The 60948-nt window shown below is 44.5% G+C and overlaps 2 protein-coding genes and 3 non-coding genes across 5 annotated transcripts; 3 read left to right on the forward strand and 2 right to left on the reverse strand.

Annotated features, from left to right (window-relative positions):
* Nucleotides 1-2504: 2504 nt before the first annotated feature.
* On the forward strand, nt 2505-2577 carry trnaa-agc (transfer RNA alanine (anticodon AGC)). The gene has a single exon. It is a non-coding gene; the product is annotated as a tRNA-Ala (tRNA).
* A 27422-nt stretch (nt 2578-29999) lies between these two features.
* On the reverse strand, nt 30000-30073 carry trnan-guu (transfer RNA asparagine (anticodon GUU)). Its single transcript has one exon. It is a non-coding gene; the product is annotated as a tRNA-Asn (tRNA).
* Nucleotides 30074-35017: 4944 nt separating this feature from the next.
* Nucleotides 35018-35128, forward strand: trnal-caa (transfer RNA leucine (anticodon CAA)). Its single transcript has 2 exons — nt 35018-35055; nt 35083-35128. It is a non-coding gene; the product is annotated as a tRNA-Leu (tRNA).
* A 4698-nt stretch (nt 35129-39826) lies between these two features.
* LOC148811905 (uncharacterized) lies at nt 39827-45472 on the reverse strand. The gene is made up of 6 exons (XM_088908705.1): nt 45457-45472; nt 44945-45144; nt 43886-44040; nt 41969-42432; nt 40970-41178; nt 39827-40051 (listed from the first exon to the last, which is right to left on the reverse strand). The coding sequence occupies exons 1-6, from the start codon at nt 45470-45472 to the stop codon at nt 39827-39829; spliced, it is 1269 nt and encodes a 422-aa protein (XP_088764831.1).
* Nucleotides 45473-53520: 8048 nt separating this feature from the next.
* On the forward strand, nt 53521-58007 carry LOC148811906 (uncharacterized). The gene is made up of 6 exons (XM_088908707.1): nt 53521-53597; nt 54320-54513; nt 54956-55110; nt 55655-56043; nt 56633-56841; nt 57479-58007. The coding sequence occupies exons 1-6, from the start codon at nt 53582-53584 to the stop codon at nt 57665-57667; spliced, it is 1152 nt and encodes a 383-aa protein (XP_088764833.1). The 5' UTR covers nt 53521-53581; the 3' UTR covers nt 57668-58007.
* The last annotated feature ends 2941 nt before the right edge of the window (nt 58008-60948 follow it).

Raw genomic sequence — 60948 nt, forward strand, 5'->3', positions numbered from 1 at the left:
ATCCCCGTTCGACCATCGCTTTCGGACGCTGTTGGCACCCGGTGAAGTACAGGTGTACTTGAAATGAAATGAGATGTGTACTTGTACTAATTAACTGCTGTCTCTGTGTTTTTCTATTATTGGAAAATAAGACTGCAAAACCTGAGACCTCTAAATATATTCATATTAATTATATTTACATTTTCCTGTGCAAGGTCTGAAACAACTCCTTAAGCCTTGCAATCTAACACTGTTCTTGTATCGTATGTGGAAATAGAAAGGGCAAAAGGGTCATGATCTGTTTTGTAACCAAATGTATTCTGTAAAAGGATGTGATGAACTGTCTCCGGTCATTCGTCCTGCTCTCCTAATATGGACTAGCTGTAGATTGCTGTAATAGCTCTCACTATGTTGTTGTTACCGAGGGACTGTTGTTCGCTGTAATCTGGTATCCCATGACACCAGTTAACTGAGGCTCACACAAGCACATCACCAGTTGGGTCATCTGTCATTCCAACATCCCAACGACTGGAGTTACTTGTGGGAAGTAACTGGTGAGAAGGAGCCCCAATTGGAAATGGCTTCACCCAGAGGTTGAATGAATATTCAAGTGCTTGTGAAGGGCAGGGTCTTTATTAACAGCGGTTCATCTCTGATATCCACAAAATGTGTCCTCTTAGACATTTCCGAAGGTGTGTGTCCAATGTTGTACACTGGGCCAAGGAAATGTCGGGGAATGACGATGCCTAAATAAAGGAATTTATTTTATTTTGTAACTGACCGCACCGCCTAGCAGTTTGAGAGGGTGCCAGGACTCTCTGGGGAAAGCAGGGATATTGGGGATTTGGGGGTACAGAGAATTAAGTTGTGGTGGCAAATGTAAGGGTACGTTCAAGGAAAGAACCTTCTACGTCTTTTTAAAAGTGATTATTCATGATAGTTCGTAGGAACACTGCCCCTTCTCTGTCCTGTGGCTGTGGTCCAGTAATATACAGCCAGAGTGCTGATAGTCTTGCAGATGGAAGAGGAGGTTCATCCTGTTGATATCAAGGCAGTGTAGGACTGCACACGTCATAGTGACTGTGCAGCTCCTACTGGACTGGTCCACAGAGCAAGTGAGAGGCGAGCAACACGCTGTTCTGAATTTCCTAAGACTCATTCCCAAGGTCAGAGGAGCAGCACTGAGCTGAAATGACCTGAAAAGATCTGTTACAGAAGTCTCTGAAGTTTATCTTTTTAGAGCTGCAAATACAATTAATTTGCAAATATAATTTCTGTTTTACTTATAAGTCAAACATGCTACAGAGGAGAGACCTCTGTAACTACAGTGAACTAAAATGACCTGAAACAATCTGCTCCTCTGACTTTGTGAGTGAGTGAGAGAAGTGAGAGTGTTCAGAACTGTCTTAAATAATGACTTTTAAAAAGAGGACATGTCCTTACACTGGCCTACAAACGTTATGCTCGGAATCCCCAAATCCTATCCCTTTTCACTCTCAAAAGTGTAGAGTACCATCCTAATGAAAATTTCAACAAATCTATTAAATTAACAGTCAGAGGGGCCAGATCGCATTTAAGACATACACTGAATTTAAATATGTATTTAATTTTTGTATTTGTTGCTCCCCAGGAATTCTGAAAATTCACTATTGCATATTAAGGCTCTACATCTATTAGCTGAAATATCGAATCTTATAGACATTAAAATACATTGTTAAATTGCACTGATTAATAAACAAGAATTAATTAAACTTCACTGTGTATATTTCTGGTGTGTCTTTAAAGCAATTTTAGGGAAATTTTACAATAAAATTCAAGCGACTGAAGCAAGTTCATTTCTTACTGAGGATATTATTTCCACTGTATTCAGAAACGTTCTAATATAATCTGGTGTTCTGCTTAGTCCGCTACTTCACCAACAACTACAGGGCAGCAGCTGTTACTGTGGATTCCTTACAAATGAGGGACCTCTCGCATCCTCATAACCTCATCATCAGAAAGTTGTGAGTTTCGGGGCAGGGCCACTTCCTCTCTTGCTCTTTTCAGACACTTGCGGCAACTGTTCGCTCATAACCACATCTGGAATGCGTGACCTTTACACGGGGGAGAAGCAACGCCGCATCCCTTTCCTAAAGAACATTCACATTCAGAAATAAGTCAAGAAATTTGCGCTGCTGTCAGCCTGCCCATGTTGCCAAAGAAAGATTCACTCGGCGTCAACATGGCAGAACAGCGATCACTTGAAAACAATGTTCCACACTCCGTAAGCAAGAACTTCAGTGTTTGCAGTCACCTGATATGGCGATAGTCAAAGGAACGCAAAACACGAAGCGTCAAAAGACAAGATGAGTTGATGGAAAGAGCATTGAATTGATGAGCACAAAAGTTCAGCTCGTACAATAGGCAACGAAGGTCCCAGCGTCGTCATCGCACTTGAAAGGACTGCCTTGCAGACCAAGGTCAGTGGGCGGTGCCCTGTAGAGGGGCAGAGGTGGTAAGACATGATGCAGAGAAACCTGAAGCGAGGGGGATTAGCTCAAATGGTAGAGCGCTTGCTTAGCATGCAAGAGGTAGCGGGATCGATGCCCGCATCCTCCAGGTCTGAGTTTGGAGCACCGGGAGCCAGGCGCTCTCCTTTAGCCTCTGCGACTTCTGACAGGTGCTCCTCCGTTGCGGAGAGAACGTCCTTCAGTTGTCAAGCGTTGAAGGGCCACGCCTCCTTCCCAACCTCAGTCTGCACTGAGTGCGTCTCCGGCATTTTCTCGTCCAATTTGTCAGCTTAGCAAGTGAAAAGTATATCGGAGTAAAAACAGTGCTGATAATACTCTCACAAATTGTTAGAAGACGTGCTTTTGATCATCGATTGCTTAACATTCACATTTGTTCGACTTGAGCCATCAAGCTCGTAGTTTCCCTTCAAATCTTGAAAGCTGCCAGTGAGCACATCATAGTCTGCAGGATGCCCCGACTTGAGTACTTCAACAGAAAGAAGAGCAGACAGCTCCACAAATATGCGAGGCACAGAGAGCGCAAGGTGTGGAAAGAGCGTTGAATTGATGAGCACAAAATTTCAGCTCGTACAATAGGTAACGAAGACTAAGACTTGCAGACTAAGGGCAGTGGGAGGTTGCCGTTTTGAGACGGAGGCATTGGGATGGTGGGCCGAGATCTATTCTTCTTAAGGAATTCTTCATCGTGAAAGATCGGTCCACAGGTTATCTAAAGAACTTACAAATTTTTTGGACTCAGGGAATCACGAGCTACCGGAAGGGAGTGAAGTGCTGAAACACATGACATGCCCTCTTGATCTCACATGCACAATTCTGCTGCAACATGCACAGCTACCGTCCACACCAGGCAGTGGGGCTTCAGCAGAATTTGCTATGCCACCTGCAAATACATATCCAGCTGCACACATATACATGGCTTCCTGTCCTTTTCAGGATCTCAAAAAAAAGCATAGCGTGGTTTTCCTGCAACCTGATTGACCGCATCTCCCTCAGAATGTGCCCCGCTGCATTCATTGCTGAAGCAGGACGGAGGCTAACAGACATGCCAGAACAGTGAGGTTCAGCGATCTCTCCAAAATAGAGAGTGGAAGAAATATGGTTTAAATTGTACCTTGGTATTTCAAACTCTCTCTAGAATGTTATCCATTTCTATTTTATTTTGACAGGAACTGTTAAAAGGCTAATGACACTAGATGAAAAGAGAAGAAAGAAAACACAACGTTTCAGACGTGGAGCCTTCTTCAGGTGTGAGGGCTTCACGGCTGAAATGTTGTGTTTTCTTTCTTTTCTTTTAAGCATGGAATAGACCTATTACTTGTTCCTTTGCAGCCTACACATGCTGACGCAGCTCCCCACCTGAACTGCTAATGATACTAGATGCCTGGTAGTTTGTGGTACTTGGTTATTGTCTTATGTTTGCTCAAACTGCATATGTGTGATTGCATATTTTTGTGTATTTTCATATGTCAATATTTAATTCACTCACATTCCTGTATGCTTGGAAGGAAGGCAGATTGGATTTGGCACAGGACGCCTGCTCATATATGTTGATCTTTTTTGAGCTGGAAAAACTGATAAAAAGTGTATGAAAAAAGCTCTCCCCAACATTTCCCTTCTCTTAGCCATAGTTACACTGCCCTTTCTTTCCGTCTTTTGTCCTTCTACAAAGATTCCAGGGCTCTTTATCCACCATAATATCATAAGCCAAAAATAACCATCTAATGTGTAAACAGCATTTGTAATGTTGGTAGCTGGAAGAGGTTAAGTATGTTTGCAAGACCTAGTTGATTACACCACAGACTTACCTTGTTGTTGTCAGTTTTTTTTCTCTTTTAAAGGCTGTGCTGGACTGTACCACTATCATAGAAGACTTTTTTCAGGACACATCGCAGTTCCATAGTAGAATTTATCAATAGTAGAATTCCATAGGACATTATTTATCAACATCTAACATTACCCAGTGTGAGACTCTGCCAGTAAACCTCAGAGCATTGAGTTCTCCACTGGTGAAGATGGCTTTCTGAAGTCATGAAATCCACTGCTGGGATGCCTGAGAGACAATGATTGAATCCTGGCTGGAAATAGGCTCTCTGTTAGTGTTGATCTGTGGGAATTATGTGGTAAAAAGGGAAAACTCCTTCACTTTAGTCACTTTGAAAGTTCAAATGTACAGAACCTGCAAAAATAAGCAATGAAAAAAATCCATCACCACTCTCATGATAGCATAACTCAGAGTCTCTGCTGTTGTGTAACAATACACACTTTCAACTTTCTTCTCACCTGTCTCCAGAGAGAATGTTGTTAGTGCTGATGACCTTGAATTAGACCTTGTTGACTCTGTAAAACAATCTTCCTCTGCTTAGATTTTCACTCAGATTGATTTTGTTCTCAGAATATTCCTGGCAGCACTGAGTTTCTCGTAAATGAAAAGTGAAAGAAAAAGTACAGAAGATCAGCCCTTGAATATGCAACATTGTGCAGTATTAGCTACTATCCTGTGCTAGAGCCTGTCGTGGTAAGCAGTCGATGACAGGATCTAGCACAGATACTAATGAAAAAACTGTTAATGAAAGATAAAACACTTGAGTCTTATTTTAGTTTTCCATTTCCCTTTCATTTGTGATGTACTGTACAGCAGGCCACAGAACATGCACAGAAACAGATATGCACACATTCACACCAGGCAATGACAGTCTGCCCAGTCAGAATCTGAGCTGTGAGTTATTAGAATTCTGTTTGTCACGGATCATCCACCGAAAGGGCAATGTTTGAACACAAGGATCCCCAGGAGAGAGCCTAGTAACATAAACCCTTGGAGCAAAAGCAGATGATTAACGTCATAGTTTGTGTGGTTGAGCCAAAGGTGAGCATGAGGATATGTGAGTCACCATTCTTAGAAATGGATCCAACTTCAGACAGGCGTCCAAAGTAAGACTATACAGTGCTGGGGCCATGGCACTGTAATGATCAGAAGGATAGCAAGATTTTTAATGCTTCGAAATTGCTTTTCTGGTGATGCACACGACAGCTGCAACATTTCAAAGGGAGCAAAAAGTTTTCATTTGTGTAAGAAAAGACAAACCAATATTTGGCTTACTGAAGTATCCACCTGTCATTCTTGTCATTCAGTTGATACTCTGTGCTTTGCACCTTTTGCAGCAATGACAACTTTTAGTCTTCCTGTGTCAGTCTTGCACACCTAGAGTTCAGAATGCTCGGCCAGTCTTACTTGCAGTTTTGCTCGAGCTCTGTCAGGTTGGATGGGTGAACTGGAATCAAGTACTTCTACAGGTTGTCAATGGAATTCAAGTCTTGGCTATGGCTGGGCCACTGAAGGACATTTACTCACTTGTTCTGAAGCCACTCCAGTACTGTCTTGGCTGTATGCTTGGGGTCGTTGTCCCATTGGATTGTGAATCTTCAGAAACCCCAGTCTGAAGGATGAAGCAGGTTCTGCTCAAGGAGTTGTCTACGTCTTGCTCCATTCACTCCAAGCAGATAGTCCAATATTTGCCTTCTCTCGGCCATGATTACACTGCCCTTTCTTTCATCTTTGTCCTTCTACAAAGATTCCAGGACTTTTAATCCACCATAATATCAGAAGCCAAAATTTACCTTCTAACATGTAGAAATAATTTGCAGTGAAAGGAGGTGGAAGGGTTTAGAACGTTTGTAAGACCTGGTTGATTACCACACATAGACATACTTTGTTGTCAGTTTTTTTTTCTCTTTGAAAGGCTATAGGAGGGGCGTGATGGACTGTACCACTATCATAGAAGATGTTTTTCTTCTAAGGATACTTCTGTAGCGGCAAAGCTTATTTAAAATACAGGAATTAAGTTTGCTGCTCCCTTGCCAGTCCCTCTCTCCCTCATCTCAGTGCAGCTGGATACAGAGAGGCCATTCCATCTGGTTCACATTTAAGGTGCTTTTCTAGCTGATAGAGTTTCCTGATAAGGAACAGCTCCCAAGGCTGAGATTCACCAGCCACCCTAATAAATGGTCATCTCTGGCACCTTACTGTCTGGGAGATTCCATAGGAGAGTCACATCCCAAGGTTTACAACCCTAAGGTCAGAGGTCATTGTTACTCATCCTCCACCTCAATCAGAACGGTCAGAACTGTCGACAACTGAATCTCAGGATTCAGGACTAGCGCTACATCGGGAACGAACTGGTCTTCTTCCCGTCTAAAGAATGTGACTTGCTCGGACCCACAGTCACTTTCCATGTGCACAAGCTCTGCTAGTTCAGCCGGGACTAACTAGCTGGTCTTCAGAGAGCCCACTGCCTGCGCGCAGCAGCAAGAATCTCCCCTTCCTTCTTCCACACCTCACGCCGAACCAGGACTGCCTGGCACAGGGCCGGAGGACGCCACTTGGATGCAGCAACAGCCTGTCGCTGTTCCCTTGTGTCCGCGGGAGATCTGAATCCACACAGATTGGATGAGTATTCAACATTCTGCATTACAGCTCGAGAATTTAATTGTTACCTCAACCCCAGTTGATATCAATTTAATTCCTATGAGTGACGTACTTCCTTGCGAGTATCTAGTGTAAAAGTTGTAATCAAAGCTCATTTACGAAACAGTCTAAATGAATGGTATACTGAATGTATGTCCCTCTTGGTTTGTAACTCTTTGTGATTGAATATACACCTTTTGTATTCTGCTAACCCTCACTATAAGATCTGTTATGTTTATGTGCACGTTTTATGCATTAATAAATGTATTGTCGTTTATTAGTGTTCATGTGTGTGCTGTCACGATTGTAGTCCCTCCCCCTGAAGGGCGCTCCGGTTCCTTCACTTCGGACTTGATTTTGTGCACCTGCCCCCTGTTTCAGCTTCCTTCCAGCCCCCCTTAAAAGCCAGATGCCCACTCAGTTCGGGGCTCTGCATTGATTCCCGCATCGTGCGAGCCCGGGATCTGGATGCGCCTGGCTCCGTTATGGTTTTAAGTTCCTGTTCCTGTTCCCGTTCCCATTTCCCCTGCCGGTCCTGACCCCGGCTCTGGTTTTAATCGTCAGTCTCGTTTGTACCGCCCGGCTTTGGACCTTTTGCCTTCGTCTTGGATTTTCCCATTGTGAATCTGTTTTGGATTGTTTGCCCCGGACTCACCCCCCCTGGACACCTGCGCACTTTGGACACGCCCCCCGTTTTCATTCCCGTCTCCTGCCTGCCTTTTTTCCCTGTGTTCTCTTCACTCCACCCCGGATCGTGTTGTCTGCATAGGGCAACTGAAAGAACGCTTTCGTTACATGTACGTTGCCGAGTTCTTCCGCAAGGTCAGTTTTCTAATAGCCATCAAAGAATCATTTTGTGACTTACTGCTACAATTATTAATTGTCTCAGTAAATGCACAAAACCCCTACACTTCCATAGTGATATATATTAATCATCAATATACAGATGCAGCCATTCAAAGTGCGCGGTACAGACACGTACCGGAGGTAATATGGCATCGCGCATTATGACGCAAGATGACGCACGGTACCACGGTACGTGATTGGTTGACCGACAGAGGCACTTGTGGTCCGTTGGTCTGTCGTAGAAAGATTTACAGTAAACGTCTTTACTGTGCCCGTTGTAGTATTGAATATTCATATGGAATTTTACCACTGAAGGGAAATCTTAGTAGCTGAGCATAAAAAGAATAGGAGCATACTGTAACGCGTGTGAAGGCCATAAACGATATTAATTTTGGAACATAAACATACAGTATATAGCTGGTCTTGGTACTTTAAAGAAAAAATACACACCAGTATTCCATTTCTCCCTAAACATTTTAAGCATCGAAGTCTTTAACTAAAGAGATACCGGAGTCAACAAGCATACTTTTAGAATTTGATTAAAAGGGAATTTAATATGGAATCGCATATCTAAAGAAATTAATAACGATATAATTATATTCATGTACCGCAACACAAGAATAGTACACACTGTACATTGTCTGTTGATAATGTTTCCATAGTGCTTTTTCAGGATAGTGCATTCAACCTTGCTGGTGGCGCTGTGGGTTAGGTTCCTGACTTTCATGTCATGTGGTCTGTGATCGAATCCCACTGAAACCATGACTTTTTTTTAACAAACATTTCTTTGAAAAAATGAAACGTTTCCCTTGGTCAGAGATTAAATAAAACCTCACTCGCACCAAACAAATTTATATTTCTAAATATCACAACATGATCGAATTTAAGTCTTTTTAATAACAATGAATAGTCACCTATGCATTACAAAATAAACATTTATATTGATTTGAATCGCGTTTTGATTTAAATTGTAAACGCGTGTTTAAATATATGTGTTTAAAGGCGATATATAAAAGCGCTGATTCTTATGGAATGTGTTCCGCCGGGGATTCAAAAAAAATACTTTTTCTAATCGCGTATCTAAGGAAAATAGCAGTATAACTTTGTTCATGCACATCATTATATCTCATTTTGTATTTCTATAAAAAATCGTTTGCCCAGCCACTATTGTTGTTATTGTTTTTATCCCGTAAAGCGCTTTGAGGAGCACAGCTTTCTCACCACTTAGATTACTTTTTGACACCATCCTTACACAAAGCAGAAACTTCTTGTATTTTCCGATGACATACAAGTGGAAAGATTACAGATTTTAATCGTCTTTTTTCTGAACCAGGGAAAATCTGATCATGTTTCTCTATAAAAATAATAAAAAACTTTATTTTACATATCACCTTTAAAAGTGGCATCTCAAAACAATACAGTAGATGTAAACCACAGATTACAAAGTAAATACCCAGACAAACGCAAACGCGTTTTTAATAAAATGCTTTCATTCATTCAGCAGAGAGAGCGTAAAACCTGGGTGTAACAGCTGTTCCTTTTTCTGATCACTCGCTCTCTGGATAAACGTCTCGCCTGTCCTGTTCTTTGTTTTCCTAATTTGCCGATTATGCCTGCTGCGATCCACTCCTACCCTCACATCTAAAGAAGACTATTTTAAATTTCTTTGCGCGGTCCATTGTGCAATTAACCCTTGTTTGTGCTGTCCTTAAGGTGATATCACATAAAGGTGATATGTAAAATAATGTTTTTTTATTATTGTTATAGAGAAACATGATCAGATTTTCCCCAGTTCAGAAAAAAATATCTAAAGTATACTAGTTAAGAAAAATACATCTAAACGGGGAGAAAGCTATGCTGAAAGTTTATTAAGATACTTAGAACACAAAGATATCAATTTATCTTAGTTAAAATTTATATATCACCTTTAAAAGTGGAATCTCAAAGCAAAGTAAATACCCAACACTGATTGTACCCATCTGTCATGCTAATAAAACACCTTGAATTGAATTGAATTGAGGGAGAGAGGGGGGGAGGGCGAGCGAGATAACCAGGACGTAAGGCAAATAAGATACACTCCACAGACATTCACAACAGCGACATATGAAACGTTTGCACATATAGTTAAGATATTACTTGGTTTTCAAAGTGCAATGAAATACAATATTGTTGTTGTTGCTGTTCTTGTTGTTTTTATCCTGTAAAGCGTTTTGAGAAGCCACCTTTAAAGGCGATATATACTGTAAAAGCGCTGATTCTTATGGAATGTGTTCCGCCGGGGATTCAAAATTTTTTTTATTTTTTTTTTAATCGCGTATCTAAGGAAATCTCAGTATAACTTTGTTCATGCACAAACAGTGGCATGTTACATTATTAATTTGGGTGTCTCCTCTTGCCAGAAAGCTCTAAATTGCATTTTGAGTGTCGCAGTTTAAATAATTTTCGGTGTTGGAAATTATGAAACGCTCTGTTAAAAGCAAGGGAGTTTTTGTGTCCGTTACAGTAAAAGAAAATGCCTAACAGAGTAGGGCTTGGACAGATTCCAAGTGCATTTTTGCAATCGGCCTTATTTATGGGTTGCAATTTAAAGAAAGTCAAAAACCGCGCTCAAAATGTAATTTAGAGCTTTCTGGCAAGAGGAGACACCGAGATTAATAATGTATCATGCCACTGTTTGTGCATGAACAGGGTTATACTGCTATTCCCTTAGATACCCGATTAAAAACCTAACACCTAACTTTCTTAATTCGATGTATTTAAAGCAGTGAACTACTGTAGGTGTAACATAACATTCATCTATACAATCGAGAATAGTCTTGTGGTGTTTGTATAGATGAAACGTTCCTAAAACGTATAACGTAACAAAATTAAAGACGATTAAAATCTGTAATCTTTCCACTTGTGCTGTATGTCATCGGATAATACAAGAAGTTTCTGCTTTGTGTAAGGATGGTATCAAAAAGTAATCTAAGTGGTGAGAAAGCTGTGCTCAATGTATTTAAGGGACTTAAAAGTAAAAGGAGATGCTTCATATTGCTTGACTAATTTTAAAAACTAAGTTATAAATGCAGACGCTCCCTCGGTGCCGCGCTGGGTGTAAATATCTAAATATACATTCGTCCCGGGCAGAGGCCGAAGAGCACCCGGCTGGGGTGCGGGGGGAAGAGCAGGACAGGAGTGAAAGTGGTCAGGGTGGGGTTTAGGAAGGCGTACAGTCTGGGCAGGTATAGATTACACTTTTCTAAAACGTATTTGAAAAGTAAAAACGATTACAATCTAATCCTTCCGCGTTTGATCCCAAAAAGAAAAATACATCTAAACGGGTAGAAAGCTATGCTGAAGGTTTATTAAGATACTTAGAAGATACTGTATCAATTTATGTTGCATTAGTCTGATTATGATTAAAAAAAACACATATAATTAAACACGCGTTTGCGATTTAAATCAAAACACGATTTAAATCAATACAAATGTTTATATTGTAACGCATACTGTCCAGCCTCCATTTCTCTATAAAAATTTACTCTATTACAAATTTACAATTTGTTGATAATAGAAATGTTAGGTTCTCTAAAGCTTTGTGATAGTTGACCCACCCAGGCAGCAAAAGATCAGCTGCACTGGTAAGATGCGACACCGAAGATATGATTAATAACATTTTAAATCTGAAGGGAGATCTGAAGGGATCCCCCCACACACACACACACACAATAGAAGCAGGAAGCGGACACAGGGACCGTTGTCAGAAGGGAAGAAGGCGACTATTCATTGCTATCAAAAATGACTTAGAATCGATCATGTTGTGATATTTTGAAACATAAAAGTCAATTGATTGTCCATAATATTGCTATTCTATTTTTTCAAAGAAATGTTTGTTAAAAGAAAAGTCACAGCACCAGCTGGATTTGAACACACAACATGGGAGTTGGTAATCAGGCACATAGACCAGTGGGCTACAAGGGAAGTCACAGGAAGAGAGAGGCAAAACAGCCCTACATAGCCCTGTCGCAGTACACGAATATAATCATATCGTTATTAATTTCTTTAGATACGCGATTCCATATTATATTCCCTTTTAATCAAATTCTAAAAGTATGCTTGTTGACTCCGGTATCACGTTAGTTAAAGACTTCGATGCTTAAAATGTTTAGGGAGAAATGGAATACTGGTGTGTATGTTTTCTTTAAAGTACCGAGACCAGCCATATACTGTATGTTTAAGTTCCAAAATTAATATCGTTTATGGCCTTCACACGCGTTGCAGTATGCTCCTATTCTTTTTATGCTCAGGCACTAAGATTTCCCTTCAGTGGTAAAATTCCATATAAATATTCAATACTTAAACAGGCACAGTTAAGACATTAAATATACATATACATACTGTATACAGTACAGTTTGCATACGGTAATATGTTTATGTTCCGAAATCAATCTCTTTTATGAGCATATGAAAGGCATGGTGAATCGATTCTCATAAATTACTGTACTTTGCATGATTGGAAACAAATGCGTGATTGCGAAATGCTGTGGTGTTACTTTTACAAAGACGGTCAATGAAAAAAAGAATGTGGACCAGGGCAATACTTTGAGTTTACACTTACAGCTTGTCCAAGGTCATTCATTATTAATACTATTAGTAATAACTTCGTTAAAGACTTTGATGGCGACAGCTCAAACATGAGAGGTTGAGCTTTATTAGCTCCACCTTGTGGAAATTCCGGGTACTATTATTTTACTTGCCGTATTATAGGAGAATTTACGGTAACTAGCGGTATGTACCGGTAACTCGCAGTAGACTGCGTACAGCGCACCGGAAAATAATGCGGTATCGCCCATGCATTTTGAATGACTGCATCTGTATGTGTAGCAATCTCTCTCTCTCCTTCTCTTCCTGGTGATCTGAAGGGCAGGACTTTGTCCTCTCAGTGGCTCTTGATAAAATATTTACCGGGTTCAGTTAATGATTAACTCACCAGGGCTGAGTGCTGAGCTCTCAGACGCCATCTCTCTCTCTCCTTCTCTTCCTGGTGATCTGAAGGGCAGGACTTTGTCCTCTCAGTGGCCCTTGACAAAATAGTTGCTTGGTTCAGTTAATGATAAACTCTTCAGGGCAGAATGAAGACTTGAGCGCCACCTGATATGAACATTTCTGGTTTATCTAATCACTTAGGAATTTAAAAATACTTTTTTTATTTTTCATAAGAAAACTCTCTTGTTTGGGGTTCAGGAAAGTTTATCTCAAAGGATCCCCAAAGCACTTTAAAGGCGGGGACCCCCTTCATCCCACCTGCAAACAATTGAGGAGAGGGACTTTAGAGAGCACAGACTGAACCCTGACTAAACAACACCCCTGACCAGCAGTCAGGACACTGGGGGTCCACACCCCTACTCTCACACATACAGATGCAGCCATTCAAAATGGGTGGGGTATTTCGCGGCATACCCCGGTGGGCGTGTTGCGGTATCACGCGATATCACGTGGTTAATCGCGTCATTTGACGTCATGCCGGAAATTATCCGGCGTCACCTTGTAAAACCGCCAGGGGGAGCTTAACCTCTCATGTACAGCATTTGAGCTTTTAATTTTGAACTGTGTATTACAGCATGTTAATCATCAGTCATTAAAATGTTGGTATATTTTATGAAAGCAAGATTGCTCAGTTGGACAAAAGTACACAACCTACCTTTATCAGAAATATTTATGCATCAAAGCCTTTACCGAAGATATTACTAATAGTATTAATAATGAATGACTTTGGACAAGCTGTATACTCAAAGTATAATTTCTTTAGCACATTTGTACAAGCACTTGGAATCTGTCCAAGCCATACTTTGTCAGGCATTTTGTTTTACTTCAACGGGCATAAAAACTCCCTTGCTTTTAACAGGGCGTTCCATAATTTCTAACTACGAAAATGATTTAAAATGCGACACTTATCATTCAACTAGAGCTCAAAATATCACAAGGATCCTCAAGAGCACAGCAAAGACTGTATTAAAAGATACTTGTATGAGATACATGAGAATCCAGGCTTTTTTATCAACGCTTTCTTTTCCGTATACCAGATTTTATGGAACCACTTCAGAAGGGTGTCAGCCAGTCAGATTCCAGGAATCGGTACTTTAAAGGAAAAATACACACCGGTATTCCATTTCTCCCTAACGATTTTAAGCATCGAAGTATTTAACTAGCATGTGAAATAGCGTGTGAAAAAGTGGTAGTTTTAAGCTTTTCTGCTAATATAATATGGAATTGCGTATCTAAAGAATTTAATAACGATGATTATATTTGTGTACTGCGATAGGGCTGTGTAGGGCTGTTTCGCCTCTCTCTTCATGCAACTTCCCTTGTAGCCTACTGGTCTACGTGCCCGATTACCAACTCACGGGTTGTGTGTTTAAATCCAGATGGTGCTGGACTTTTCTTTTAACAAACATTTCTTCGAAAAAATGAAACGTTTCCCTTGGTCAGAGATTAAATAAAACCTCACTCGCACCAAACAAATTTATATTTCTAAATATCACAACATGATCGGATTTAAGTCTTTTTAATAACAATGAAAAGTCACCTATGCGTTACAAAATAAACATTTATATTGATTTGAATCGCGTTTTGATTTAAATCGTAAACGCGTGTTTAAATACTGTATATGTGTTTAAAGGCGATATATAAAAGCGCTGATTCTTATGGAATGTGTTCCGCTGGGGATTCAAAAAATTTATTTTTTTTAATCGCGTATCTAAGGAAAATAGCAGTATAACTTTGTTCATGCACATCATTATACAGTATCTCATTTTGTATTTCTATTAAAAAAAATCGTTTGCCCGGCCACTATTGTTGTTATTGTTTTTATCCTGTAAAGCGCTTTGAGGAGCACAGCTTTCTCACCACTTAGATTACTTTTTGACACCATCCTTACACAAAGCAGAAACTGATTGTATTTTCCGATGACATACTGTACAAGTGCAAAGATTACAGATTTTAATCGTCTTTTTTCTGAACCAGGGAAAATCTGATCATGTTTCTCTATAACAATAATAAAAAACTTTATTTTACTTATCACCTTTAAAAGTGGCATCTCAAAACAATACAGTAGATGTAAACCACAGATTACAAGGTAAATACCCAGACAAACGCAAACGCGTTTTTAATAAAATGCTTTCATTCATTCAACAGAGAGAGAGCGTAAAACCTGGGTGTAACAGCTGTTCCTTTTTCTGATCACTCGCTCTCTGAGATACATGGGAATCCAGGCTTTTTTATCAATGCTTTCTTTTCCGTATACCAGATCTTATGGAACCACTTCAGAAGGGTGTCAGCCAGTCAGATTCCAGGAATCGGTACTTTAAAGGAAAAATACACACCGGTATTCCATTTCTCCCTAAACATTTCAAGCATCGAAGTATTTAACTAACGTGAAATAGTATGTGAAAAAGTGGTAGTTTTAAGCTTTTCTGCTAATATAATATGGAATCGCGTATCTAAAGAATTTAATAACGATATGATAATATTCGTGTACTGCGACAGGGCTGTGTAGGGCTGTTTCGCCTCTCCCTTCATGCGACTTCCCTTGTAGCCTACTGGTCTACGTGCCTGATTACCAACTCATGGGTTGTGTGTTCAAATCCAGCTGGTGCTGGACTCTCCTTTTAACAAACATTTCTTCGAAAAAATAGAATAGCGATATTATGGACAATCAATTGACTTTTATATTTCAAAATATCACAACATGATCGATTCTAAGTCATTTTTGATAACAATGAATAGTCACCTTCTTCCCTTCTGACAACGGTCCCTGCTTCTGCTTCCTGCTTCTATTGTGTGTGTGTGTGTAATAGAGTAAATTTTTATAGAGAAATGGAGGCTGGACAGTATGCGATACATACAACAAGAACAGCAACAACAACAATATTGTATTTCATTGCACTTTGAAAACCAAGTAATAACTTAACTATATGTGCAAACGTTTCATATGTTGCTGTTGTGAATGCCTGTGGAGTGTATCTTATTTGCCTTGCGTCCTGGTTATCTCTCTCGCCTTCCCCCCCCCTCTCCCTCAATTCAATTCAATTCAAGGTGTTTTATTAGCATGACAGATGGGTTCAATCAGTGTTGGGTATTTACTTTGCTTTGAGATTCCACTTTTAAAGGTGATATATAAATTTTTGACTAAAATAAATTGATATCTTTGTCTTCTAAGCTCTCTGTGTACAGTAGAGCCTCCTGTCCAGCCAGCACATGTCCACAGACATTCATAACAGCGACATATCATAAAACGTTTGCACATATAGTTAAATTATTAGTTGTTTTTCAGGAAGTTAAAAAAAACACTTGAACTACTTATCCAGTCTCTCGAAATAAAGTTAATTTTCAAGCAATGCAACAAACGTCGGGCAATGTTTTTTTTTTAATCCAACATTGACAGCCACATCTTAAATCTTGTCAGTCAGCTCTTTTTTCTCTATTTGAATTGTGGCTTACACATCGCACGACTTTAAAAGCTAGAAAGACAGGTTTCGATTCACATTAGCTGGCGAGCCTTGTTAACAAAAAAACAGACAATACCCAGGGAGGGGGAGGTCAAGTCAGAGAGTTTTTTACCCTCTGTCTAAAAACCCAAATAACCCGGGGCAGAGACTCCGGGGGGATCATTGCGTGATACAGAGCGGAGCTCAATCAATTCTTATGGAATGTGTTTTGTTTCTTCTTTTTTTCAGCATGTAATAAACCTGTTACTTGAATCATATGGATGCCCGGTTCCGCCGGGGATTCAAAACATTTTTTATTTTTTTTTAATCGGGTATCAAAGGGAATAGGCAGTATAACCCTGTTCATGCACAAACTGTGGCATGTTACATTGATTTGGGTGTCTCCTCTTGCCAAAGAGCTCTAAATTGCATTTTGAGCGCAGTTTTTGACTTTTTTTAAATTACATTTTGAGCGTGGACAGCACATACAAGGGTTAATTGCACAATGAACCCCGCCAAGAAATTTAAAATAGTCTTCTTTAGGTGTGAGGGTAGGAGTGGACCGCAGCAGGCATAATCAGCAAACCAGGAAAACAAAGAACAGGACAGGTGAGACGTGTATACAGAAAGCGAGTGATCAGAAAAAGGAAATGGTGTTACGCCCAGGTTTTCGACCCAATTGTCTTAACTTGCTAATGCATCAGACACATTTCCTAGCGTACTGTGTTTTAAATAAAATAGGAGTGTCTTTCCCTGGTATTAGCTCATCGGTATGGTGTAAGTTTTATCTGTACCATACCATACAGTATATAGGTACAGAATTCAAGCTGCACCACTGTATCGCTTTGGTAAGGAGACGGACAATGGCCAAAATCACGAAGACTCTCTCACACCAAATAATGAAGATGAAAAGAAACGGGAAGTCAACACGGGACATTGTATAGCATTTGGCTTCGATGGACATCTTCGTTTCTGAAAGCACAGTGAGACGACATAATAAAGGGGAGAGGAGGCAAAGAGAATCTAAACCGAGGACAATTCAAAGGTAAATACATTTCTAAAAATACTTTCTTGCATGTAAATACAACTACGCACATTATTTTTAAAACTAACTGTTGATCTCTTTTTTTTCAAGTCCTATTGTGCGAGCTATCGACAAACTGACTGATGAAAATGATGAGCTACCGGCGATGCAAGTCCAAAGACGGCTATGGGCTGACCTCGGTGCGACCGTTAGTCCGACATCGATAAGAAGAGTACGCAGGAGGCTTGGATGGAGATACAGAAAAACCAACACATGCCCCATGATAAGGCTAAAAAACAAAGAGGAAAGACTCAAGCAAGCGCTCCAATGGATTGAACAGGGGGAGGCATTTCAGGATGTACTTTTCACCGACGAAACAGCAGTGGCTCTGGAACAGTTTTCAACAATGTCATTTTGCAAAAAGGGGAGATATGTGGACAAGCCAAAGCCCAGACATCCACTGAAGGTTCACGTCTGGGGGGGTATATCTAGAAGAGGCCCGGGACCACTTCTTATTTTCGAAGGAATTATGGACCGTGATTTCTTCGAGGAAGTCGTGGTCACACAACATGCCGCCCCATATATGAGGGAGCACTTTGGATCAAGGCACCGTCTCTTTCAAGACAATGATCCGAAACACACAGCAGCAAGGGCAAGGCTTGTAGCAGAAGGAGTGAACTGGGTGAAAACTCCAGCTGAATCCCCAGATCTAAATCAGATAGAGATGGTTTGGCATTCGCTGAAAGACTACGTTCGGAAAACTGCTAAGCCCGTCACAAAGCAGGAACTGATCGATGGGATCTATAAATTCTGGGAGGAAGAACTGACTGAACAAAATTGTAACAATTTTATTAACAGACTGTTTCGTGTTCTTCCTAGGATTGTTGACCGGGGCGGGGGACATTCGGGAATGTGAGTTTGAGAAAGACAGTCTCACGTTTGTGGACAGTCTGTCCCCAAACAAAACATTCCTGTTAGACAAGAGGAATGTAAAAAAAACAATTACTTTTTGTCAATGAAAACCTGTGTGTGTGTCTCTCTCTGCTGGATGTCTCTCTCTCTCTGCTGAATGAATAAAAGCATTTTATTAAAAATACGTTTGTGTTTGTCTGGGTATTTACTTTGTAATCTGTGGTTTACATCTACTGTATTGCTTTGAGATACCACTTTTAAAGGTAATATGTAAAATAATGTTTTTTATTATTGTTTATAGAGAAACATGATCAGATTTTCCCTGGTTCAGAAAAAAAGATCTAAAGTGCTACACCTAACTTTCTTAATTCGATGTATTTAAAGCAGTGAACTACTGTAGGTGTAACATAACATTCAGAAATACAATCAAGAATAGTTTTGTGGTGTTTGTATAGATGAAACGTTCCTAAAACGTATAACATAACAAAATTAAAGACGATTAAAATCTGTAATCTTTCCACTTGTACTGTATATCATCGGAAAATACAAGAAGTTTCTGCTTTGTGTAAGGATGGTATCAAAAAGTAATCTAAGTGGTGAGAAAGCTGTGCTCAATGTATTTAAGGGACTTAAAAGTAAAAGGAGATGCTTCGTATTGCTTGACTAAGTTATAAATGCAGACGCTCCCTCGGTGCCGCGCTGGGTGTAAATATCTAAATATACATTCATCTCGGGCAGAGGCCGAAGAGCGCCCGGCTGGGGTGCGCGGAGAAGAGCAGGACAGGAGTGAAAGTGGTGAGGGTGGGGTTTAGGAAGGCCGCCGACCAGTGCGGCTGTCCCACAGTGAAGCGGGCGTACAGTCTGGACAGGTATAGATTACACTTTTCTAAAACGTATTTGAAAAATAAAAACGATTACAATCTAATCCTTCCACGTTTGATCCCAAAATCCCAAGAAAAATAAATCTAAACGGGGAGAAAGCTATGCTGAAAGTTTATTAAGATACTTAGAAGACAAAGATACTGTATCAATTTATGTTGCATTTGTCTGATTATGATTTAAAAAAACACATATAATTAAACACGCGTTTGCGATTTAAATCAAAACGCGATTTAAATCAATATAAATGTTTATATTGTAATGCATACTGTCCAGCCTCCATTTCTCTATAAAAATGTACTCATTACAAATTTACAATTAGTTGATAATAGAAATGTTAGGTTCTCTAAAGCTCTGTGATAGTTGACCCTCCCAGGCAGCAAAAGATCAGCTGCACTGGTAAGATGCGACCCTGAAGATATGATTAATAACCTTTTAAATCTGAAGGGAGATCTGAAGGGATCCCCCGACACACACACACACACACAATAGAAGCAGGAAGCAGAAGCAGGGACCGTTGTCAGAAGGGAAGAAGGTGACTATTCATTGTTATCAAAAATGACTTAGATTCGATCATGTTGTGATATTTTGAAATATAAAAGTCAATTGATTGTCCATAATATTGCTATTCTATTTTTTCACAGTACACGAATATAATTATATCTTATTAATTTATTTAGATACGCGATTCTTTTAATACAGTCTTTGCTGTGCTCTTGGGGATCCTTGTGATATTTCGAGCTCTGGTTGAATGATAAGTGTCGCACTTTAAATAATTTTCGTAGTTGGAAATTATGGAACGCTCTGTTAAAAGCAAGGGAGTTTTTATGTCCGTTGCAGTTTTTTTGCAACATGAATATAATTATATCGTTATTAATTTCTTTAGATACGCGATTCCATATTATATTCCCTTTTAATCAAATTCTAAAAGTATGCTTGTTGACTCCGGTATCACGTTAGATAAAGACTTCAATGCTTAAAATGTTTAGGGAGAAATGGAATACTGGTGTGTATGTTTTCTTTAATGTACCGAGACCAGCCATATACTTTATGTTTAAGTTCCAAAATTAATATCGTTTATGGCCTTCACACGCGTTGCAGTATGCTCCTATTTTTTTTATGCTCAGGCACTAAGATTTCCCTTCAGTGGTAAAATTCCATATAAATATTCAATACTTAAACGGGCACAGTTAAGACATTAAATATACATATACATACTGTATACAGTACAGTTTGCATACGGTAATATGTTTATGTTCCTAAATCAATCTCCTTTATGAGCATGTGAAAGGCATGGTGAATCGATTCTCAAAAATTACTGTACTTTGCATGATTGGAAACAAATGCGTGATTGCGAAATGCTGTGGTGTTACTTTTACAAAGACGGTCAATGAAAAAAAGAATGTGGACCAGGGCAATACTTTGAGTTTACACTTACAGCTTGTCCAAGGTCATTCACTATTAATACTATTAGTAATATCTTCGTTAAAGACTTTGATGGCGACAGCTCAAACATGAGAGGTTGAGCTTTATTAGCTCCACCTTGCGGAAATTCAGGATACTATTATTTTGCTTGCGGTATTATAGGAGAATTTACGGTAACTTGCGGTATTTACCGGTAACTCGCGGTATTTACCGGTAACTCGCGGTAGACCGCGTACAGCGTACCGGAAAATAATGCGGTATCGCCCGCGCATTTTGAATGGCTGCATCTGTACTTGGAAAGTTTTAGGCACAGACATAATCTTTCTTAATCCCCTTTTTGCCAACAATCTGAAAAATAGGGAACACATCTGAATGAAGTGGAAACTTAATTGAAATTCAACTCCCAATGGATGTTAATAGTGTCGGAGTGTAACAGATGTACAAGTCCATTAAATGTTTTTATTTCTGTGTTTAATTTTTGAGGGACCCTATATTTTGATATAGCATCAATCACAAAACAGCATTCTGTCAATGTCACGACCACCAGCCAGGGGAGATCAACTCACAAAAGAACTAACCAGTACCAGCAGCGGGTTAATAGTAACATGTGTTAATCCACCAGCACATGCTCTACTGTGCGGCAAGCAGCACTGTTTTAACCATCCAAACCCGCTTCCCGCTACTCGGTATTGAGTCTTCTCTTTGAGAGCTCTACCTCGTGTTTACTCTGAATCTCGCTTACTGGTTACTGAACTTCCTTTTGCCTCTCGACCTTGGACCTCACCTTCTGTTTTGGATTGTTTGCTTCTCTCTGTACTTCCAGTATTTCGATCTACCTTTCACCTAACAATCTCGCCTGACATTCTGGATTTTTCGCCTGTCTCAATAACTACTTGCTCCTGCATCTGCACAGGATCTGCATACCTTTTCACTGAGGATTTCTGACAGTCACAGCCACATAAAAAACTGTAAAAGAAGTATGTGTTTCTTAAAAAAAATACCCCCCAATTGTTTTTTTTTAAAAGTCAACATATCTGGATTGTGTTTGCAAGATTTTTAAAAATTGCAAAGTTTGTGTGGGTATGATTGTAAAAAATCAAATCGTAACTGAAGAAGGCTCCATGGTCAAAACATTGTGTTTTCTTCTTCTCTTTTCAGCATGGAATAAACCTATTACTTGTTCCTTGGAAATTACCATGTGCCAATAAGATATGATCACTGTATCACTGTATTGACCATATACAATTTCTTGCATTAGGAATTGCAATTTTGCATACCCCAGCTTGCTCTCCTTGAGACACACATACAGGGAGAGAAACTGGGGGTCAGAGCGCAGGGTCAGCCATTTTTACGGCACCCCTGGAGCAGTTGAGGTTAAGGGCCTTGTTCAGGAGCCCAATAGAGTAGGATTCCTCTGCCGACCGTGGGATGTAAACCAGCAACCTTCCAGCCACAGGTACAGATCCTTAGCCACAGAGCCACTGCTCTGCCAAATGTGCCAATTCTTTAAAAGAAGTCCAAAAAAATGAAGCGGTCTCCAAGTCTCCTTCCTGTTTCTCCAATATAGAGAGAAACTGGGCATTTACTGCAAGAGATACAGTAAATAAGGTTGCTGGAGGTACAAGATGCCATCTGGGTGATCCAGAATTGTCCTGAGGGGCCTTGAATGAGTGTGGTCTTGGATGTGTACTTGCAGGCGATACAGCGAGCTCTGTTGCAAGGGAAAGTACCTGGTGTGGATGGTTGCTGAGGGCGGTCAAGGGAGCTATGAACAAGAAGGTTGCGCAGATTAGGTGATTGGCTATATGAGATGATGGGGCGGTCAGAAAAGAGGGCCCCAATGGAGGGATCATCGTGTAGGATGGAAAAGTTGTCGTTAACAGTCCTGGGGATAGGAAGTGTGTTAGGGAAGCACCAAAGGAATGCGGTTGTTACGGTGGGAGTTCCTGATTGGGTTGATGGTCCAAGGGGTGTTTTTGGCTCGGGCAAGGGTCTGTCAATAACACTACTGGGGTATCCTCTGGTAACGAAAAAGGAGTACATTTTGAGGGTTTGGTTCTGGAAGTCGATGTCGTCGCTGCATATTTGTTGTAGCCGAAGGAACTGTGAAAAAGGGAGAGAATTTTTATTATGTTTGGGGTGAAATGAGCTATACAAGAGATAGCTATGTGAATCCGTGGGTTTGTAATAAACAGATGTGGAGAGTCTGGGGTAGTTGATGGAGAAGTTGATGTCCAGAAATGGAAGAGTAGTGGAAGATATGTTAACTATATATTTGAGGGACAGGTGGAAGTTGGTGAAATGGTGCAGGAAGCACTTAAGCTGATCATTGGAGCATGTGGCGGCACTGACACAGTCATCAATATATCGCTTGAAGAGGTCAGGGACATAGCCAGTGTAGGAAGAGAAGAAACGTTCTTCTACCCAGCCAACAAAGATATTGGCATAGCTGGGTCCCATTCTGGTGCCCATGGCAACTCCACTCACCTGTTGGTAAAAAAGATTATTGAAGAAGAATGCGTTCAGTGTGAGAACCAGTGTTTCTGGTTGTTGTCCTTTAATTGATCTGCCACCAAAACATTAATCCTAAACAGTCAAACAAGTCCATGTGATGAAAACCCTTATGCTCTTTAATGTTTTTTTATGGATTGTACATCTGCACTAATTTCCCCCCCTCCCACTCATCAGCTTTTGGATGAGAGATTCTGATCACTGTATAAGATCAGAAGCAGTAGAAGAAACGGGCTTCTTTTCTGCTTATTTAACACACTCCTAATGCAAACAACACATTACGAGTACAACGGAAAGGTTGCACCAAATGGGATCAAGCAATTTAAAACATATGTTCAGGGGACAGGAAAGTTGTTATAGAGATGAATGGTATTCATGAAACAAATAATGTTGCAAAAAACTTTGCCAAAAGTCACAACCCATTTAACATTCATCAGACAGGTTGAATCAGTTTGATATCTCTTAGGTTCAAAATGCACTCAACGGCTGTATAATGCAAGCTCAAGAGTCAAAAGAACAGTAGTGAACTACAATCTTACAATAATAAACAGCCATGTGATCTTGTGAATGATCTATCATACACCCTTGAAATGATGTGACAGATTTGGAAGTTTGCACAGCTTGTAGTCTTTCTAACTCCATGAGACACACAGACAGGGAGAGAAGCTGGGGGTCAGAGCGCAGGGTCAGCCACTGTGCTCTTGTGCCAAACAGGTCATACAAAGACTGCCATTCCTTATATCTTCCCCTGAACCTACATGTCTCTTCCTCACCTTCCAGAAGTGAAATATCGAGCTTCCACACACCCTTCCCCACAGTAACAGCCATTGGAATAGAAGGTGTACATGACAGTAAACAATGGTCAGAGAAAAAAAAACAGGGGTTAAGCCTGCGGTCGTGCAAGTATAATCAAGTATCAAAACAAAATCTATACGTGAGGCTTGGGTCCCATTAGACTAGTGCCATGTGAAACCTGCCCTCCCCTGACTATGAAGTTGGAAGCCATCTTTCAGTTTAAAATCTTTCCATAATGTTTGCAATAATATTGATGAATTATGAAATTGGACCCATCTCTCGCCCTTCATTCTGCCTTCTCTTTCTAAAAGGCAATTAAAATCCCCAGCTAAAACCACTGGTTACCATCCCAATAAATATACTCAGTTCCTGAATTAGGACATATCCGTCATGTGAGCAACTCAGACAATATATATTTAAGAGTTTAAATTTGACATTCATGAAACCCAGATACAGCACCAGTGCTCTCGCTGGTTTCACTACAAGGTGCTGACGTACCTCTACCTACTATACAGGCCTTTTCCTCCCCCCCCGCCCATTTGCTTTCCTTCTCTCCTCCTCCACCACCCCCACCATCCACAGGACAGTTCTCCATCTGCCCTCCTTGAGTCACCGGTTCTAAACCTTGGTCAGTAGGATTACATATGTAGCGGCGAGGCTTATTAATAAGACAGAATTAAGTGTTGCTGTGCTTTCCCAAATGAGGCCCCATCTCCCTCTTCAGCTCTGTGGTGCAGCCACAGAGAAACTATTCATGCAGGCTGATTTAAAGATGTTTTCTTTTGATAAGGGACAGCTCCCAAATGGGGATGCACTTAGCTAAGCCTGGCTATCATGATCAATGGTCATCCATTGGCGCCTATCTGTTTAGGGAGTGCCAGATGGACATCTGGGCTACATTCCTAGGTGTCAGGAGTAAGTTACTCATATCTCACCTTGATCAACCAATCAGGGACTGGTAGGGCCGAGTAACCGTCATGAAATTCTGATGCCCATTAAACTTTCAGCCAATGAACAAGCTGAAGTTCCTCCAGGTAAAAACAGGCAACAGAGAGCCTGGAGAAGGAGAACTATTCGGAAATTCTAAGGAGAATTCCAGGGGTGCGAGACAATTCCAGGCCAGGACGGCCCAGGAGCAGAAAGGCTCCCAAGGGCAGGACATTCTTGCAGCGTGCCTCCTGACCATCCTGAGACTCAGCCCGGACCACCACGGAATGGCCAGTGTGTCCGAGTGCCAGAACTTTCCTTTATTCTAAGTCTAGAGCGGAGGTTGCCATGAGTAACCTGAGGATCCACCCGAGGATAGCACCAGCAGCAAGCCTCATGAACAGGTCGGAACTGTGGACAGCCGAATCACTATTCAGAACTAGTGCTTCATCAGGAATGAACCGGTCTTCTTCCTGACTTGCTGGGACCCACAGTTATCTTTTCTCCTTTGCACAAACCGTGCTAGTTAAAGCCAACACTAACTAGCCAGTCAGTGAGCATCAGCAGCGCACCATCGCAAGCCGCACAGCACAGCCTGGCACCTAGCCAGACAGCGTGGATTGGACAGCAACAAGCCTGCAACTGTTTCTTTGTGCCCGCAGGAGATCTGAATCCCCAGAGATTGGATGAGTATTCAACTTCTATGCATTACAGCTCGAGAATTCAATTGTTATTCCAACCAGTTGATATCAATTTAATTTCTAAGAGTTATGTACTTGTTTTGAGTATCCAATGTAGAAGTTATAACCAAGTGCATTTACTAAACGGTCTAACTGAATGATATACTGAACGTATGTCCTCTTGATATATGTAACTCTTTGTGACTGATTGAATATATTCTTTTTGTATTCTGATAACCCTCACAATAAGATGTGTTAGGTTTACATACATATTCTATGTATTAATAAATGTATCCTCGTGTATTAGTACCTGTGTGTGTGCATTGTTTGAGTTATATCGCATGGTTGGATTCTAAAGCCATTAAAAGAATCATTTTGTGATTTACTGCTACAATTAACAATTGTCCCAGTAAATGCCCAAACCCTACAGAACTGGTGCCTCGTGAGAGCACACTACACATATATTGGAGAGATCTAAATCTTTCTGCATCATTATCATTCTCTTCTACCCCATCCTCACTCCCTTCACTCTATTCTGAACCCTCGCTCTCCTTTTCACCACTTTCTTCAACCTCAACCACATCCAGTTCCTGATCTATAACCACTGCTCCAGCCCTAAAATGCCTCTTCAAACTGTTTTTGTATTTTTGTTCCCAGCTTTGTTCTATTTGCAAAGGAAATTGGACAGTCTTTAAACACCTGACCTTCACACTTACATAGATTGCATTTCCTCACGCTTGTACATTCAGTATATGCATGTCCAATTTCCTTGCACTTCCCACACACCACCTTTGTACAGGCATCCACAAAGTGACCCAGCTCCCCACACCTCCTGCACAGTTTTGGCTGCCCTTGGTAGAACACAAGGCCTCTATTTTCACCTAATCCAATCAAAGAAGGAATGTGTTTAAATCCACCATAACCATTTTTATCTTCATGCAACAAAACAGGTACTCTCCATGCACAGTTCTAGATGCCATCATCATCCAAGACTTTCTGAGGCTCACCTTTCACTAAACAATACTTAGGCAACCATGTCACAATATCTTCCTTCATCACCATCTCATTAAACATGTGAACAATCACAGTCCTATTAGAAAGATCTGTCAGCGTCTGCCATTCAAACATTCTAATCAGGCCCACATCTTTTTTCTCTTTTATTTTTCTCCAAAATTCTTCCAATAACTTTGCCGATTTGAAACTAATGTCAAAACCAATTCCCTTCAGCAAAGTAATTAAGCAATTGACATCTAATGCCTTAACCTTTAACTCTTTCTGTAACACCTTCCTTGAAAAGTCCAACCGTGAAATATCACCCGAGTGAGCTGAGCCCTCACCACCCTTGTACACCAAACGTGCGCAAAAGTAACGGCGCATGCCGACCCTACAGGCCACCATGGCCGTTACAAATGAGTCAAAAGCAAAGCAAAGCAAACCAAACCAAACCTAAACCTCTTCTATGCACCAAACCCTTAATCTTATACTCGTACAAAAACTCTACTCTCAACTTCTAGGCTTTAACCCTGTAAATCTCCAACACTGGCTGGAGACTCTGTGTATCCGGGCTCAGCGGTTATATAGGACAGGACTCGGCGAGCTGCAGGTGAAACTCATTGCTCTGCGCTCCCCGTGCGGAATGCGCGTCTCCTCCCTCCAGACTCGTCACACGGCCTTCATACTCTACAGCGGGGAAAAAAAAACTCCCCTTTACTGTCTTCATACATCCCTCTTAAATCCCAGAAACACCGAAACTCCGGAGCGTTTCTGTGAGTCAGTACTGGGTTTCTCTGTTCGAGGTTACAAGCAGAAACAATAAAAGCGCTGAAAGCAGGAAGTTATTTCTGCTATTAGGCATAAACTTTTAAAAATAAATTTTCTGATTCCTAAAACCTAATAAAATCCATGTAAGTTTCCCTTTTGTTCCCAATGCACATAACTGAATATAAACCAGTCAAGTTCAGGTACTTTTCTGATGTATATGAATACACTAGTTCTGGCGCAGTTCTTACAACAAAGATACATTACGAACTTATTTTCATACGAGCTCTTGCCGTTTTTAAATTGAATAATTTTGTTTCAATTCGCTAAATCACACGAAACACAAGCAACACTCATCGTTAGCATCTGACCAATCACATTCCTGAATTTTAAAAGTATTTAGTATTTAGTTTTAACTTTTTTTTTTAATTTTATACACCTGTTTTACATATTCTTGCCATTTTTGGCATATTGTAAGTGGATTGTAACTTCAAATTGATCATTCCTGAGCTTTATAACTGTGTATCATTTCTTTTAACCTTATTTTAATATTTTTTAATTATTTTTGCATTTTACAGAACTTTTTAAATATATTGTGAGCATTTTAGCATAATTTTAAAATAGGACTATCAATGCTCCTGACTTTTAAACCTGTATTTCTTCTGACATTAATCTTTCCACCTGCAGATGAGGAGGGAGGTATTTGATTTTAAATTGGTTGATTTGGGGGGGAAATGTACATTAATTTCCTTGTGTGTATCACCAGTGGGAAACTTGGCATTTTTGGATGAATTGCAATCTATACTGCAAGGCCTTTAGACTGATATAGTAATGACTGGAGATTTAAATAACACATTTGATACATCACACAGGAACAGCATAACATCTAAAATGGCAGAACCCTCTAAATCACTGAAAAAATTCAGGCACATTCATAATCTAAAAGATGTTTGGTGGTTACTGTGTCCTGCTACCCTTTCATATTTTTTAGTGTGCACGAATCTGTCCCTCTTCTTTTACTAGTTTTTAAGGAATATTCTGAAATCTCTGATTACAAGATCAAGCCAGAAAAAAATGATGACAATTAGTAGGAAGAAAGATACAGTACAATGTATTGAAAATGTAATATGTTTTAAAGGATTAAAGGGAAAAGAAATACTTTATCTACGCAAACTAATTCAGCTGAGCTCCTCTAAACAATATAGCCTGAAGAATTGCCAAAGCACAATGTATCAATTTGGGTGACACTGGGGGGAAAGGATCACAACACTGAGAACCACAAGGCTTATTTTCAACAGCAAACTCTGTGCTTGAAAATATTTGACAAAAAAAGGAATATTACACGCACGGACACCAATATTTACCACTAGGGTAGAATGCAGCATAGAACAGTTGATTGAAGGTTAGTGTAACTCTATAGTGCATCACAGAGGTCAGTCTCTTCCCCCTCATTATGCAGGCTGACTTGTTCACAGTGAAGTGTCCTCCAGCGATAGTCAGCTGTAATCACCGAAGCAGACATGATGTTAATACTCTGACAGCACCTTGGCTGATTTGGTTAAAGTGTTTTCCCCCTGGTTATAAAAACGTCTCAAAATTCTGACACTGAGGTGTGAGACACAATGTAACAGCCTCTCATAATCCCGAAGTACAAGAAATTTTACTGTATTTTTTTTTAAATTTGATCCTGTGAACATTGCATGTCCCTCCTTCCTCATTACCAAAACATCTCAATGTCACCAACAGTATGTACATTTGTAATTACAACACTTCACTGTTGCATTTCTGAGTTGTGACATTGTGAACATGGCATGTTAAAGTATATAGAATATCTAGATCAGAACAGGCTAAATGCAATTCATAGTGATTTATCATTTTCTTATTTTCTAAATAAAAAAAAATATTTTTTCAGTGATTATGACACTTCGGTATGACATAAAATATGCTTCAATGACAGAATAAATAATCATGGAAAAAATACCCACAGTGGTATTCATATTTGTGATTATAGGAATGTTAAATATCAGGTGAGTAGCTGCGTCAGCATGCGTAGGCTGCAAAGGAACAACTAAACGGTTATTCCATGCTGAAAAGAGAAGAAAAGAATCACAACGTTTCGGCTGTGGAGCCTTCTTCAGGTGTGAGAAAGACAGGGCAGTAAGCAAAGATAATTTTCTTTTTATCTTTGCTGACTGCAGTTTATCTTTGATGACAACATCAAAGACATTAAGTAATTTTTACTGCTAACAGCTCCACATCAACTTCCTTTTATATCTAACCTCATCAGATCTCTCAACTCCCAACTCTTCCAGTTTCTCACTTCAGAGAAGGATAAAACATTCAATCATCCTTTACATAGAAAAACCATCAACACCCCTACCACCTCCACCAATCCTAACCTTGTTGTTACTATACCCTCTGACCTTTCCCTTTCACCCCTTTGCATCCTCAGCTAACATATTTTAAAATTACAATAGACTGTATAGTATTTATGTTTAAAATTAAGGTAAATATGTCAAAATATCAAAATCCACCTGCACAGTGCTATCGTAACAATGCTTGTCAAGTTCTCAAACAAACCTGCATTGTATTTTTAAAATATTTCAGCAGAGGATTCAACTGGAGTATAAATGACGATTCGACGATCATTTTTCTTGGGTGAATATGGTTTTCTGGGGAGTTACGATGTTGGGCATTGTTGGACATTTCCTGGTGATCCTGACACGTGTTAAACACTCGCATTTGTTGCAAATATTAAAATGGCTATGGTTTCGCTGAGAAATCCAATCAACCAAAGAAAGTGTTTACATCGCAAACGAAATCCGTCCCTGGGTGGATTTGAACCACCAACCTTTCGGTTAACAGCCGAACGCGCTAACCAATTGCGCCACAGAGACTAACTTGTAGGTTCGTCTCTCGAATCACAAATTTCTGGTTAAAAAAAAAATCTTCTATTTTGCCAGCCGGTAATATTTCTTCTGCACTGATAACCAAGAATTTTCCGCAAGCTGTGTGAATTTCATCAAAAATAAGTTTTCCAGAAAGGAAATGAACACATGCATTTAACGAAATCAAGCCCTTTCTGAGTGCCCAAAATGGCACGTTCTGTACTACAAGAAAGGAAGAAATACACGGCTGGGATTTGAACCTAGGTTTTTTTGTTTAATAAAAAGGCGCTTTAACCAACTAAGCTACGGTGACAGGACAGCTATCACGTTTTACAGCCACTTGGACACACCGCTTTGAGACATCTGCGTTCAGTAAGCGCTGAACCTGCTCTCAGAGCAAATTGCCTCTTTTACATAGCAGCCCCGACACTGAGAAACGAAGAGAACTGGCTTTAATCTGGCATTTTTCATGTCCAATGCGTTTGACATCTCCCAAGGGCGACAGAGTTCTTTTGCAACACGATTTCTTCTTCTTTTTTCTTTCTGTACGCTTTGATAAAAAACGAAAAATCGTGCAAGGGAAAAATGTATTTTTTTCATAGAGAAAACGTGCACCAGGAAATGTTGTGTTGAGAAGAAATGATTTAACATGATACGTGACCTAATTTATCGGAGCAATTGCTCACCCAGCAAGGTCTGGAGAGTCTGGTGGATGTGATAATTATACGGTGTTGCGGAAGAAAACAGTATTTCTTTGAATTCTCAATCAATCGGAATTTCAGTGCGAAACATAAACCCCTTGTTATATTTAAAGAGGTTATATTTTAAAACTCATAAAAAATCAGAAAACACATGTTTCTCACTTTGAAATTTTAGACGGAGCGGTGCATTACTAGTAGCGGCGCTGAGCACAGTATGGGAGAATTCAGGTTATGTGAAATGCCAGCGGTTTAATAAATAACACGTCTGATTTCGGATCATAAGATTGTAGGTTCGACTTCTACCTGGCTCGTGTAAATTATATTCAAGCTCTTCAGTAATAGATGTCTATTACGTAATGAACCGCACCTGAAAGCGAACGTTGGGTCTATTTCCTTTGTTTTCCAGCATGAAATAGCAAATCGTTACAAAAAGTACCTGCTAATGTCCAATAGCTTTTTTTTTTCAAATAACATTTTCAGGCTTCAGACACTTTTTAATAAAACAAAAGTGTCCGGAAACTCCCTAACTTTCAGGTTTGCTTGAACCTGTATTAAAAGAAGTTATTCGAAACTTCCGGGATTCCATTATCTGATGTAGCTGTCTCTAAAGACGGATGTGATGTTTCGCAGATGTGAACTGTGCCTTCTCTCTTGTGTTCAAGAGGTATTCGCTGTGTGAGATCCTAACTGCATATCCAGTAGGGCTCTGTTTTGTTTAGATTATCTATGTGGTGTACAGATAGAACTCAACTACATGGTGTGAATTCCGTGTTCAGGACGAGCAGAACCTGAAAAACTAAAAGCAGACCTCGACATAATTTGAACACACAGCCTTCTGATGTAGAATCAGACATGCTACCTTTGCGCCACGAGGTCACAGCTATCAGCTAATTTGAATTCCCCAAAGGAGACAAATCAGCTTCACAAAAAATTCTCATGTGAAGAGCGCCGCTCTTCCGAAGAGAGTCTCTTCATCCCAGACCACATTTTATTCTTCCTGCGCAGCTCTTGTGCAGGTGTTGTTCTCGATAACAGATCCAGGAACACTGACTGTTTTTCTATTTTTTTTAATTAAGTACCCCATGGTGCAACGGTAGCACGTCTGACTCTAAAAACCGAAGTTAATTTTCAAAGTATATCGGAGTCAACTGATACTGATCAGGTTCTGCTGCTGCTGAACCCGCAGTCTTCACCTTAAAGTTCAATTTCCCAAGCCTTCTGACCTTATATGTCCATCCCTTCTCGTCAAAACTCGTATTTTCACAGGGTACCCTACAGAAATCGCAGTAGAATGAAAAACTCCAGTAGATCTCGGCTGCTGTTGGTGATTTTCCTTTAAAAACAAATTAATCTCCGGAAATTTTGCGGAGTGTATCACTTTCACTGAGACCGAGGAGTGTTAAGATGTACATGAGTCTTTGTGGCTCGGTTGTTAACCAAAAGGGTGGTGGTTTGAGCCCTCCCAGGGACACTATGAGCCTTTTAATGTACACACCCGTCTCACTTCATCTCCACGGCCGGTCTTGTACCACAATCAAATACGGAGCCCGCAGGGGGTAGTAGGCTCGCAAATATAGCTCACTGTGTATATAATGAAGAAGCAGAAGTTACTTTCTTATCTGCATGTTGCAGAGCCTTACGCAACTCGTACCATTAGCTGAGGTTTGATCCCTGCACGGGCTATTAGTTGAAAGGCCATTGTAAATGACGTGTAAGAGATTTATCCAGCTGGCTTTTATGTTTCACACAAAATTGAGATCTTGAAACCAAAATAGTTAGAAATATGGAACACAACCGTTGTTCCCCAAGAAGGAAAGCTGTTTTGTACTGACGTCACTCCTTTTTATTTAACCCAGATTGTGAAGACAACTCTGCCCTATCAAAGGAAAATGTTACACAAAAGTTGGAAAGCACACTCTGAACCCATCTGTATATTTGATTCCCACGATCCATTCAAAGCTGCTTAGTGTTTCACAAGCAAATCATTTCAGGGAAGAAACTCAGTTTAGTGAACTACTTTTGTATTTTCACTTATTGAATTTGATCTTTGTACTCTCTTTGCATTCTCAGCAATAATATTTCAAAACTACAGTTCGGATATATTGGAAAACTTCACAAGCATTATTAGGTTAGGACTGTAAAATTGTATTTTAATATCTTGGTATATTTACCTTCATTTTAATAAAGATATAACCATAAATGTTGTTAAGCATATTGTACTTTTGTCGTACTTTTTAAAACATTTTTGCTGAGGACGCATGGCGACTATCAAACCTTGTGATACATGCAAGACATCTGTAAACGAAAATGTAATTACAATAAAATTGGCAATTAACAGAAAACCACAATTTGTATAATATTATTCCTTGATACCGATGATCAGTTGAAGGATTTGGAGAAACTATCAAAGAAACAGCACCAATAGCAGATGATTTTGGTTTTGAACCCATCTTTACACCTCAATAATCCATTTGTCCTCGAAAAAAGAAAAGACAGGCATGTTTTGAGTCTCATAATTATCCTCTTCTCGATCCAAAAGAAACGTAAACATTTGAGTGCTTCTGTAGTATTTTGGATTTTCTTATGAAGATCTCACGAAGTATTGCTAGGATCTATATCTAGCGTTCGGTACCGATAAAACTGCTGATATTGATTGAGTAAAAATCTATGATGTATTGACAGCTTTATCTGAAGCGAGAAGTCCTCGGACGCCGCTTATAAAGTGTTGGGATTCATACCAAGAAATACTTTTTGTTTTCCCACCCAAAATGCTGCTATTGAATTACACAGTATATGAACATTACCAGTTTTGGTAGCTTCTGGGTGCGATTTTCCAAAACTGGAACTAATTACAAAATGATTTAAGATGAACCATGTCCAAAAATTGTAAATCATGACTAATATTAATATCAACTGAAATTACTACAGTAAAAAAGATTTAACCGAAATATTCATAAGGCTATGCAAGCCTAAAAAGTAGAACAATTAATTTCATATAACTTTTATTTTTTATTTTTTTAGAAATGGGCTCACACACCTGAAGACACTAACGTTTCTCTCCGTTAGAGTATGTGAATAACAGTTTAACCCAAAATGTTTGTAATTGTGATTTTGTTAAAATGCTATCAGCAGTAAGAAATTATTAAGAAAGTAAGAAATTGTTTTATTTCATAAACTGTAAGATGTGAAGAGAGTTTACAGTTCGAAGCGTTCAGGATCCAAGCCCATGTGCGGATGGTTGTGTTTCTTGAATCTCTTGTAATCATCAAAAGTCACTGTTTAGTCCTTCAGTTTTTTCTTGAGTTGTACCATGGATATTTCATACGATCCATACTTTTCATGCTCTTTTGAATTTTCCTTCACTTATGGAAAAAGTTCAAGGTGTTCTTGTCGCTGTGCTCCACATCTAGACGAGAGCACATGTAACAGTACAGGACACGCAGTGAGGAATTCACACAGCTTTTAGCTCAGTGCGGAGTGCAGAAGGAGGACTCGCTCGCTGAATGATCTCTCAAGAAATCCAGGGTGAGATTCAACAGGTGGCTTCTTCAACAGCCACGACAAGTCTGAAGATGTTCTCTGAATTTCCTGAATATAACGTTAAATTAGTTCAAATAATTTGGTAGTTAACACAACTAAATGCTTTGGAGGTATATTTAAAACAGCAGAGCAAGACTTCAGGCACTTCAAGTATGCATTAAATTAATTGTGTAAACCTGGATCTATATGAAAAAGAGTTCTCTTGTTCATAATATCTTTTTATATTTGTTAATTGAATATATCAATTGAGTATATCTGTTATATTTTTGAATGGGATGGGACTGTACATAATCCTATTTTAACGTGTCCTGCATTTTAACTTAGTGAACAGATAAATTGAAATGTTCTGATTCCGAGCCCCTGCAGTTCGTGCTAATTAGAACCACAACAATGCTCCTGAGTCCTGAGCACCACACTGAGCACACGATCAGCTGGGCTCTGACTTGTTCAGCACGACTTCTTGTTGCGGTTGAGCTCAGAGCTGGAGATGATCTCCATATTCTAACTAGTCCTAAACGTAGTACACAGTACACACTTTTTTAAAACAATTTAAAATATTACACAAAGGCTGTAAAGCACACTTTGAATCGATCCGAATATTTGATTTCAGCGATCCATTTAGGCAACAACAGGCAACGTGGCGCTTCTCCAGCAAAGCATTTCTCACTTTTGTGAACTACTGGTGCTTTTAACACACCAATCTATGAAGCTCGTCAGGATGGCCGAGTGGTGTAAGGTGCTAGAATCAAGGATTCATGTCTTTTCATTGCTTGGGTGTTTTGGTCTCTGAATAGAGGCGTGGGTTCAAATCCCACTCCTGACAGCTAATACCGTTTCCCTGTCTTGCATTTTTCCCATCGTTTTGTGCTCGCTGACAACGACAGGAAGAGGAAAACGGAGAAACCGCTTAGCAGGCACATGATGGGCAGGGAAATGCTTCATGAACACTTCAATGTGATTAGCAGAAAGAAAAGAGGGACCTGTTTACACCGAGAGTGGTCAGAGTATGGAACAATGAACGTGATCGTATAGTGGTCAGTACTTTGCGTTGTGGCCGCAACAACCCCGGTCCGACTCCGGGTCCCGGCAGAATAGGGGCATCTGCTTTTACTACATGCACGAATGAAGGCAAAAAAAAGTCAATCGATGTGAACGAACGGCGCTTTACAGAGGAGTACTGCCTGACTGGATCATTGATGAACGACAGAGGCCACTCCGACCTCTTCTCTGTTTTCTTCAATGACTTACTAAGGATCTTCTTCACATTCACCCATGCAGGGGAAGCCAGTTACACCAAAGCAAACGCATGAAAGTGCATTTCAAGCAGAGACCAGGAGGGACCTGTTTGCTGGAGCCGATTCTTGATGAGATCTTGGGCTCACTAAGAGGCCCCCGCTGGATGCTAATCTTTCTGTTGTTCTCGCAGGTGCTGCGCTGCTTTTGAGCCGACAGAGCTCGTCTTGGTCTGTTGGCACAGCCCAATTGCAAATGATCGGCTCCGCGTACAGAAGGAACGTGCGTTTGGTACAAGAGTGCATGAAGGCACCGGAAATACATTGGGAACAAATGACCGGTGGCTCAAGACCTCTGTGAAGTACAGGAGCATGCAAAAAGAGGCTGTTTTCTCCCAGTCTTGAACCAGGGATCTTTCGCGTATTAGGCAAATGTGATAACCGCTACACTACAGAAACCTGCAGGGGCCCCTGCTGGTGTCTCGCTTGCGTTTCAGGCTGAGAAAGGGAAGCCTCACTTTAGGCAGGGGGTGCTGGAGAGAGGAAAAAAGGCCGCGATGAAACAAAATGTCGCAACCCAGGAGCGAACCAGGGACCTTTAGATCTTCAGTCTAACACTCTCCTAACTCAGCTATTTCAGCTGTGTGCACAGTCCACAGCCACCTGCTCTAGTCTTCCTATGTTGCAGCATGAGCGCACCAAGAGGAGCGGGAGAGTGTTGCGGGAACATCACTCAGAAGGAAAGCCACCCAGCTGCGCCCTCTGAGCTCTGTCCAGCGTATCTTCCTCGCGTGGACTCCTGCCTGCGACGGGCAGGAAGCAATTAGCAAGAACAGAACAACACCCCACGGGTGTCTCATGACCACACCTTAGCTTCGCCAATGCTATTCTGCTGATTCCAGTGTCTTTGTTGGGGTGCGCTGATTGACCGTGCTCTCTCACCAGAGCTCAGCACGCCTGTCATGGACGGAGCACGATTCCCACTGGAGCCTGGAGACGACACAGGCAGCACAAGGGAAGCTGCAGAGTGCGAGACCACGGAGGTACTGCACAGAGACTTCTAATACCTGGAGGCAAGGATCTACTGGTTCAGTAACTGACGACCACGGGAGACATTGGCATTGGAACAGAGGTACTGTACAGAGACTTTTAACACCTGAAGGCAAGGAACAAGGAAACTGGCACAGTTAGCCGATTCAAACTGAGAGGAATGTAATACAGCCCGTAGAGGATTTCTATTGTTACCTGAACAGAGACTGGGGAAATAGGACTGGGTGATACCCCTCTCCTCCATGTGGGCCATCAGAGACTACAGGGACTAAGTAGAAATGTTTGTGTGGCCCTCTTCAGTATTTTACAGGGAAGACTGCTGCCCCTCTGTATTCAATATGACCCTGGGAAGGACCTTTTGCTGCTGTGAATGCTGTTTTTCGATGTGTTTTTGGGTGACAGTGAATGTGAATGTAGTTAGAAAATAAAAGGGCACTGATACAATACAAATGCTTGTCGCTGGTCTGTGTGTGCATTTGGTGATTCTGGGAGATAAACAGAACCTGTGGTAATGTAGAGGGGCCCCAGCACCCCGTTTGTATTGCTAGGTGGCGTAGTCGGACACGAGGCATGAACATTCCTCGCCCATAGGGTTCACCTTACTGTGACATAAACATTAAAATAAGCCCCTGTAGGACCAGCAGTAGTGAGATACAACATCAAAAGAATACATCAATTAAATAAACTAAGGGGATCTCTTTAATTCCAGACTCCAGCCCAGCCTGCACTCAGGGAGCAGTCCTAGGGGTGTCAACTTCACACCTGCCTTCCCTGGGGAATGATGAAGGACCGGTTCCTCACGGACAGGAGCTGGGCGCCTGTGTGTGCGGTTCTGCAGGCTGGACGGCTGTCAGGAGACGTGGAGAGACAAAACAGCCCCCTGCCAGTTTCCTTTCCCCTGGACTCTGCCTTCTTCTGAAGCGCGAGTCTGCTCAGTGCCGCTGTGCCCAGTCCGCCAAGCTCCGAGCAGCAGGACTGGGAGTCTGGACAAGAGAACCATGCCCGCTCTCTTCACGGAGGTCAAGACCACCGAGATCTCAGGGTGAGCGTGTCTGGCCCCTGTGGGCCGGGGTTCGAACAGTGAGCGGGCTCCGAGGCCCAGGTATCCCAGGGGAACTAATCTTCTCAACTCGGGACCGAGGAACAGCGGCTGTCCGGATCTGAAGGGACAGATTCTGAACTGCTGACTAGAACTGCCAGAGAACTGTTCTTTTTCTTCCCAATCACATTTTTCCTGAGAGTAACACGTTGATGAGTAAAGAGACTTCTGAGTGCAAGCTGGTTTTCAGTTTAATCCTTAGTGACAGTCGCACATTGATGAGTAAAGAGATTGGGCTGGACTTTGTGGCTCTGTTGAGTAGGGGCTGGACTCTGAGCTGTAATGGTCTCGGCAGGGCTGTGCGGTTTAGTAGGGATAATACAAGTAATAATAATAATTGCTTACACTTATATAGCACTTTTCTGGACACTCCACTTAAAGCACTTTACAGGTAATGGGGAATCCCACTACCACCCCCAATGTGCAGCCCCACCTGGATGATAGATGACACCAGCTGTCAGTGGGGAGGAAAGCAGAGGGATGAAGCCAGTTCAGAGATGGGGATTATTAGGAGGTCATGATTGATAAGGGCCAATGGGAAATTTGGCCAGGACACTGGGTTAACACCCCTACTCTTTTCCAGAAACACCCTGGGATTTTTAATGACCACCAAGAGTCAGGACGTTGGTTTTTTGTCTCATCCAAAGGATGGCACCTGTTTACAGTATAGTGTCCCCCATCACTATAATGGGGCATTAGGACCCACATGGACTGCAGGGTGAGCACCCCCTGCTGGCCCCACTAGCACCTCTTCCAGCAGCAACCTTAGTTTTTCCCCAGAAGGTCTCCCATCCAGGTACTGACCAGGCTCACACCCACTGAGCTTCAGTGGGGGCTGCCAGCTAAAAGTTGCAGAGTGATATGGCTGCTGGACATAATAGGGAAAACTAATAGGGCACCTGATACTAGTATTTCATGCGATGAAAAGCCAACTCATGGGATGTCTTCACAATTCCTTCTCAATACTAGAAGGAACTCGTGATGTATTCACAATGTCGGAGGATTTCATCAGAGCAGCCGGTTCCATCTGACCTTCCCATGGGAGCTGAAATGTCCTCTGTGAAAGATTACGGCATGCCATTTCTTTTAGATGTGTAATCTACTGAATTATTAATGTGATGGCTGCTTATTCCTGTAAACAGAATGGACCCCGATCCCCATCTCCAAATCCAGTCAAACCCCCCATGAATCATTCCAGACGAAAGAGAACCAGCCTCTTTCCTCCTCCTGTGTTTTACACGCAGCTGGGGGGGGGGGAGTCATGGTCATGCCCTGAGCATTGGGATGGTGTGGTGTCATTAGGTAGATAGATACATAATACTTTATTAATCCCATAGGGAAATTGGCAGACAGAGGTCTGAATTAAAGCCGATCGGAAGAATTAACTTCATGGTTTCTACCACTACTGTGCAGGCAGGAAAACTCTGTGAGATTTAGAAATGTAGAAAAAGACTAAGGTGACACACCTGGGCCAATTTTCCTAGACGTCAGTGAACCCACCAGCATGTCTCTGGACTGTGGGAGGAAACCCACATGGACACTGGGAGAACGTACAAATTCTACACAGATAGAGCACTCCAGGAGTCAAAACCGGGGCCACAGCGCTGTAAGGCACTGTGCTGTGCTATATAACTGAAGTACAGCCAGTGGGAAGAAAGCTGACCTAGAGTCCTCAGCTTCCTGGCTTGAAGCAGTCACCTGACCAATGCCTCCAAATCAGTCAGGTGACAGAGGATGGCGCAGGTTATCCCCCCCCCCCCCCAATGCCTTCTGGGAAATGTAGTTTCAGACACAAGCCGCCATCTTTGTCAGAGCCTCGCACCCTCTTGCGCCACATGATCGAGACAGCAGAGGACCCGCTGATGGGCAGGGGATTGAAAGAAGAGGTCCTCAAGGCCCATCTGCCTTCACCAAACAGTTCGACGAAAGGTGCGTCATTCCCCCCCAAAAAATAAGGGGTCTCACCGGCCTCTTTTACGGATAATCACTGCGAAAAAAAGCCACTACGCAAGAGGTGCTGACCGACTTTTTATTGAGTGTGAACAGCATCACCGGAGCTTCACGAACTGGGGGCGGAGGAAGGAGTCGACCCCTTCAGAGCGGTCGATATCCCAGCAGCCCCCTGACTCGAAGCGCCGCCCTACTTCGGCCCCTCAACCGCCTTTCCAGCAGCTTTTTCTGGCAGCTCCCAGATGGTGGGGGGGTTCAGCTTGTCCAGCTGCGCCACCACGCTGTCGTACTCCTGCTGCCACTGCTCCTTGCTCAGGGCCGAGGGGCTGACCTCCAGGAACCTGTAGGCCTCCTTGGACTGCAGGATGAACATTCCGCGGATGTGCATGCAGACATTGCAGAAGCTCTTCCAGATCTGCAGGGGGGGGGGGGAAGGGGGAGGAGGAGAAGCACAGACGTGAGGTCGACCTGAGCGGCGCGGGAAACGCGAGATCTCGCTGTACTAGACATTAGGACCCATGTGGACTGCAGGGTGAGTGCCCCCTGCTGGCCCCACTAACACCTCTTCCAGCAGCAACCAGTGGGGATGGCAGTTGCCATCTTGGGTGCGAGAGGGGGTTTGAGACCGTTCAGTGAAGGGCAGTTCAGAGCAACAGGATTTATCCCTGTCACACAGAGGCCTGGAGAATAACGCGGACCATTTGGAATCAAAACGCACCCATCAGCCCGCCAGGAATCATCTGCTCACTCGGGGGGGCGCACCTCTATCCCAGAAGGCATTGGGGTGCGGTCCACATGTCTCGCAAACCCTTGCAGTGATAATCCACCCGCAGGATTATCCCTGACCAGTGAAAGGATCTGACCGAATTCTAGCCCAGAAGGGGGCCGTCTGGATGTTTAGCACATGACTACTCTCTGATCCACAGCTACAGCTCATGATCCCCTGCGTCCCCTGTGAAACCTCCCACCTTGCTCTTCAATCTCGTAGCCTTTGGTCTCCATCGCCTTAGGCTACACTTTTGACTCTCGTTTTTCTTATTCCACCTGACAGGGTGATGACAGAACAGCCTCCCCACGACACCACCCGCGCCTATACAGGACAAGCACTGCACCCATCAGAAGCCACAGTAACCACTGCATCGGCAGCTCAGGGGCTGCCTGTAGGATTGTTGGTGCTGCAGCTCAATCAGAGTGTCTGGGGTGTGCAGGCAAAGATCTGGGCCAACAGGTACCAGATCAGAGAAGCTCAACCCGCCAGGCAGGACAGCTCTGTCCACCCCCGCTCTGAGATTGATCTACCAGAATCGCTCTGGGAAAAAAAAACAACACTGACCGGCTCGGCCTTATCCAGGCTGGACAGGAAGTCCATCTCACAGTCCTCCAGGAAGTCCAGCATGTCATCTCCGGCGAAGGTCCTCTGCTTGAGGTTGTCCAGCGCCACGCCGGTCGTCTCCCAGAACTTCTTCATCTGCAGCAGGATCTCCTGGATCTTGGTCAGGCACTTCTGGACCTCCGCCAGCATCTTGGGATCTCCAATGGATCCTGGGAGGCAGAGGAGGAAAACAGGAATTGCTGGAGGGGCTGGATCAAGAGGCAGATGTCATTTTTAGATGGAAACATACCCTGGCTTCTCTCAAGACACAGCTGGATGAGCTCCTCCAGTCAGGACAGGAGGGTCTCCTTTACACAAAGGGTGGGGGAGTGGGGAACAAGCTGCCCAGCCATGTTGCTGGAGCCGACACCCAGAATTGGGTAAAGATGCAGCTGGACAGGAGGCGCTTCTTTTACACAAAGGGTGGGGGGAGTGGGGAACACCCTGCCCAGCCATGTTGCTGAAGCCAACACCCAGAATTCGGTTAAGACGCAGCTGGCTGAGATCTGCTTCTCAGTCAGTTACCGATCTGCCAGCCGAGCCTGGAGGTTACAAACAGGACGTTTTCGTGCACCGAGCTGCCGGACCGGGACAGGCCTGTCCTGAGCTGCCGGTGGGAATCGGGGTCGCCGAGGCCGTGACCTCACCCCGGCAGACAAGCCTCATCCCAGCGGCCCCCCACGGTTCGGCAACCCACCCGCCTACTGGTTTCAACTCTGGCGACAGCTCAGGTCTGTTACAAGCAAACAATCACATAAAAAAACAAAACACATTTCCCTAAATCCTGACTTTGCTATGGGCTTGAAGCCGAGAGCGGGACTTCAGTCAGGACAGGAGCGGCTCCTTCACACAAAGGGTGGTAGGGGTGTGGAGCAAGCCGTCCAGCCACGTTGTTGAGGCCAATACCCCGCACAAAACACGTTCCAGCGGCCCCCACGATCCGGCAACCCGCCCGTCTACCCATGTCGATCTGGACCTTGGCGTAGTCCAGCTGCAGCCGGATCAGCTCCTTCTCCTTCTGCCACAGCTCTGACACCTTGGCGTCCTTGCGGCTGCGCAGCTCCTCCAGCTGGACCTTGAGGGACTCCACGGCCGCCTTGTCCTTGGGGTCGTTGGTGGCCTTCTGGATGGTGTTGATCATGGCGCCCAGGATGGGCACCACGGCCGCCACGATGCCGAACTTGCGGTCCCGCTCCCCGATGCTGTTGATGAGGCCCTGCAGCTCCTTGTTCTTGTCCTGGATGTCCGTCTCCAGCTGGTTCCTCTCCCCCTGTAGCTGTTTGACCGAGGTGTCTAGCTTGCTGCACTGTCCCTCCAGGGCCTTGGCCTCCGCCGTCTTCTCCTTCTTCTGCTGCTCCTTGTCCGCCTTGGTCTTGACCACGTCGCTGCAGGTGTCACCCACACCTTTGCTCAGATTCTCATACCTGGGGGGAGACAGGGGGGGAGATGTCCACCTGCTGAAAAACTAAGGTTGCTGCTGGGAGAGGTGTTAGTGGGGCCAGCAGGGGGCGCTCACCCTGTGGTCTGTATGGGTCCTGATGCTCCAGTATAGTGACAGGGACCCTATACTGTAAACAGGCGCCGTCCTTCGTGTGAGACGTAAAACTGAGGTCTTGACTCTCTGTGGTCATTAAAAATCCCAGGGTGTTTCTCGAAAAGAGTAGGAGTGTAACCCCGGTGTCCTGGCCAAATTTCCTCCTAAAAGTCCCCCTCTCTGAACTGGCTTCATCCCTCTGCTCTCCTCCTCACTGAAAGCTGATGTGTGGTGAGCGTTCTGGTGCACTATGGCTGCTGTCGCATAATCCAGGTGGGGCTGCACATTGGTGGTGGTGGAGGGGAGTCCCCATTACCTGTAAAGCACTTTGAGTCGACTTTCCAGAAAAGCACTATATAAGCATAAGCAATTATTATTATTATTATTATTATTATTGCTGCTTGAAAGCAGCCTGGGACCCAGTGGAAGGAGCCTCCCCCTGTTCGCCATCAGAGGGCAGCAGTGTGAATGATTCACCGCTACATCTGCTGAACTCCACTCGCCTCCGCGCGCTGCTCTTCTTGCTGGTGTTACTGAAGTTATTGCGCATTTACTGTCCAGCACTGCCCGTTGTTGGTGTTGGGTTGTGCATGATGGTGGGCTGTCATGACTGTTGTTATTTACTGTTTTGTAACGTGCCATGCACACTGTGCCGTCTTTTTTGTACTGTGCGCCTCCCGAGAGAACGGGGCCAATACGAACTCCTATGGACTGTATGTGTGCATACTGTAGGGCAATCCTACTCTGTTGGCGAGAAGCGAGGCCCTGCACCCCAGCTGCTCCAGGTGGCACCATATAAATGGCCGACCCTGCGCTTTGACCCCCAGCTTCTCTCTCCCTATCTGTGTGTCTCATGGAGAGCAAGCTGGAGTGTGAAAAGACAAATTCCCAATGCAAGAAACTGTATAGGGTTAATAAAGTGATCTTATAAATTACTCTGCCTCTCATCCCCTGCGCTACTTCTGGTTTGTGATCTTTGAGGTTACTGGGTGACCGATGAAGAGTTTTGACTGGGTTGATGCATTCTCATGCATTTGATGCCAACAGCAGAGGAGGATCCCGCAGTACTTTCTCCTAGTTGGTAAAATAAGGTATTCAGTGGTGTCAGAACAACGATAACGGGCACCCTGGGCTGACAGTCTATCTAATATGAAGCAAACGTCAGCTCCCGAGACAGTATGGGAGCGGATAATTCAAGCCTAACAGGAAGTGCTTTTCACAAAGGGTGGTGGGAGGGTGGAGTAAGCCGCTCGGTTGGAATGAATCCTGATATCCCAGGATCTCTGGCTGCTTGCAATGACGGGTTCCCCCATGGCAGAGCTGGAGCTCTGGGGGGGTCTTACTTCTCCACCGATCGGTCCACTTGGTGGCAGATGTCCTCAATCCAGCCCTTCGACTTGTCCAGGAACTTCTTGGCCAGCGCCACGTTCCTCTTCTTCACGGCCGTCCGGATCATCGGCAGCATGGTGCCAACGATGTTGGTCCCCGTACTGGCGCACTGCGAGCGAGATCAAGCGCCAGCACCGTTATCTCTGTTTCGCAATCCTGACCCCTCTGCTGTCTCAAGAGTCTCCAGCGCTTTTATTTCAACAGGGAAGACACCCTGGATCTAGATTTTAGGATTGGGATGTATTTTACAGCAGACTATCCATCCATTTTCTCAGAGCTCTCTCCAGTACAGGGTCACAGGGGGAAGCTGGGGTCTATCCCAGCAAGCAACAGGCACAAGGCAGGTTCACCCTGGACAGGACACCAGTCCATCACAGGACACACAGACACACACACATGGACAGGACAGGACAGGACAGGACACACACAGGACACACACACACACACACACACACACACACACACACACACACACACACACACACACACACTAGGGAAAATGCACCTGCCAGTATGATTTTGTACTATGGTAGGAAACTGGAGCACCCAGAGGAAACCTGCATGAACACAGGGAGAATATGCAAAGTTCATGTAGGAGTCTATGGAAGCCTCCCAGGGTTCTCCCAAGACCCAACTAAATGTATGGAATACAAGTTCATTTGTAGAACCCTTTGAAAATGAGATTTTTTCCAGATTTTAAATTTCATTAAATTTTCTGCACACACAACTGAGACACATACACAACTGAGACACACACACCTGTCAAAGCATGTGTGCACACACATACACAACTGAGACACACACCGGTAGCAGCAGGTGCCCACACACACACACACAACTGAGACACACACACCTGTAGCAACAGGTACACACACTCACGCAAACCTGGAGCTGTAAGTACGAGGACTCACCTGGAGCAGCAGGTACTCTCTCTCACACACACACACACACACACACTCACTCACACACACACACACACACACACACACACACACAGAGAGACACAGACCCACCTGGAGCAGCAGGACCTCGGAGGAGGCGAACAGCTGCTGGCTCTCGGTGGCCTTGAGCCTCAGTTTCCTCTCCAGCTCAGGGTGGGTGGCCAGACACAGGTAGGACAGGTGGAAGAGCAAAGCTGTCTTCTCGGCGGCCGGGACCATATCCCTGAACATCTCCATGTCATTCATCAGCTGCTGATCCGCAGGCACTAGGTCTGAGAGAGACATTCAGGAAAGAAAAGGCTTTTTAAATATTTTCTTCACCCCCACGTCCCCCATGTCAAAACCCTCCCAACCCAGAGTGTCCAACATGAACACCTTGAGCCCTTGAGTCTGTGTAAAACTTTCTGCACATCTGCCTTGTGCAAACACCTTCAGTAACTGAAATCAAGACAGTTCACTGTGGTTCAGCTCGTGAATCCTAAAGCCTCATTATACCTCCATAAGACACCAAGGGGTCAAAAACCACAGCTGAAGTCGGAGAATCACAATATCCGAATCGGGTTAACGGATCAGAACACGCTTACCGCGACACTGAGACATCTTGAAGCAGGTTTGTGGGCGACCTTAGGCACTGAAACGTCTGTCCTGCAAAGAGAAAGAGGGTGTTTTTTTAAGGCAAATATCAAGAAAATAATAAAGTTATTTCCCTCTCACCCCCTGCCGCTCCTATGCCAGAACACCAGCTGAACACCGCCGATGGAGAGCAGCTGGGTTTGAGATGAACTACAATACAAGCTGAGAGACCAACAAATTGCTTGAGATACCCTACTGGGGAGGTATCAAGTAGAGAAAGCACACACCGATTTCAAGTCTACACAAGTTTCAGCCGCATTTTCTAGCGGCCTCACAGCTCACTGGAATGGTGTGCAAATTTTCATAAAACGAGCATCTGGTCTCCTCTTAACAACTAATCATTTTCTTTGACCAGCGGACAAAACACACACACCCCTCCCCCCACATTAAGACCAGGAGAGACAGGAGGACTGCAAGCCTGACTGGTTCAAATCGAAAGCACATGGCAAAGGCAGCAGATGGGACAACGGAGCCTAAACGGATATAGTAAGGCATCCTAGAGCATATTAATAAAAAAAGCCTTTAGACTCACGGCTGTACGAAGCTCTCTCAGCTCTTCCCGGAGGACTTTGAAAGTGTGCCCTTCTCTGAGCCTGTTTTATAGTGCTCCGAACAGGTAAGAAACACCATATAAGGCTTGCAGGGCTGCAGAACCCCGCCCCTACTCAGACTGCTCCAGGGGAAAAATCTGTAGGGGGGCCGTCTGAAATTCGGAGGGGGGGAGTGAAACAGAGCCGCTGTGACTGCCCCAGCAGAATTTCGCAACCAGGCCCCTGACGGTAGTGATCAAGATACCGATGAGCCATCTGGCATTGAGCGACGAAGCCCGGTTTCACGTTCACCAGTGCCCGCGCGATTATTTTTATTATTGCCCGGAGTAGCAAAATGCACCAACGTTCTGAATCGTTAATAATAATAATAATAATAATAATAGCAAGTGGAGCTGTATGTCCTGAAGTATAATAATAATAATTAATAATTGCTTACACTTATATAGCGCCTTGCTGGACCCTCCACTCAGAGCTCTTCCCAGGTCATGGGGATCCCCTCCAGCCCCACCAGTGTGCAGCCCCACTAACACCTCTCCCAGCAGCAGCCTCAGCTTTCCCAGGAGTCCCCCCTCCAGATTAAGAAAACAGCAGGCACAGACTCCGATAACTACGGTCCTCGTTATAGAATAACTCTAAAGTATTAGGATAAACTCTTGCAAGGCATCGGTCCACCCGAGCCCTCGAGATCGTAATAATGCTGCAAAGGGACGGGTAATGGGTTTATTCCCTGCCACAAAGGAAAGAAAGGCAACGTTTCGGGCCGTGGAGCCTTCTTCAGGCTGAAACGTTGCGCTGCCTTGCTGCTCTTTTCGTTACCTGTCCTTACCTGTTACCTAGAGGAAACCTTCTCGAGCTGCTTTATAATAATGTTGACACCCAGGAATGCAGACACCATGGAATAGGTGCTGTTCATGGACGGATAGCCCTTCTGGCACATCAGACAGCCCGATGCAGGACCTGCGAATTCGGGGGTTCGTGTTCATTATCTGACCATTGACAAAGCACATCTGTTTTTTTAGGGCCCGAGTTAAGTAGGTGAAAGTCCTTTTGTCCAAAACTGAGGGGGCAGGACAGTTGAGTCGAGGGGGCGATGCACCGGGTCTTGACTGCTCTGCCCCCACACCCTTCGGCAGACACCTCTACCAGGAGGCATTCCTGCAGACGCTATTACAGTGTTCTGACACAAGCAGCCCCCAGTGTTTCTCTCACTAATGTACGCAGCTGTGTGGACAGGGGCTCACATGAGCCTTTTCTGTGAAGTATCAGTGAAATCACCAGAGTCATGTGTGTTAACAGCAATGTACGGCGATTTCAGCAACCAGAGTACATGTCAGGGTCTGAGGGAGTGTCCCACACTGCCAGCTGGAGGGACTGAGTCTCTTTTGTTTGAAGGGAGTGTCCCACACTGCCAGGCTGGAGGAACTGAGTCTCTTTAGTCTGAAGGGAGTGTCCCACACTGACAGGCTGGAAACTGAGTCTCTTTAGTCTGAAGGGGGGGGTCCCACACTGCCAGGCCAGAGGGACTGAGTCTCTTTAGTCTGAAGGGAGGGTCCCACACTGACAGGTTGAAGAAACTGAGTCTCTTTAGTCTAAAGGGAGGGTCCCCCACTGACAGGCTGGAGGAACTGAGTCTCTTTAGTCCGACTTTTAATGTCAGGATTTCCAGCCATAGTGTCAACATCGGAATGATATCACCTATTTGATTCATGATGTCTGAAGCTTTCGACTGTAAGCTACAGAAAATAAACGCTTTGCTCAGGAGTGGGTGCAATAGTAAAAAAATAAAACACAAAACTCGCTCATGAGAATTGGGACCAATAAATAATCCAGTTACTTTTTTGTACAACATGAAAACATATTTCAAATTCATAGAAACATGCCAAAATGGAGGACAATTAAATACAAAACCTGTTCTAAAATCATGTTAAAAAAAAGACCCAATATTTGAATACAGGTCCTGACCAGTTGAAATTAATGACAGAAGCGACTAGGTTCACTCACTTACAGAGTGCCAGAGACTTGTGCAGACTTGAGCTTCGATTGTGGCAGGAAATGATTTACAGTTGTCGAAGAGGTCTGACAGAGCATGTTCCCAGTCTCTTACACTCCCATCCCCTCCAGCACTGTCCTCTGTTATACTTTCAAAATGTCTTTACTTCCGGCCCGGGGATGAAGTCAACCCAGCGGACGTCTGAAAAAGAGCAGAGAGACAGGAGCTCCTTGAAAGGGCATTTGGAACTCAGAGACTGAGACGCCACTTTACACAGAGGGTAGTGGGGGTGGGGAACAAGCTGCTCAGCCCTGTTGTTGAAGCCGATACCCCGGCTACTCTTCAGACACAGCTAGGTGAGCTCCTCCAGCCAGGACAGGAGGCTCTTCATTACACAGAGGGTGGTGGGGGTGGGGAACAAGCTGCTCAACCCTATCATTGAAGCCGATGTCCAGCTGTGTCCTGAGAAAAGACCGGGTGAGGTCCTCCAGTTGTTTAACACTGCTTGATTGTTTAACATCAATAAAGTAAACAGACTGCCTAGCAGGACCAAGTGACTAACTATCCTGCAGAAACAGCAGAGGCGCTGTAGCTGTGAAAGAGCTTTTCCCGGTACTCAGGGTGCGACAGGGACCATTACAGAAGATCATTTGTGCCTTCTGCCATAAGACTTTACAACCCAACTACAGTATGTCTGGGCGGGGGTAGGGGCACTGACCTGTTGCAACACCATACCTGTACTCCTGAAACCTGATTCCTCTGTAACAACTGATGCTCTGTGTTACTGGCGCTCTGTCTACATCTGGTTTATAGTGCAATAGGTGGAAGTGGAATGGGCAATTCATTTATTATTCACAACTGTTCAATAGTTACCTACTCTTTGCAATGTGCTTGGGAGTTTGTAATATCTATACTGTCTATTACACCTTCCTTGTGTTCTGTACATTCATTTTTTTGCTTTGTGTGCCTTTTCTGTTTTGTTTGTAATTCTTTATTCCATTTAATTTAGTTATTGTATTGTATTACTGTATTACTGTATTACTACATCTGCACTGTGCTGTGTTGACTGTGCCTGGCTGCTGTAGCACCTGAATTTTACCGGATGAATAAAGTACCTATCCGTCTTCCTTCTGCCGGGAGAGTGGGGAAGGAGCCGGCTGCCTCACACTCCGATGGCCATGTCCTGGGAGAGGTTCAGCTGCTCCAGCTCTTGCAGGGCCCGGTCGTACTCCCTCTGCAGCTGCTCCGCAGACTGATTGGAGGGGCGCAGGGCCAGGAAGCTGTAGGCGTCTTTGCAGTGAGAGAACTTCTCCCCCACACTGGAGCAGCAGGCACACAGCACCTGGAAGGACTGCTCTGTGTGTGTGTGTGTGTGTGTGTGTGTGTGTGTGTGTGTGTGTGTGTGTGCAGAGGGGGTGTCCTACACTGACAAACTGAAGGAACTGAGTCTCTTTAGTCTGAAGGGGGTGTCACACTCTGACAGGCTGGAGGAACTGAGCCTCTTTAGTCTGAAGGGGGTGTCCCACACTGACAGGCTGGAGGAACTGAGTCTCTTTAGTCTGAAGGGGGTGTCCAACACTGACAGTAAAATGTTTTGTTTCATGTTTTGTCAGTGACAGAGTACTCAGTACTCGTAAGCAAGGTACCCATTTCCTGAGGGATGAGTGTACAGTATGTTTGAATATCAGGATTTCCACAGCTGGAGTCAACTTCAGACTGATATCATCTACTACATTCATGATGTCTGGAGATTTGGATTACAAGTCCTACAGAAGTCCTACAGAAGATAAGTCCTTTTACCTTTCAGGAGTGGGCTCAATAATAAAAATAAATAAATAAATCATAAAAACTCTGCTTTACAAGAATCTGGAACACAATAAAAATCAAGTTTTTTTGGCATAATTTTAAATTAATACTAACGTGGCAAAATACCAAACCGGAGGACAGTAAAAAAACAAAAACCTGTTCTCAATACGGAGACGGCTGGGCTCACACACTCACAGAACGCCAGAGGACATGAGCAGGAGGGGTGTATCCACCTCAGTAGCCACAGTAAGATGATCTGGAGTGATCTGAAGCTATTGAAGGGGCATGCCAGAACACGCCTTTGGCCTCCAACGCTCCCACCCCCTCCAGCAGTGGCCTGTTAGCAGGATGCTCTTAGCATGCCTTCCTTTGAGGCCCCGGGGACGTCGACGTCAACCCAGCGGAAAAAGATAAGAGAAACAGGAGCTCTGTGAAAGGGCAAATGGAACTGAGAAACAGAGACACTGCTTTACACTGAGGGGGGTGGGGGTGGGGAACAGCTATGCTGCTGGGAGCCGGTAACCCCGGCTTCTCTCAGGACACAGCTTGATGAGCTCCTCAGATCAATTAACTCCTAAATACTGAAAAGGCCAGATCTTCTAAGCTTTATTAGGATCATATTGTTGTGTTTAACAAAGTGCAGATATGAAAATACACACCATAAACGATCATCGAAGTCCTAGCCACTGTTATACTTGACGATATTCCAGCAGATCAGCTGGCATTGTAGAAACCAAGAGATTCGAGCCTGAAGTGTCCGTTCGTCCAGCCAAGCTTTATAGTAGGCATACAAGGAACCACAATAAGGACTATAGTAGTTGTAGTAGCTCAGAGGGGACATGCCTCTACACAGCTTATAAATACACGTTTCTCTACACCCTCCCCCTCCTGTCTTCGAGGTAGCTTTCTCAGGACACTCCCAGGACTCGGAAAGCACTTAAAACATTCCTTTCTTGTCAGGAGTTTAGTGTAAACATTCCCCATTTGGGAATTTGGGACAGGAAGTGAGAAGCATCTGTGCTCAAGCCAGCGTGAAGGTTAGAGCTTAGCATGTGAATGCAGCAGGAGTTCACAGCTCCTGCCACTATCTGGGTACAGGGTTACACACTGATTCTGCTCACAGACTCCATCAGCACGTATGGTGCTGAATCCTGGAAAAGAGTGAAAGTCTGATTGAATTTATATTATAGGCTCGGTTCAATTGAGGTCTGCGGATCATTGTTTCCTGCTCCATTAAATTCGTCTTTATCTCAACAAAATGTCATCCAAATAGCCTCAGGCCATCGGGGAACTTCTTAAAATCACATTTGGGTATGTTAACAGTCAGCATTTGCGAGTGCAGAAGTCAATCTAAAAAATAAGGATTCAGTTTGTCTGGCTGGCGTCCAGTTTCAGTTTTTCCCCAGTATCATACTGCTCATGGTGAAGCACAACCCGGGGCTGGGGTATAAACTGCACGAAAGTGGGTTTAAAACTGGACAGCAGGCGCTTCTTTACACAAAGGGTGGTGGGGGGTGTGGCCAGCGGCCATCTCACCCTGCAGTGCCCAGCTGGCAGTCCCCCCCCCCACTGGAGCTCAGGAGGTGTGAGCCTGGCCAGTACCTGGAGGGGAGACTCTTGGGAAAGCTGAGGCTGCTGCTGGGAGAGGTGTGAGGGGGGACAGTAGGGGGCGCTCACCCTGCGGTCTGTGTGGGTCCTGAAGCCCCAGTATAGTGATGGGGACACTGGACTGTCCTTCTGATGAGACGTAAAACCGAGGTCCTGACTCTCTGTGGTCATTAACAATCCCACGGTGTTTCTAGGAAAGAGTAGGGGTGTTACCCCAGTGTCCTGGCCCAATTCCCCCCCTGGCCTTTACCCATCATGGCCTCCTAATAACCCCCCTCTGAACTAGCTTCATCCCTCTGCTCTCCTCCCCACTGAGAGCTGCTGTGTGCTGAGCGGACTGGAGCATCATCCAGGTGGGGCTGCAGGGGATCCCCGTGACCTGGGAAGAGCTGGAGAGTGGAGAGTCCAGGAAAGCGCTATAGAAGTGTAAGGAGTTATTAATTATTATTAACAGGCTGCCCAACCTGTTGTTGAAGCCTCTCTCGGGACACAGCTGGATGAGCTCCTCGGAACAATTAATTCCTCACCATCAAACAGGGGGCGGAGGGGTCCCACGGGCTGAACGGGCCCCTGGTGGATGCAGGTGTGTTCACACGCAAGCGAAAGGCGGGACGTGCCCCGAGAGACACAGCCGGGTTGGACAGCGGACGGTTGAGGAAAGCCGGCGCCTGTTCTTATCTTGACTGGCCTGGAAAACTGCCACCTCTTCAAAAATCACCCGTTTCAGCAGGAAAGGCTGCGTGTCGCGCGGGGTGAGAGGTTCGAGGGGAGGGGGGAGGGGGTAGGCGGGGCCGCGCGCACACAGGTCTGTATCACCAACCTGCCCCACCTCCTCCTCCTCTCGCACGCTTTTATTCCTTTCACGCGCGTTTCCAGCAGCTCCTCGGTGCGTATTTGAGCTCGGTCCTCTTCTGCGTGGCCGCTGCATCGCGCGATCAGCTTGCCGGTCCTGCCGCGCTTGATCGGGCTGGCCTGCGGGTTTGCGGGTTTTGCTCTGCATTGTGTGTCGGGGTGGGTACGCCGATATTAATCCACGATCCAGGGTCACACGGACGCGCCGATCCTACGCGAGCACGGAGTGTGTGTGTGTGTCCTGTGATGGACTGGTGTCCTGTCCTGTGTGTGTGTGTGTTTTAAGCAGGCTTAAAAGTTAATTCCACGCCAAAACGTGGACAGAAAAAAAAACCCAGCGTGTGTGTCCGTTTCTGCTTTTCTGCGTGGAATGAATCCCCGCCGCAGTCTTTCACGGTGCAGGGCTGTGTGTGTCTCGGGTTCCTGTTCCAATCAGAAAGGTTCAGATCTGCGTCTGTTGGGGGTTTTAATGACCGATGCGTAACGCAATAAGGATTAAAAAGGGACACGCGCGTGGCTTTCTTTCGGGTTCCCCTGTCTCGCGTGAAGAGCACTAGAACTGTCATTCAGTAAGAATTTGCAACTTCACTCCGATCCCCAGCAAACGCGGTAGAGGCAGCAGCTATAAAATAAGATGAGATTACTTTAACTAGCCCTATACAGTGTATTTTCACAGACCCCAGCTTGCTCTCCGTGAGATACACAGACAGGGAGCTGGGGGTCAGAGCGCAGGGTCGGCCATTTATACAGCACCTCTGGAACAGTTGGGGTGAAGGGCTACCACTGCCGGCCGCGGGATTGGAACCGGCAGACCCTGAGGCACAGAGTCACCGCTCCGCGCTCCGCCCCTTTGTATATAAGGAATTAATTCATTAGATACAGCGAGGCACCGGCAGAAACACACCAGCGACCCTCTACTCGCCAGCGAAGAAGCAAACACGCACGCTGGAGCTGCCCCTATAATGAAGGACCCTGGAAAAAGTACCCAAAAGGGGGGTACAGGTCATATTATTCAACCCCCTCACACCTATATAGCGCCTTTCCGGACTCTCCAGCTCTCTCCGGGTCACGGGGATCCCCTCCACCCCCCACCAGTGTGGAGCCCCGCCTGGGTGACGCTTAGGGTGACAGAGATGCAGGGAAAGGAAGAGCAGATACTGACCACAGATTTTTTAAAAAGACGAGGGAGGGAGAAACCAAGCTATTTAAAAAAAACATTTTGATCTCCGTCTCTCTCTTTTCCAGAAGTAAAGAAGATCAGCAACAAAAATGGCGGAGAACAAAGGTAGGTGTGTTGGTACCTCCGAGGTCGAAAAAAGGATCACCGACTGCATGCCATGTGCGTGACAAGTCGGCTTAAAGATCAGACGCTGTTAAACAAAGGAACTTCTCATCCCGTTATCTTATAAGGACGGAAGACTGAGAAAATCAAAGATGACGTTCTTGAGCAGCGTCAAGTGAGATCTAATTTACAAAATCGAAAATGAATGCCCCCCAAAACAGCCACGGGTGGTTATATTATCCTCGGGAATCTCTTCCTTATGTCCAAATGGCTTCAACTGTGGGAACGCGTAGACCTGATGGAAGTCTGATAGGACTTGGGGCGCCCTCTGGCGGAAAAGGGCCGAATTATCAGCCTTCAACAATGAGGCGTCCTCAAACAACTAGTAAAAAAAGTTACTCGTTACTACTAAAAGACCCGCTTATTAGATCTCGGTTACCACCATTTCCTCATCGATGTTCTAGAAAATTAATTTTTATTTTTGGATTTAAGTGGAAACAGCGCTGTGGTTCCCCCTTCGGGAATGGCACAAACTCCCAGCTCTTTCCTCCCTGTTGCTGGGACGAGCTTTTCCTGCAGCGGCCGAGGCAGCTGCATTTGAATGCTCTCCTCCCCTCCCGTCTTATCCGTCTGCCGTCTGGCTGTTTTCGGCGGCCCGCAGCGGATTTTAACGTGGCCTCCTGTCCGGTTTCTCTCTCTCTCTCTCCGCCTGCGTGCGGCCGCAGTCCAGGCCGGTTTCCACGCGGTGCAGTCGGTGATCCAGCTCCAGGAGCTGGTCTCCGTGGTGCAGAAGGCGGCCGTGCTGTTCAAGGTGTCCTACTTCAGCCTCTGCCAGTACCCGGATCTGGAGACCAAAGTCCACCAGCGGGGGACGGAGTCGCGCAAGCTGTGCATCTCTACGGCGGCTACGTTTTTACAGGTAGGCAACGCGCCCTTTAAATATCATTATTGCTGGCCCATCAGCACTAATAGTGATGCTCGTGTAGTGGACCACTGCCTGGAAGTGTATTTCAAACTGATGGAGGGGGGGAGGCAGCACGTCTGTACACAAAGGATGGGGGTGTGGAACAAGCTGCCCAGTCCATGTGGTTGAAGCCGATGCCCTGGCTCCTCTCCAGACACAGCTGGGTGAGCTCCTCCAGTCAGGACAGGAGGCTCTTCTGTACACAGAGGGGTGCGGGGGTGGGGAACAAGCTGCCCAGCCCTGTGGTTGAAGCCGATACCCTGGCTTCTCTCCAGACACAGCTGGGTGAGCTCCTCCAGTCAGGACAGGAGGCTCTTCTGTACATAGAGGGTGGTGGGGGTGGGGAACAAGTAACTTTACCTTTCTCTCTCATTTCCGGTTCTTCCCCCCCCCGAAGTGCGCCAATGTGGGGACCGACATCATGAAACGGGTGTTCCCAGCAATTCGGCAGGCGGTGAGGGACCAGCAAATGCAGTCGGCCCGGGTCAGCCTGGAGCTGTCCAAGACCCTGATCCAGAAGATGTGCTCCGACGTGCAGAACGTCGTGGAAAAGTACGCATCTTTATTTTCTCTGGGGAATTCCAGCTGCGTCTGCTGGGTCTGTTGATGCTCTCTTGGGGAAGGGGGTTAAATATCATTCTCATCATTTTAATCGGAGTTCAGTCAGCCTCAAGATGGAAGGGTTGAACTGAACAGCTGAGCAAATGGATAAAGGCTATTGAACGATACGTCAAGTCTCACGTTCGTTCCCCCCCCCAAGGCACTCGTTTTTCTCTGTCGTGAGAACATAAGAAGGGCCAAGTCCTCTTTTTCATTTCGAACCGGTCTAGCCTGTTTTAATGGTTAATGGATCCGAGGCTGCAATGGTGTGAAAGTAGCCAGTTTTCAACCACAGAGCTGGGCAGGTTGTTCCACACCCCCACCACACTTTGTGCAAAGAGGTGTTTTCTGTTCTCCGCTTTCAAACGCTTTCAGATAGTTTTACACTCCCTTCAGACTAAAGAGACTCAGTTCCTCCAGTCTGACGGTGTGGGACACACCCTTCAGACTAAAGAGACTCAGTTCCTCCTGCCTGTTCTCTCTCTCTCGACCGCAGGTACGAGAGCCTGAACGGCAGCGTGGCCGGCACCTGCAGCGATGTGAAGGCGGTCCGCGAGAGCGAGCAGCAGGAGAGGGAGAAGAAGACGCAGGAGGCGGAGGCGCTGCGGGCGCAGGCCCACGCCCTGAAGGACCGGCTGGCCCGCCTGAACGAGGAAAAGGCCCAGGTGGGCCGGCAGATCCAGGACAAGCTGGCGGAGAAGAGGCAGCGCCAGGGCGGCTGCTGGGCCTACAGCGACAAGAGCAACAACGCCCGCCTGAGCGCCCTGGAGGGCGAGCTGCGCCACCTCTACGGGCAGGACAACTGCCTCACCCGGGAGATCTGGGACAATGCCGCCGAGCTCAACCGCATGCAGGCCGTCTACTCCCAGGTGCTGGTGGAAATAGGTAAGCGTGCCGATTGAGGGGGGTGTCCATGCCTGGTCCTGGACTGGTGTCCTGTCCAGGGTGTGTGTGTGTCTGTGTGTGTGTCCTGTGATGGACTGGTGTCCTGTCCAGCGTGTGTGTGTGTGTGTGTGTGTGTGTGTCCTGTGATGGACTGGCGTCCTGTCCAGGGTGTGTGTGTGTGTCCTGTGATGGACTGGTGTCCTGTCCAGTGTGTGTGAGTGTGTCCTGTGATGGACTGGCGTCCTGTCCAGGGTGTGTGAGTGTGTGTGTGTGTCCTGTGATGGACTGGCGTCCTGTCCAGGGTGGGTGTGTGTGTGTGTGTGTGTGTGTGTGTGTGTCCTGTGATGGACTGGTGTCCTGTCCAGGGTGCGTGAGTGTCTGTGTGTCCTGTGATAGACTGTCGTCCTGTCCAGGGTGGGTGTGTGTGTGTGTGTGTGTGTGTGTGTGTGTGTCCTGTGATGAACTGCTGTCCTGTCCAGGGTGTGTGTGTGTGTGTGTCCTGTGATGGACTGCTGTCCTGTCCAGGGTGAACCCTGCCTTGTGCCTGTTGCTTGCTGCCCACCCTTCTCCCTCTCTCCCTCTCCCTCAGGGAAGCTCGGGAAGCCCAAGCAGCTGCAGGAGGTGCAGCGCTGCCTGTCCCGCGTCCAGCAGATCCTGCTGAGGCTGCACAACTTCTGCGACACGGCTCGGGTGGCCATCGCCAGCCTGGGGCAGAAGACCGAGGCGGGAGAGAGCTTCCTGGATTACATCCAGGACTTCAAGGAGGAGTACCTGAAGAGCCTGGATGAGGCGGAGCAGGTGGGTGGAGGGGCAGATCGGTGGTGTGATTTTCTCTCCCGAATTTCAGTGGGAGCCTCCGTCAGTCAGACGGGTAGCTCTCTACAGTAGCTGGAAATAAGGAAACTACGATATTTTAGGACAGTCATTCATTTTAGAGTTAATAACTGCCATTTTTCTCCACACATCTACACACTGTGCACAAATGCACACTACACACATTCTGACTACAATGGCACCGTACACACCAACACAATGCATACACTCAACTGATCTGACACAATCGCACTCTACACCCTACTATACTGTATACATACTACACACGCACAAACATTCGTACTATATCCATCAACACAACGCATACACACTACACACGCACACACATTCATACTGTACACATCATCGCAATGCATACACACACTGTACACACAACTGATCTGTATTCACAATACACACAACGACACACTACACATGCATGCACATTCGTACTACATACATCAATGCATACACACTTTACACACCACTGATCTGTATACACAATACACACAACCACACTCTACACCCAACTATACTGTATACACACTACACATTTGTACTGTGTACATCAATGCAACACATACACACAATTGATCTGCGCACACGCACACGCACACTGCAGTCCTTCCAGGTGCTGTGTGCCTGCTGCTCCAGTGTGGGGGAGAAGTTCTCTCACTGCGAAGACGCCTACAGCTTCCTGGCCCTGCGCCCCTCCAGTCTGTCTGCGGAGCAGCTGCAGAGGGAGTACGACCGGGCCCTGCAAGAGCTGGAGCAGCTGAGCCTCTCCCAGGACATGGCCATCGGAGTCTGAGGCAGGAGGACGAGGACCGGGAAGAGCTCTCTCACTTCCTCTGCGCTTCCTGCATTATAATAGGGTCCCTGCTTGGCCATCTGTCTAGTTTCTTGATGATGTCATGTGGTGATTTATGATGTCATGGAGGATGGGAATCGCTTTTCCCTGCTCCTGGGGTTCTGGTGAGGGGTTATCATGCAGACTAGGATCAAGGCTAGGGTGTTGCTAATCTACAGCAGGGGGGTTTGGTTATGTCCATGTTTCTAGTGTGACTGCAGAAAATTTCAAATGCACCTTTTTGACTATGTTCATTAATGGAATTTGGACAGCTTAAGTGAGGGGGGTGACTGTCACATAGCTCCACAATGTCATACTTGGGATCCCCCACACACGGTGTAATTCATGTGCCTGATCCCCATCTGTATGGCATGAAATAATGGAACTGCACAATAAAATGGTCTCGATGGGAGCAGTCTGATTCCTTTGCCGTCTGTGATACAAGCTGCCCAGCCCTGTAGTTTAAGCCGATACCCTGGCTTCTCTCCAGACACAGCTGGGTGAGCTCCTCCACTCAGGACAGGAAGCTCTTCTGTACACAGAGGGTGGTGGGGGTGGGGTACAAGCTGCCCGGCCGTGTTGTTGAAGCTTATTCCTTCGCTTCTCTCCAGACACAGCTGGGTGAGCTTCTCCAGGACAGGAGGGTCTTCTGTACACAGAGTGGGGCAGGGGTGTGGAACAAGCCGCCCATCCCTGTGGTGGAAGCCGAGACCCTGGCTTCTCTCCAGACACACCTGGGTGAGCTCCTCCAGTCAGGACAGGAGGCTCCTCTGTACATAAAGGGTGGTGGGGGTGGGATACAAACGTACCCTTCCATTTGACTAAACAACCTTTTCTCCATATCCCTGCTTTACCCTGAGAGCCAAGAGGGTGGAGTCCCATCCAAATAACAAAAGACAACACATCTATTCAACTGACACTCAGAGGTGACCGAACACATTTCAGGTTTACACCCCAGTTAAACGTGCCTTTCCTTCATTTCAGATCGCTCTGCTCCCCATGATCTCTGAAAACCCACTCTCACACACCACGCCCTCACATCGCACATGGCTCTACATTCACCAGCTGTAATACAGCTACGAACAAAGACAGACATTGAAGTTCGCCATTACTAAATGACATTCGTATTAGTTCATGCATGTATTAATGTTCACTGGAAAGCAGTTTCAGTTAAATATTAAAATGTTCCCAGCGACAGCTGCATAACAGACTCATGACAGTAGTGACCGTATTATGTCCACCCTATCTGGGGATGTTCTAATGTGACTCCAGCTGCTTAAACCACATGAAGAGGTGATGTCAGTTCGTCCCCCTACTTCAGTAACCACTAGAGGGCAGCAGCTCTTGCTCTGAGTTCGCTGAAAGAGAGACTTACAGAAGACACAGGCACAAGAACGGAGCCTGGAGAGATGTTCAAATAAACGCCGCCCCCCAGGGAGACCCGACTGTGTAAGAGCCTGGGACCTGTGAAAAGAGTCTTTTATATTTCTATTTAAGTGATTTTTTTAATATTTATTTTGTATTGCTGTACGCATCTTAATTTTTCGTCTATTCTGGTGTCTGGTTTTCTGTTTTTTTTGGCTTGTCTTGGACTGCTGTAACACATCAATTTCCCTTCAGGATCAATAAAGTCCTATATATCTTCTGCTCTGTTTTGTACCTTACAGAATGATGAGTTAAAAGCTAAGTCAGCCATTTACAGAGCAACACCCACACTAACACAGATGATTTTTTTTAATTCCCACAACAGATAACAGTATATTCAAACAAAGCAACAGCAATATAATAAACCTGACAGGAGCTACTTTAACACCTCACGCTCTTTCACACTTCAATTCTCTCAACAGATGGGCAAAAAAAAATTCCAGCAAAGAGATAAGACTTTTATTGTCCCCTGAGGGAATTTTGTATGGACACCCAGCACTCCTGTACATTTAAATAGCATGCACAAAAAGAGAGAAGAAAATAAAATCATTGCACATTACACTATTACAAAAAATAAGAAAAACACTGCACATCATTCTATTGCACATGTACAGTAGAACACATAACATGGAACGTTTATAACACATCGCAAAAACATATTGCACTCAGGTGGGTTGTAAGAGTCAAAATTGTTTATCCTTGACATTTTTGTGTTGACAGCTGTAATGCATAGTGGAACAAAGGAATCTTTGTATCCGTTTCACTTACCTTTGGGAACCCTGAAACGTTTGCCCGAAGGAAGAAGTTGGTATTCAGGGTTGAGGATGTGGGAAGGATCTGATATCATTGTTCCTGTCTGTCTGATTAGGGATTTTTCAAAGATGGCCTGCGGGGAGGGCTGCTGTTTCACTCCCTTGACCTTGAAAGCTGTCTGGATGAGGCGGGTCATTTGCCATTTAAAATGAACTGATAGATGACCGAACCACACTGAAATACCATATCTGATAATGCTCTCGATTACAGCTCCAGAGACAGATAAAGTGGGTGACCGCAGCTACTGTCTGCAACACAGTGTGGTGTGAATGATACAGGGTGTAAAGACCTTTTTCAGACGAGCTGCGATCAAATGATCGGAACACATAGGAGACGAAACTGGAAATTAGACCATCTAACAACCCAGCAAACAGGGCTGAATGGATAAGAAAACCCATAATTAATGAAGAAATATAAGGTAACCATATGAGGAATCACAGGAGAAAATATATGAAATAATTTAAAAAACAGGAGTATAACAGTGGAGCTGATGTATGATATGCAAACAGACAAAAGGAAAAAAAAATCATTGTAAATGGAAAGAAAAAAACATTCTAAGCAAGAAATTATTCTGCAGACTTCATGCTGTCAACACTAAAAACAATTCAAGTTAAACAGGAGGCTAATTTCAGCGGCCACATTTGTTGCTTCTGGTCTTAAGGCTGAATTCCAGTTTGGGGTGCTGCTTTCAGTTCATTACAACTGACCCCAGCAGGAAGGGCAGCCCCTACATCACAATTCTCGCGAGCTCTCACCCGTGATGAGAGCAGCCTTGCCCTGATCTCCACAAACATGGCGACCATACAGGACTTGCACAACGTTCAAGAATTTGTGAAGGTCTCGGAATTTCTCACATTTTGCAGTACCCTCAATAATTTCTTCTGAGACGGAGATTTAATAACTGGTTGGAGACACTGGGGCAGCAATCCCCGTTTAACACTACAAAGTGTACATTGCCACAAACAAAATACGTGTTCCTAAAAAACGTTGCAAACGCAAAAGAT

The sequence above is a fragment of the Atractosteus spatula genome, assembly GCF_055471065.1.
Source record: "Atractosteus spatula isolate fAtrSpa1 chromosome 10 unlocalized genomic scaffold, fAtrSpa1.hap1 SUPER_10_unloc_6, whole genome shotgun sequence".
Lineage (NCBI taxonomy): Eukaryota > Metazoa > Chordata > Actinopteri > Semionotiformes > Lepisosteidae > Atractosteus > Atractosteus spatula.

Coding starts and splice junctions, on each gene's coding strand:
- LOC148811905 (XM_088908705.1), bottom strand. Junction 44,041..44,944: donor CCGAGGTCCTGCTGCTCCAG/GTGGGTCTGTGT, acceptor TCTCGCTCGCAG/TGCGCCAGTACGGGGACCAA. Junction 40,052..40,969: donor GCCTGGATAAGGCCGAGCCG/GTCAGTGTTGTT, acceptor CCCCCCCTGCAG/ATCTGGAAGAGCTTCTGCAA.
- LOC148811906 (XM_088908707.1), top strand. Junction 55,111..55,654: donor GTGCAGAACGTCGTGGAAAA/GTACGCATCTTT, acceptor TCTCGACCGCAG/GTACGAGAGCCTGAACGGCA. Junction 56,842..57,478: donor GCCTGGATGAGGCGGAGCAG/GTGGGTGGAGGG, acceptor CGCACACTGCAG/TCCTTCCAGGTGCTGTGTGC.